The sequence below is a fragment of the Molothrus ater genome, chromosome 20 (assembly GCF_012460135.2).
Source record: "Molothrus ater isolate BHLD 08-10-18 breed brown headed cowbird chromosome 20, BPBGC_Mater_1.1, whole genome shotgun sequence".
NCBI lineage: Eukaryota > Metazoa > Chordata > Aves > Passeriformes > Icteridae > Molothrus > Molothrus ater.
In genome coordinates this window covers 1,734,866-1,792,790 of record NC_050497.2, presented here as the reverse complement: position 1 = coordinate 1,792,790, position 57,925 = coordinate 1,734,866, and the positions used below count along the sequence as shown (strand labels likewise).

Below are 57,925 nucleotides of genomic sequence, written 5' to 3'. Positions count from 1 at the left end.
TTCTAGGGAGCTCCTGTTTGACTCTCCCCCTGCTCTACCTGTGCTATAAATACTCCCTTTGAAGAGTGAAGTGCAGATGGGAGGAGCTCAGCGGCTCGGAAATCACTCTGGAATGTGTGTACCCCAGCAGCCCCTATCTGCCCAGCATCTGCCCAGGGGCACTCTGCTAACAGCACTGCAAGGGCACAGCCAAGTTTTCTCCTCCCCAGTTCTGCTCTCCTCTGTTACCACTGTCTACCACAAGGCTTTGCCTCGAGATGTTTCAGTGCTTTTGGGAGTGTGTCCTTCATTGAAATTCACATATTTGCTGTAAAGAACAGAATCTGAGGGTGGCGGTGCTGTCCCTGCCTTCCCACCCCATCCACCAGCAACCCTGGCCTTGAGCTGGAGGGATGGAGAGGGGAGACTGCAGCTTCTGTTCTGACCCTGTGCAATCTCAGCACTCTGCCCCAGAAAAATGAGCAACCTCAGCACTTGCTCTGGCAAGCTCCAGCTCAGATATGCCCAGAAAAGGAAAAAACCAGCACTCATGTTCAGATTCTTTGTGCCTTATAATGACTAAACAGAGCCTGAAAGGGCTGAGTGCCCACAAACCTGCTGGAAAGGGCAACAGATCTCTCAGGTCTTTGTCATGAGTTTGGAAGATTCAGCTGCAAAATTCCTGTGTCTTGGTCATTGTGGGCCACCTTGAGAGGAGGGAATGAAAGATTTCTGTAAAAAAACCCTGGGCAGCCATCTCTGGATGGCTACTGCAAAATCAAACAACAGAATCATAAAATCCTAGAATGGTTTGGGTTGGAAGGGGCCTTAAAGATCATCTGGTTCCAACCCCACTGCCATGGGCAGAGACACCTTCCACCAGATCAGATTAATACAACTTAATCATTCCCAAGTCTTTTTAGGCAGCCTTTAGCCACCACAAAGCAGCAAAGGGCAAAAATTCCAATTTTAAAACTAGCTTTTGACAATTTAACAACTATTCTTTGACATCTCCTCTTGCCCTTTGGGCTCCCTAACATTTCTTGCTTTCTGCTTCTGGGAAGACCAAAGTGATGCTGGCTTTGAGTCACAAAGCCCCAGTGCCCTGTGCTCCCAGCACTGTAAATCACCACTCTGTCACCTGCAGCAGAACTCTCACTCTTCAGGCTTATTCCATGGAAACTCAGGCCAAAATGAAATAACACTGTGACTGCAGTACACGGGATCCCTTTTGTAGGATTGTGCCACCCAGCACATCCAAGGTGATGGGACATTAATTCCATGTGGTAGCACTGCTGGTGGCTTTTGCCATCACCCCCAGTCCCCACTCAATCCTGGAGCTGGAGCCTGGGGCTCCCCTCAGGGCACTTGCTGCTGAAAAATCCTTCCTGAGGGCTCTCCCTGGTGCTGCCCAGGTGAGTGCTCAACCCTGAGCCAAGCCAGGGCTCACAGACAGCTCTCCAGTGGCTTTGGGTAATCTTTTACCCCCTCTCCTCGACAAAGCAAAGTCCAGAGGGCTGGGAGAAAACAACTGCTGCTTCCAAAATCCCCCAGTCATAGCAAGGCAGCTCCTAAGATGTAAAAGATTGGCCCAGGCAGCCTCAGGGGTCACAGTCTGCTTGGAGTGGGGTGCAATGGGGGTCTCCTCCCTCAACCCTGGTGACAAACCCTGCTCTCATGACCATGGCACTGCCCACCCCTGTCTGGACTGGTGAAACTTTGTCAGGCAGCACCAGGGCACACCAGGGGTTTAGAAGAAGCTCACAATGAAGGAATAACTCATGTGGATTGCTGCTGCTGTGCCTGTGGTGCCTGAGCCCTCAGACCCACCCTGGGCCCAGCACTGAGTGAGTCAGGCTGGGGATTGGTCACATCCTCCCAGACCATGGGGTTTCAGGCCAGGAGAAAGTGCCACAGGCACTGCCCCAAATGCTTACCTGGGGGCTGGGTGGATGTTAAAGACAAAACCCAAAGGTTTGGTCTTACACTCATCTCTCTTTATTTCAACCAGGATCATATCCAAGGAGGAAGAGAGATCAAATCAGCTTCTTCAGCTGTCCCATCACCTGGGCTGTGTCACCCTGGTGCTGTCACCAGGCAGCTCCTGAAGCACCCAGGGGGTGCCTCCAGCTCTGGCCTCAGTGGCATCAGCTGCTGTTCATCACGTAGAGGTTTCCAGTGAAGTTCCACCCCTCTCCCAGCATTGCCCAACTCCCAGCTGGAGGGAGGCAAGTACAGACCCAGCCTCAGAGGGAGCCCCAGGAAGAGGGGGGTGACCTGTAGGGACAAATCCTGTTCCTATTTCCACCCCCTGTTACCCACTCCTGCCATGCCAGTGTAACACAGGGATGTATTTATAACTCCCAGCTGAGCTTGTCCAAGCAGGTCACTGCATCCTCCTCAGGTGAGGAGATGAATCAGCCCTGCAAGCAGCAGATCTGCCCACCAGGAGCAAGAAGAAACAAAAACACCTGTTGAGCTGGATGCAAAGCATTGAATTTCATCCACCCTTTCTCACCCAGAGACCTCAGTGCTTTTCACTGAGCACCAAAGACAAAAACAGAGCTGTGGCTGCATTGGGAGCAGCACTCAGAGCTGGGAGTGCTGGGTGTTTGGCAGAAGGAAGCAGCAAGGAGTGCCTTTTGCAGCTGGAAGTGACAGAGGCCACGCACAGATGGAGCTGAGGACACCAGGTCACGTCAGGCCAGGGAGTTCTGCAATTCTCAGCACCGTGTTCTGACCTCCAGCCTCCCAGGAATGCAGAGCTGTTTGTGCTGTCTGTGATGCAGGATCTGCAGGGAGGGGCAGAAATGCTCATTCCATCATCCAGAGCAGCTGGAGCACACCCAAGGCACTTCTTCACTTGGACAGAGCAGCAACAACCTTGAAGCCAAGGAGCAGCTTGGCCTGGAAGGAAAAGCTCAGAGGTGACTTTCCAAGGCACCCAGGAAGGTGCAGACCCTCAGAGAAGGCAGAGCAAGGCTCAGGACCTTGATCCCACATGAAATCATCTCAGGAAGAGCTGGGCTGTTGGTTTGATGTGCGAGGAAAAGCACAAGATAAAAACACCAGGTGGTGCCAGCTGAGAGGGCACAAACTCCTGCAGCCCCAGCTTTGGAGAGCCTGGCATGGCTGGGTGGGAATGCAGCACAGGAGTCCCTGCTTTCAGCCTGGAAACCATGATTTCTGGGAATGTCTTTTTGCAGGATTTTGAATTTTTTTAAACTTTTTTTTTTTTTTTTCTCTCAGAACAGGGAAGATACCACATGGGTCTGGTTTGAGTGAGAGCATTTGGACAGTGAGGCACATTTGATAGGAGCAGGGGAGGGGCAAAGGTAAAGGTGAAAACAGAAGGTTTGGCTGCAATCAATGCTTTACATTCTTTCACATATCTCTTGCTGCCCACAAAAATGTCCACTCACCTCAGGGGAGGTTTTCCAGGTGGTCTTTTCCCAGGCCTGGCTTCCTGGACAGGCTTTTTGCAGGAGGCAGGGATGGGGAAATCCCAGGCAGACTTAGTCAGGCTTCCTCAGGTTACCAAAATTAGAGCAGCTGAATTCCAGCCTGAGGGATCAACTGATAAGACATCACAGGAAGCACCAAACTCAAATCATCATCCACGGAAGATCCTGGACTGTTTGTGTCCTGCAGGGAGCTGTGAGGGCTCTGCTGTGACCTCCAGAGCTGATGTCACACCCCAGACTGCCCAGAGAGAGACCACACCAGCCCCACATCTGCAACTGGAGAACACAAACTGTGCTGGGAGGGCTGCTCCTCCTGCAGGCACTTCCTGGGGGTGGCTCCAAGCCCCCTGAGGCAGCTCTGGATACAGACCCTAAAATAACACCTAATATACACCAATAAACTGAATTGATGAGGGGAAAGTGTCAAGGGGAAGTAAAGGACTTTCCAGATTAGTTCATGACATCATGAATCTGCACTCTCTGGTTTCAGTGCTGGCTGCTTTCCCTCTCACCCATCCCACCTGGAATCCAACCCATCTGAGCTCTGACTCGCTGATCTCACCACCCTGGCAGCTCTCAGACGCAGCTGCCCCAAACTTTGCACCCAATGCAGATGTTTTAGGAGCTGAGCACATCTCTTACAGAGGAATGATGTTAAATTGGTGCAGTCTGCTGGCTGAGCAGCTCAGGGCTGGGCAGGGCAGAGCTCCAGCTGGAGGGGTGACACAGAACAGGCAAAGTGGGAGCTCCTGAGACCCCTGAGCAGAGCCCTGTCTCTGCCCAAACCACCCTCAGTCCCAGTGTTAAAAATAGGTTAAAAGCTATTGTAAAATAGTTGATAGATCGTTAAGCATGTATGGTTAGTTTGGTTATTATATTGTAAAAGGGGTTAAAAGGGTCGTTGTAAGTGTTAGGAAAATTAATCCACAAACACCAGAGGTTTATGTCCAAAAAGGAGACAGAGGAGTCCTTTTACTTCATTCCAATAAAGGGAGAGGCCATGGGGCATTCCCCTGGGGTCTCTCCAGTTTTTGGAGGATGCCCCCTCCTTTTTATCCCAATTTCCAGCCACATTTCCCTTCTCTCTTTCCCCATTGGCTCAGGTACTTGAGAGGTTCAGACTTCCCAATACACCTGATACCAAAGATTTCCCTCTAATGTATAACCCTCCCTTTTCATTTTTAATTCTTACAGAATTTAGGGGTTTTTCTTCCCCATTGTTTCTTTTATCTTTCAATGTCTAATTTTGTTTATCAGCAAACCTAAAGTTTATTTGTAAAAGCAAATATCTTTTTCCATTCATCAATCAGTGGAATCCTTCCCAATGTTTCTTTTATCTCCCAGTGCTGGTTTTATCTACCAGCAGCCCCACAGCTTGTTTGGAAAGACAAATCTGCTATTCCTCTCATAAGAAATAGGGTACTCAAGGTACCATAACAGACCTCAGTAAACTGCACCACGAGCCAGCCTGGACAGAACTGTAATGGCCAATCAAGCACCTTAAACCTGCATGCAAATGAAGGATCCAAACAGAAACCAATCCAAAGGGACAAAAAACAGGATAAAAAGGGGCTCCTGACCCACTGAATCCGTGCAGCTCCACCTGGGACATCGGGGCCATCTCTGCTGAGAGCCCCAGCGCTGGCGCTGCTCCATCCTTGAGGGAATGCTCCTGCTCAGCCCAGGCCCCTGCTTTAGGCCTTTCTTTTATTATAATAAATACTGAAATCAGTGCAGGAGTCTGCTCTCGTTTTTATCACAGGGTCAGCAGCAGCAGCTCTGCAGCCTCTCTCTTCAACCCTCTTTGGAGTTGAGAGCAATGGTGGATTTGTCTTTCCAAACAAGCTGTGGGGCTGCTGGTAGATAAAACTAACACTGGGAGATAAAAGAAGCAATGGGAAGGATTCCACTGATTGATGAATGGAAAAAGATATTTGCTTTTACAAATAAACTTTAGGTTTGCTGATAAAGGAAATTAGACATTGAGAGATGAAACAAGCAATGGGGAAGAAAAAACCCTAAATTCTGTAAGAAGTAAAAATTCAAAGGGAGGGTTATACATTAGAGGGAAATCTTTGGTATCAGGTGTTTTGGGAAGTCTGAACCTCTCAAGTACCTGAGCCAATGGGGAAAGAGAAAAGGGAAATGTGGCTGGGAAATTGGGATAAAAAGGAGGCTGAGTCCTCCAAAAATGTGAGAGATCCCAGGGGAATGCCCCATGGCCTCTCCCTTTATTCGAATAAAGCCAGAAAGGACTCCTCTGTCTCCTTTTTGGACCTAAACCTCTGGTGTTTGTGGATTGATTTTCCTAACAGTGCTGCACTTCCAGCACTTCAACAGCTGCAGCAATTTCCCCAAAGTTTTACATAAACCTCCCTCTCCAGGGCCAGCTCCACACCCTGCCCAAGGAGGGCTGGGAGAACCAAACGCTGCTGTCTCCTTTCTGTCCGTGTTTTGCATGTTTGGAAGCTTTTACCATGCTTCACCTGTGTCCTAGGGTGATGTTCTGATGCTGTATCCCCATTCCTGTGTTCTGTTCATGCTGGATATCATCTTCTGTGCCTTCAAAAATGGCTCTGAAGAGTGAAAGTTTTGTTTTGGTTTTGCTCTCAGCCGCTCCCCCATGGCTGGTGGGACACACAGACAGGGCAGTGCATGGTGCTGCTTTTGCTTTTTGCTTTGCTTTTTGCTTGGCTTTTCGCTTTGCTCTTGCTCCTGCTTTGCTCCTGCTTTGCTCTTGCTTTTTGCTTCTTCTCGTTAGTTAGTTTAGCTAAGCAGTCCGAATTTTCCCTGGACTGTTTCTCCTTTCCCTTTTTTGGACCTACTCGAACCTGCTCCGGACGGGGACCTGGCAAACACCGAGAGTTTGCCCCTTGTGGCTGCAGCAGCTGCCCCAGCACAGGAGGGACTGAGAGCAGAGTGACCACCCCCAGGAGAGACTTTCTGAATTTGTCATCATTTCAGAGCGGTGACAGAGTGGTGTCACCTGGTATTGTTCATTTTGTGTGCTGGGGGTGCTGTGCCTGTTAAATAAACAGGTTCTTTCCACTTGTTTCCAAGGAATCCTTCCCAAACCGGTTGGGGGGAGTGGCTGTGTGGGTTTGCTTTCTGGAGGGGCCCCTTTGGAGGCTTTCTCCCAAATTTGCCTTAACCAGGACAACCTGGAACTTCTCCCCAGGCTCCATCGCCCATCCTGTGCTCCGGGTCCCTGCAGGATGCTGGGGGGGTCACAGCACCCAGCTCTCCCTCCCTCCCTCCCTCTGCCCAGGGCACAGCACCCACCTCTCCCTCCCTCTTTCCTGCCCAGGAGGTGCCCAAATATGGTGCCACACTGCTCCAGCGTGGCCCGGCATTACTTCACCCCTTGCATATGCAACACACCTATTTATCCATTTTAATGGGCTGTTTGCCGTTCTGGGCCCCGGGGTGTTATCCCTCCTGTGCAGGGTGAGTGCTGCGATGCCCCCAGGCTTGTTTTCCTTTCAGCCCTTCACCCTCCCCACCCTGGAACGTGAATTTGCTCACTCACCCTCCTCTGCAGCACCTTCTTTCAGACCTTTCCCCCAATTTATGATTTCCATCCCAGGCCTGTCTCCTGCAGTGTTTGGGTTCTCAGTTCCCCTTCCCCTCCAAATTCCATGTGCAGATAACCCATGTCTGTCTCTGTCTGACTCTGCTCTCTCACCATTTAAGGAATATTTCATTTTCCCAGCTCTGGAAAACTCTTTCCAGTTCATCCCAGTAACTATTAACAGCTACTCTCTGAATATCCTGTGAGAGGAAGAAACTAAATTCTATGGTTACATCTGGTTTTGACAAACCTTGGATGTAATTTCTCCCATCTCTCCAGGATGCTCACAGGTAATGCATTCACTCCTGCATTTGCCTGTCCCTCCTCCTCCTTCCCAGGGAGAGGGGGTGCTTGTCCTCCCTGCAGCTTTCCAGGACTCACCCCAGCCCTGCAAGGTCTCAGAAGCCCTGCAGACATTCCCTCTGCACCCTGGCAGGAACTGCAGCCTGACCTACCTGGGCTCTCCTTGCTCTTTTCTCCTCTGCTGCAGCCCTGACATCCCTGGGATCAAAATCTGCTTTCCTGGTGACACCTCACCTGTTTAGTGACAACCACAAGAGTTGGGAAAAAAGCAACAAATCCCTTCTAGGGACTGGCAGCAGCTTTTCCTTGCCCTCAGCACAGGGACAAGTCACTGCTGCACATGGAGATGGGATCCCTCTGCACTCCTCTGTCTGCCTCTCTCTGCAAACACGGTTCAGGTGCCCTGGGCCAACACCAGAGATGCTCAGGGATGGGCAGAAGCCTCAGGAGAGAGGACAAGGTCCTGCAGGGTGGGCACAGAGCACTGGCAGCAGCCCCAGTAGCACCCAGGGAGCTCAGGACAGGCAGGCCCAGCAGGGCTGGGGTGATGCTGTGCTACAGAGCTCTGCTCCTGGCCATCACACCTTCCCATGGTGAGGGAAATCCTGCAGGACTCAGCCTGGCAGCCAGGCTGGCCCCACCAGCCAGCACCCACCTCTGGAGGCAGCTTCAGACAGGCTTTGATGAAGGGAGGCTGCTGGGGATGAGGTGCTTTTTAGGAATATTTCAATCCAAAGCTCTTTTCCCTGAGGCAGCTGAAGTTATCCAGAGCTGCTGCAGAACGTGCACCCACCCACCCACCCTCCTGTGGCTGGAGCTGGGCCATGTCCATTGAGAGGCACAGGGCACATCCATTCCCAGGAGAGTCCTGGGAACCCCAGCCCCAGTTCCTGCCTGGGGAGAGCAGTCCAGAACCACTGTATGAAATAAAACAAACCCTCCCAACTCACACACCAGGGCAATTGGAGCTCCTGCCCTTAGGAGCCCCTGTCCTGAACCAGCCCTGGCTCAGCTGCAGCCCAGAGTGGCCAGTGGGTCACAGTCTGAGCTCTCAAAACATGAATTGTTTCCTATCCCCTCCTACCCTTCTCCTTCAGTGCCTGCTCTCCTGGGCAGTGCCAGCGCCCTCCTCACTACGGAGCTGCTTGGAATCACCCGGCACTTTCCCCAGGGCAAATGCAAAAAGGGAGCTTGGCCCAAACCCCAGCGTGGCTGTGGGATGCAGCTGCAGGGTGCAGAGTGCCTGCACGTGTCCCCAGGCAGCAGTGACAGCCATCCCAGGGCTGCTGAACTGGGATCAGACACAGGGAGTGCAGCAGGGAGGGAGCAGCCTGCCCCAGCCACTGCTCCAGCACCACACAGATGTGTCCTGACTCAGGAAGAGCCAGGAACCCTTTGGGGACAGCTGAGGAACCCTTTGGGGACGACCTAAAGAGCCATTTGAGCTGGGATTTGAGTCCTGCATCCTGTCCTTCTGGCAGGAAAAGTCCTCTCCACAGCCTGGGGACTCCTGTGCTGTCTGACCAGAGCCTGCAGAGCTGAGGAATGAGGTGGTGCTCAGGCAGCAGGAACCTGAGCCCCAGCTCTGTGTACTGAGAGGAATTTGTGAGACACAAAGACTCCAGCAGGTCTCCAAGGTGCACAGAGCACCCAGGAAAACTCAGGCTCAGGGAATGGCCTGGAGCCCTGATTTAGAGGGTGGAAACAAACTCTGAGATGCTCAGCTCCACTCAAAGCCACCCTCCCTTTGTGCACAGGGTGATGGTTGGGGTGGAGGCACCCAGGGACCTCTGGCACAACCAAACACCCGTGGGTGGCATTTATAAACAAAACATTGTTGAAATAATCAGAACCAACATCTGCCCCTCTCCCAGCAGGAGGAGGAGGAGAATCCTGGTCCCTGAGCTGTTTCTCATCCAGGATAAAAGCATCCCAAATGCCTTAGCAGTAAGCTCAGTTTACAGCTTAAGTTAAGCTCTCTAAGCTGTGGAACCCAGCTCCCACACATTGGTTTTTGAGGACACATGAATTTAGATGGATTGGATGGAGGAGCTGGGCAGCTCCCAGCTTTTGGCACTGCTGCACTGTGTGAGGTTGGGACTGGGTTTACCAGGGGTACATGGCTCCAGAAGGGAAATTTTGGAAGAAATCCAAATTTCAGTCAAATGAAAGAAATGTACTTTCAATTCTTTTATTCAGGATAGTTTGGGTTTATTCCTGACAATAGCTCTGGAAGCTGGAGTATGTGACAAAGTCTTTGGAGATCAACAACTACAGAGAGGGGAATCAAAACCCCAGTGCAAACATCCACGGGGTTTCTTGTCTGGGAATTCACAGCAAGCTGTAGAAATCTTGTACAAAACCACAACCTGAGAAAACAATGTCATAAATACCTGCTCAGTTTTGCTCAAAACATGGCTGTGTGCTCTTCCCAGGCCACATCTCACCTGGGGCTCAATGGCAAAGCCTCTTGGCCTCTCAGGACTGGGAACAAGCCCAGGATTCCCACTCCATCAGCCCAAACTGTCTTTTCCAGTGTGTGTTGCTTACTATCCATCAATTGCTGCTTTGGGCTTTCTAGACAATGACTGCCCACAGTGACGTGTCCCCAGAGGCAAAAAGCAGAAGAGCTCTGAGGATGAGGTGTCACCACCAGACCTGAAACAATCCAGAGTTATTTCTGCAGCATCTGGCACAGCTGAGCAGTCTTTGAGGCGAGCCCAAACACACCTGCAGGACAGAAATCTCACTGCAGGTGCCAAAGGTGAGCTCAGGGATGAGCTCAGAAGAGCAACAGCTCAGGAACAGGTCCAAAAAGTGTTCTGAGGATGTGGTCACGTAGGAGCTGGGGAAGGCAGCTGCACATCTGGGGGGCAGGAGCCACAAACTGTCCCAGGCCAGGGGCCCAGCCCTGCCCCTGCCCTGCACACACCAGGCAGGACCAAGGAAAGCAAAGAGCTGTGAGCCTGGAGAGAGTGGGACACATGAGGTGACATCATCTGCAGGGGCAGTGACCCAGGGATTGTTCCATCCTATTTATGTCCTGCAGCTTTTGATGCCACCTCAAACTCCTTGATGACAAAATCCCAAATGAGAATGAGGAACAAAGTGTCTTGCACTGATTGGGAGGTGGCTCCAGCTTCCTTGCCCTTCCTTTTCCACAGAACATCAGGAAAAAGTGAAGGCTCTGGAGGAGAACAGGGACCGGGTTGTCCAGGCTGCCACCCCTCTGCCTGGACCAGGGCAGAGCCAGTGCAGGGCTGAGAAAGGACACCTTGAGCCCAGCCTGGTGAGACACACTCCTCATGGGCACAGCACTCTGCAAACCCCGAGAGCAGGGCTTGGTCTCTGCAGTAAATCCCTACAGGAGGTTGACTTTGGCCACAACCTGCTTGCAGCCCATGCTGGAGTACTGCTTGTCCCCTGTAGTGTAATAGCTGAGCTGATTTGCCAAATTTTCAACGTGTTTCTGGTCGGGATAGAGCCCCTCCCTCCTCATCTGCTCCAGGAAGCAGTTTATGACGTGAGCCTTCTCCAGGAGGACAAAGGGGATGATGTCTGCAGCCTTCCACAGAGGGTGCACCCTGACCAGCACTGGCTGGATGATGCTCAGCAGCTCTTCAGCTCCCCTTTGCTGGTGCAGGAGCTCAGTGGATGCATTCTGGATAACAAACTTTGTGATTTCAGCACCTCCCAGGTTGGTGATTAAAATGTAGATGGCATTGAGGAACTCATTGGTTTGATTGGGTTCAAAGAATCGGCTGAGTGTGTCCAGCAGGACAGGGGACATGAGCTCAACCTCATCCAGAATAAACAGTGGGGTCTTTTCCTCTATTTCAGCTCTGGTAACCATGTCAGCAATCTTCTTGGACAGATCTATTTCACAGGTGAGGGGAGCCACCCCGCTGGGGCAGTGGTGCATCACAAAGTACTGGAGCACGAAGTCATTGTCCATGACAGAGCGAAAGTGCTTGGCCAGCACCCAGCCAACGTGGCTCTTCCCAACCCCTGTGGGGCCGTTCAGAGAGATCACCAGAGGCTTGTTGTGGACGTGGGTAGCCAGATAGTCCTTCAGTAATTCCACAATACTTTCCACAGCAGCCTTCTGCCCAAACACTTCCCGGTGCATGGTTTTCTCCAAACCATCCAGGTCGTATTTTTGGAGGTTATCATCCAGGTTCTCTATTGCATTGAGAATCTGGAAGAACATAATGGCAATGAGCAAGAGGAGGCAGCGCTTTGCCTTGCTCTTCTCTTCTGCTGGGAGGTATTTTTTTGTTTTATCTGGGTAGAGAACCATCCTGGATTTCCTCCGGCTCTTTTTCCGCCTGCACTTTTTCACAGAGTAATGTTCCACAGACGTGTCAAAGGTGAAGTACTGGGAGCTCTCAAAGCCAGACTGATTAAAGAAGGACATGGAAGGGTTGTACAGGGAAGTTCTGTTCAGGGACAGCTGCCTCTGGAGCAGCCTGGTGTGGACAAACTCTGCAGACTTTTCCCGAGGCAGCTCCAAATGCAGCCGGCTTTTCTTCAGCCCCTGGTAGCGCCGGCGCAGGCGGACGATGGCCCGCAGGGGAGAGGAAATGGAGGCGATTTTCTTGGAGGCAGCAGGGATCACAGCATCTGGTACTTCCTCTGCGTCACTCTCAGAGCAAGAGGCCTCTTCTTTTGCATCACAGGGCATTTCCCCTTCCCTGTCACTATCGCTGATGGGAATCTCCCCTTCCCCATCGCTGTCGGTGATGGCAATGATCCCTTCCCTGTCACTGCCACTGCCAGGAATGTCCCCTTCCCTGTCACTGCCACTGCCACTGCCAGGAATGTCTCCTTTCCCATCATTGCCACTGCCAGGAACGTCCCCTTCCGTGTCTCTGCCAGGAATGTCCCCTTCCCTGTCACTGCCACTGCCCTGTGTCTCTCCTTCCACGCTGCCCTCAGTGAAGACAATTCCTGGGTCAGTTGCAGCCTCTTCTTTTGTGCTGCTCTCAACACAGGGCACCTCTCCTGCATCCTCCTCTGCTCCAGACGTGTCTCCTGTGGGATTGCTCTCCATGCAGGGCATCTCCACCCCCAGATCCCTGAGGAAACTTTTTCCATCCACCTCAGAACAGGGCAGCTCTTCCTCCATCTCTTCTGGTTCTTACAGCCCAATCACATCATCTTCTTTCTAAAAAGAAAAGGAATGATGTAAAATCAACCATCCTAATACCAGGAAGTGACCAATAACAGTGGAATTAGACAGATATCCCCCTTTCTAATGGACAGAAACCTGCAGCAATCAGCAATGCCAAGGTGGCAGAGACTTTCAGACCTAAGCTGACTTTCTGGAAGATGGGTCAGATGTGCAAAACTACAGATGAAATTCATAGAATTCACAGAATCACTGAGTTGGAAGAGACCTTCAAGATCATCGAGTCCAACCCAGCCCCAACCCCTGAACTCAACCCTGGCACCCAGTGCCACATCCAGGCTTTGTTAAACACACCCAGGGATGGGGACTCCACCACCTCCCTGGGCAGCCATTTCAGAACTTTATCACTCCTTCTGTGAAAAACTTCTTCCTGATACCCAACCTGAATTTCCCTTGGCACAGCTTGAGGCTGTGTGCTCTGGTTGTGTCAGTGCTGCTGCAGAAAGAGCCCAGCCCCAGCTGAGCACAGGCACCTTTCAGGAGCCTTGCAGAGTGATGAGGGCAGCCCTGAGTCTCCTTTTCTCCAGGCTGAGCACCCCCAGCTCCCTCAGGGGTTCCTCAGTGTCAATTAATGCAAACTGATGTTAAAACACAAGCCCAACCCTGCCTCAGATGCAGAAGGGAAGGTCAGAACTGGCTGGGGCCAAAGCCAAAGGCTCTGCTGTGAAAAGGCAGGACAGCAGGACAGACTGACCCATGCTCTGAAGCACAGCTGCCCACAGCTTTCCCTACACCTGATAAATTCAAGGAAGACACAAAGCCCCAGCTCTGTGCCAGCACATGCACCCAGGCACGTACACACCCTGTGGGAGGTCACTGTCCACCCACAGACACCTCTGGGGCTGTGGGAGTGACTTGCTGTGGTTGCCATCGTGGCTGTGGTGGCACCTCCCAGGGAGGATTTTCCTGGCTGTGCTGATGGATGTGCCTGGCTGGGAGGTGAGATGAGAGCTGCCCTGCATGGGAAGGCTCAGAGGGGCTGCACAGAGCCAGTGTGGCTGTGCCTGAGCTGCCAGCAGCACCTGGCTGTGGGGAGAAGAGCAGGGCAGCCCCAGAGAACCCCAACCCTGCCACCCCCACGGTCCCTCCATGCCCTGTGTGCCCACACACACCCCTGGGCATGCAGGAGGGACCCAGGGGCTGCCACATGAGACCCTGGAGCTGCACAGGAGAGCTCAGGGCTGTGGTCACCCTGGGATAACCACCTGAATGGACAAACCTCAGCTGGCAAACAAGAAGGAGAGGCCAGAGGGATGTGACAAGAGGCACAGAGCCAGCAGGGAACCCCTGGGAGAACACAGCCCTGCAGGGTTGGATGCAGCCCCATGTGATGCCCTGGCCCTGCCTGGCACGAGGCTGGAGGTGGCAGAAGCTGTGTCATGGGGGGAGGGCACTTTTCTGGCACCCCTGGGCTGCAGCAGTGCTGACACAAGGGACACTTTGCTGCTGTGGTGTGGGAGCATCAGGAGGGGTAGGACGGTGGGGATGGATGGAGACCAAAGATCTTGGGGTTTATTGCAAAGGGCCTGGGGGCAGGGCCCTGCTGGGAGCTGCCAGGCACAGCTCAGAGCAGGACTGAGAGAAGAGAGGGGCAGAGAGGATGAGAGGGTGAGAGAGCAAAAGCATAAGAGAGTAAAAAAGGGTAAGAGCATGAGGTTTTCATTACAATACCATAAATCTTCTTCTGTGTTGAATATTCTGATTCTCACTAACCAATCTAGTACAAGATACAAATCCTACAGCATTTCCATACAGCCTATAGGAATCATTACATTGCCATCCTGTGTTACATTTTAAACCCTACAAACTCCTCTTTGGGCCCCTTCTGCCAAGCTGGCAGGGTCTGCTCTGACCCTTGGGCCTGTCTGCAAGCAGAGGGTGTTGTTCCATCAAAAGGGGATCACCTTCAGCTGGCCACACCATTGTTTTCCAGTTGTTCAGTAACTGAGGGAGCTCAAAGCTTGCTTTCATTTCCATCTCACTTATAGTTTCCATATTCTCAAAATCCTTTGCCAAACAATCACATTTATAAGGCTTTCCTGTTTCATCTTCCCCAACACTGTGGCACTGCCAGCCCCGAGCACGGAGCCAGCACAGGCAGCGTGAGGAAATGCCACTTTCATCAGCCATCCTTAAAACATCAACACCGGGACTTGCCAAAGGCACCACGACTCTGGAGGGAGCAGGGAGGTCGGGAAGTTTGTTATTAACTCCCTGCAGCTCAGCAGGAAGCACCAACCTGCACAAAGTCACGCTCTGGACCTGGTTTTACTTCCCCTGCGCAAAGCGGCTCCGTCACCCCGAGCCCGAGGGCACCCGGGGGCTGTGGGGGAGCCTGGAAATGCCCCCTCTGCCCCCTTGCTAAACCCCACGCCCGTCCTGGCTGCTCTGAAATGCAAAGCTTCACTCCCATCGCGCACAAGTTGATTTCAGGACTATGTGAGGGCAGCCAGTGAGCCCGGCCATCATCCTGGAGCTGCCAGTGCTGGCAGCAATTAACCCCGAGTGCTAATTGCTGACCTAGTTCCTGACCCTGTGCAGGGTTTGGTGTGCAAAGGCAAAACCAGCCAGACAGGATCTGGCAAGGAGGCCCTGAGGCAGCCCCAGGAAGAAGGGCTGGATGCCACCATCACTGATGGCACCCAAAGGATGGCACCGGGAGCCCTGGGCTGTCCCCACACCCCCCTGAAGTCACAGCCTTGCTCCTCTCCATCCTGCATCACCTTGCTCACACAGTGCCTGCTGTCCCCAAAGCCACTGGGGAGCAGCCCCTGCTCAGACCAGCCTGGGCTCAAGGGATCAGGGACACCACAGAGCTCAGCCAGGGATCAGAAAACCCTCCAGGCACTGACAAACATCTCCACAAGCACAGGGTGACATTTCTCAGCCCCAAGCCCTTGCAGGTGAAGAGGGGGGTGGTTAAATGCCAGGGAAGAGGCTACGGAAATTTACAGAAGTTTTAGAGAACAGAAGGATCACAGAATCATGGAATAGTTATGGCTGGACGGAACCTTCAAAGACCATCTCATTCCAAACACCTGCCACTAGCCCAGGCTGCTCCAAGCCCCATCCAACCTGGCCTGCAGTGGGGCAGCCACCCTGGGCACCCCTGCCAGGGCCTCACCACCCTCATTCTCAGAAACTTCCTTATCTCTAATCTAAACCCACTCTCTTCTAGTTTAAACCATCACCTCTTGTCCTGTCATAACAGGACCTGCTTAAAATTTTTCTCTCTCTTTCATAGGCTCCCTTCAAGGCCTCGCAGGCTGCTCCTGGCAGGGAAACACAGGACACCCCAAGCACTCCCCATGGACACTGCCAGGCCACAGCCAGGTGCTGCTGCAGCTGAGTGATGTGGCTGCTCCCAGCCCAGAGCCTGCTCTCCACTGCCATCCCATGCAGAGACCCCAAAGCCCCCACAAGCCCCGTGGGGAATGGTGAGGACTGAGTGCTCACCAGCTGGGAGATGTTCAAGATCCTCTTCCCACAAGCTCACCAGCACATCCATCCCACCAGTGTGGGATGCCCAACCCTCCAGATGAGCCGAGCAAGGCAGGGTGGAAGGACAAAACCCCATCCCAAGCAAGGAATCTGTCCAGTCATGAATATAATAACCCTGTTAATGCCATGACTCAGTCCCTAATACCTGCTGGTATTCACACAGGACTGGAAGTTTCTAAGAGCAGCCCTCGCACACTCAGTGTCGGGTCAGGGCTGGGCAGGAGGCTGTGCCAGCCAGCAAGGGTGCACTTTGACAGCTTAATTTAATATTTGGTGAAAACAACAGGAAAGAGAAGGCAGGAATTCAGTCTGCAGCATCCCAGTGCTCGTGTAAACACTGCTGATCTCTGTCCTGAGCCTGGACACCGCAGGAAAACTTGCACTTGGAAGCACTCCTGGGAAGCCTCCAGCTTTCCTGCTGTAGCTCTTGCAGTGTTTGCATTCGTGCACCCTGCTGCTCCAAAACAGCGTTTCCACAACAGAGGAGCCTGTGTGGGCAGCTGGAGGCAGCCTGGGAGAGGGGAGCAGGATCGGGACAGCCCCGGCAAAGCCCTGGGGGCACGAGAGGCCAGCGGAGAACCGCGGTCAGGGTTAAAGCACCCCCGCCTGGGGAGGCTGCACCCAAACTCAGCCTCTGTGGATGAGCAAAGGTGCTGGGGAAAGGCAACGGCCGGGAAATTCTAAAGATTGATATCCCAGCAAAGGTGCTGGGGAAAGGGGATGGCCGGGAAATTCTAAAGATTGATATCCCAGCAAATGTGCTGGGGAAAGGGAACGGCTGGGAAATTCTAAAGATTGATATCCCGCACCCCCAGCTGGAGCCAAACTCTCTATCCCAAAGGGAGCGTTTCCGTGGGGAAGGTGGCACAAGGCAGGCCCTTGCTGTGGGAGCTGCAGATAAAGGGGTCAGTGGCTGGGAGGAGAAACCCGGGATGTCGGCAGAGGCCAGCACGGCCCCGGCATCCCGAACCGCAGCTGCCCGGGGGCCCCGGCTGCGAACAAGCCGAGCAGGGCGGTTCGAGGGTTCGAGTCCCGGCCACCCTCCCCAGCACGGCACAGGGTGACAGCGGTGACAGCCAGCAGCCCCCCCCCCGACAGCCTGTTCGCCACCAAACCCACCAGCCCAGCCCCACGTATTGCCAGGCCCCGAAGCCAAGTCCGAAGGGAAGGACAGCAAGCGGAGGGGAAGAGCCTGGAGCATCCCAAACCATCGGGAGCGAGAGCATCCCTGAAAAACCGAGGCGGCTTCTGCTGGGAAGCAGCGACTGGGGACGAGCAGAAGGCGGTGGCAGGGATGGAGCTGGAAGCAGCCCTGGGGTGCCTTGGTGAGCCCTGAGGGCTGAGGGCAGGACAGGGAGCGATGGCAGCGCAGTTACCCGCGGTGTCCCCTGGCCGCCGGTCACGGACTCTCCCCTCCGGCCTCGGACGGGCCGGCAGCTCCTCTGTGGCCGCTCTCATCCGTACAGAAACCAGCCCGGAGAGGAAATGGTGAGGAGGAGTGGCCCTGGGCGGCACTTCCTTCTCGCCTGCCATGGGATGGCCGCTGCCGGCCGGTTCCGTGTCCCCCTCCCGGGCAGGCCCTCCCCGTCACGGCGGCACCGTGCGAGCGAGCACGGGCAGCGGGCTGAGCTCACCGCCCGGACAGCCCCGAGCCCGGCACAGCGTCCCCACCCCGGCACTGTCTGAGCTGAGTCACCAGCCCGGAACCCTCACCCCAAAGGTCACGGCGGTGACGCTGCCAGCGGGGGTGATTGGGGCTGACGCGGTGCTTGGGTGCTCACCCTGGCCAGCAGCAGAAACAGGGAGTCAGACTGCGGGGAAGGAGTGAGTGCATAAAAAATAACGAGTCTGGAAAAAGCAGCAAGTGCAGAGTGGCTGGCGGGACCGTGGGCAGGTCCTGGCTCTGCTGCCCCGGCCCGGCCGCAGCCCTTGGCCCCTTGGCTGCTCTGTCCAAGCAGCTCGGGGACACGGGGACAGCCATGGGACCGGGTTCTGCTGTGGGCACAAAAACTCCCCGGGGAAAACCACTTCATGCCTCCAGAGCAGGAAGCAGCGGGGTTTTCCTCACCCAGCAGTGCAGAAGTTCTTCAAGGGGCTTCTCCTCACCTGCACTCCCCTTCCTTCAGCCCTGATGAATGAATGCCCTGGCACGTCCCAGCTCTCACCTGCACTCGCACAACCTGGCCAAGGCTTTTTCCCCCAAATCAAGCCCATTTGGTAAAGCCAGAGAAGCCCTAAGTGAGCTCTTGCTGGTATTTCAAGCTCCTGCTTTTTGATGGAACCTGCACCGTGTGAGCCCAGCTGCAAAGGACCAAAAATAAGGGGGAAAACACCCAAAATCTGAGGGCTTTTTTGTGCATCACAGTGCAGATCCCACCCTGGCTGTGATGCTCCCTATTTCCCTCACTTCAGGGAAGGAGATTCTCTGAGCAAGTCTCCCCAGCCCTGTGCCAGGCAGCTGCATGTGCCTCTGCCGTGGCCAGCAGGATTTGCCTAACAAATCCTTGCAAATGTGGGGATTTCTGTGTCAGGAAGGCACAGGGGCCCAGCTGGAGCTGACACTCGGCAGCTGGGAGCTGCCCTCAGGGTCAGGAAGTCAGGCAGGGCTGACCCAAAGCAAAAATCCCATTAAGAGGAGCTTGGCAGGTGGTTTGGAAGAAGCCATGAAGGAAGATGTTCTGACTAATTCAGGTTTTTGAGAAGGAAGAGCTTCCCCCAGTCAGAGTGGTTGGTAACCATTAAAAAACCCCACAAACACAGAGCCCCCTAAAGCTCTGAAAGATTCAACATTAGAGAAGCAAGAAGCTGCCACTCCCCTCATGGGCTGCCAGTGAACATCAACAGCCCAACAAAAACTGTTCTGCTCTAATGGGGAAGGAGCTTGAGCCAGTTCAGCATTCCATGGGCTGCTGGGGGTGATGGGGGGGACAGGAACCCTTGGAACAGAGCAGGAAACCCAGGGAGGGTGGAAGATGCACAGCCTGCCCTGGAAGGGGGGGTGCTAAACCCCTCCTGAGCTGGAGACAGAGGGTGACAAGATCCTGGTGACAGTGGGGACGTGGGACCCACCTGCGTGGGACCCCGTGGTGCTGGTGGGGCTGGATGGCACACGGGAATGAGGATCTGGAGGGGCCACTGCCAACCATGGAGTGACCACACAGGTGACAAGGTGATGCAGGGCTGGGGACACTGTCCTGTGTTGCTGCCAACTCCAAAATCACAGGTTGGGTCTGGAGTGGTCGCCAAAAAATGCTGGGGAGCACCTGGGGAGGGCAGGGGCATCGATGGCACCAGGAGGTGTCTGTCCCCTGTGGGGACAGGGAGGACAGGACGATGGAAAACCTGCTTATGTTCCCAACCAAACATCCCCTTGAGCTGGCCCCTGGTGTGGGGGCTGTGTCCCCCCTCCCCACAGGCCTTTAGGAACCTCCAGCACCCCAAACTGGAGGAGACAAGCTGCTGTGTCCTGTGGGGAGGGGACACACTGCAGGGACATGCAGGCACAGAGGTAATGGGGTGTTTGGGTTTTTGTTTTTTGGGGGGGGGGTGTTTTTAATGGGGTTTTTCATGGGGGGCACTGCCATGGGGTGGGGGGTGCATGGGGCAGTGCCCTGGGGGGTCCTGCAGGTGAGGGGTGTGTGGGCTGGGTACATGGGGGAGCTGTGCCTTGGGGGGCAATGGGGGCATCAGGGCAGTGCAGTGGGGGGCACTGCATGGGGGATCATGTGGGAGCGAACTGGGGCCACCAGCCCTGTCCCCTGGGGCCACCAGCACTGTCCCCTAGGGCCTTAGGGCCACCTACCCTGTACCCTGGAGCCTTGGGGCCCCCAGCCCTGTCCCCTGGGCCCCCAGCCCTGTCCCCGGTGTCCCTGCGCTGCCGAGGCCGGGCCCCCCCGGCCGGGCCCCGCGGGGAGGAAGCGGCTGCGGGGCCAGGATGGGGCCGAGAGGTGCCGCAGCCCCTCCTGCGGCCACGGATGCAAATCCTGCACAAACACAGCCTCTCCCACACGGAGAGAGGCCAGACAATGGCTCAGGGAGAGGGGGACGTGCCCTGAGCTGAGATTTTGGTGCCAGCCTCTGACTGGTACCAGTGCTTTGGGCACCCCTGGGTTTGGTACCCACCGGGAGGCATCGCCAGAGCTCGGGTGGCACCAATTCCTGTGACAGTTTTAGGGTTTTCCTTCAAGTTTTTGCACATTGCCTGTTTCGCCAGAACATTTCTAGGGCTGAGGAGCAGCAGCTGCATCCCAAACGTGGGCAAATCCCCCCTGTGTGCCCTGGGAAACCAGAATTAGGTGAATGAAGCACCCAGGGTCCCTTTGAGGAAGCTGTGAGGGGCTCAGAGCTCAGAATGGCACCAGAGTGAGACCCAGCAGCTCCAGGATGGAGTACACCATACTTGCAGCACTGGCCTTGCCCACAGAAACTCCTCAAAAAAAGAAGAAAATTAGTAAAAAAGAAAATGGAAGCAGCTGGAAGAGGTCACAGGCTTGGAGGCAGCAGGAAAATGGGTGTAGAGATCAGAAATATGGCCCAAGGATCTAAACCCTGCAGTGGGCAGGGAGCCCTGAAATTAAAGTGAGAGGCTGCAAGTGGAGAAGGGGAAATGGGGCTGGGGTTGGGACACAGGAGGAGCCCCACGGGCCCTGACCTTGGAGCCAGCCCCTCCTGCAGCCTCAGACAGGGAAGAATAAAAGAAGATCATAAAATAATCTGCTCCATGGTGGGCAGGATCCCCACAGGGGGGTTCAGCAGCCCCTGGCAGGGGTGCAGAATCCAGCCCTGGAGGGTCATTCCCAGACCAAAAGATCTTTTTTCCAAGCATGGATTTGCTTTTACAGTGTGATCTCCCAGCCCCATCAGCTCTGCATTGGGCTGGTGGGTGGATTTTTTCCCTTTTACATCACCCACCTTGTGCTGATCTGCCCTGAATTGCTGCTGCTGATCCGTGGGCTCCCCCTGAAGCATCACCCCTCCTAAATCCTAAATCCAGTGTAAATTCCCTGCATACATTCTTGGAGCCATCAAACCAGACCCCTCACTCTTTTAAATCTCATTCTTAGCAAAACTTTCCAGCCTCTGTGAGCAGCTCTAACACGTCCTGAATAACCCAAACAGTTTATCCTGGCCTGGGGAATGTCCCCCGCAGGGACGCCGCATCCTGCCTGGGTGATCATCACCCTTCCAAACAGTTTATAAATAGACCAAGGTAAATGAGGGGAGTGCTCTGGCTCAGGATTTTTATCTCATTTCTTGTTTTCAAGCCATTCAAGGAGTGCTGGGTCAGATGATCACTCCTAAAACTCAAGTTGAATCTGCTGCTTCTTTCTCCTCCAGTTGAGCTCTATCCCTACCTCACTGAAACAGTAAAAAAGAGGTAAAAGCTAAGAAAAATGGGTTTGGCATTCCTAAGGGAAGGCCATGGCCCTGCCATGAGGCACCATCCAGGCCCAGCACCAGGCAGTGGGAGAGGGCAGGGACCAGCACGGCTGCACCTGGGAAGTTGTGGTGCACACCCCTTTGGAAAACAGAAGGGGTAGATCTGGGAAAAAAAATGGAAAATTTGGGAAATAATATGGAAAATATGGAGATCAGCGAGTCCCTGCAGCACTCCTCCTGTCACCAACAGTGCCCCACCACCAGCATCCCCCAGGGCCATCGATACCACTTCGTGTCACAAGTGGTGGCTGGAGAAATTCACTGTAACCCCTTCCCAAGGTCCCCAGCAGGGTCTGTGTCATCCACCAAGGGCTCTGTAAAACACCCCCAAAGAACTGGAGCCATTCCCAAGCATCCAAGGAGGAAAGAAGTGTCCAAGGCCAGGCTGGACAGGGCTTGGAGCAACCCTGGGCTAGTGGAAGGTGTCCCTGCCCATGGAAGGGGGTGGAATGAGATGAGCTTTAAGGTCCTTTCCAACCCAGGCTATTCTGGGAGTCTATGGTTCTGTCATTTTATGTGCATTTTTGAGCTATAAATGTGTCTTTCTCTCTTTTCTTTCTTTCTTCCTTCCTTTCTTTTTGTCTCTTTCTTTCTTCCTCATTCTTTCTTTCTTTCTTTCCTTTCTTCCCTTCCTCCCTTCCTTCCTTCCTTCCTTCCTTCCTTCCTTCCTTCCTTCCTTCCTTCCTTCCTTCCTTCCTTCCTTCCTTCCTTCCTTCCTTCCTTCCTTCCTTCCTTCCTTCCTTCCTTTCCTTCCTTTCCTTCCTTTCCTTCCTTTCCTTCCTTTCCTTTCCTTCCTTCTCTCTCTCTCTCTGTCTTTCCTTCCTTTCCTCTGGACTGGGAGGGACAGCCCTGGACAGGGACTGCCCTGGCCAGCAGACACAGCTCCAGCCTGAAGCAACAGGGCTGCACAGCAAGTGGCACAGGGAACAGCACAAAGCCCTTTCCCCCCGCCCCCAGCTTCCTCTGTTCACTCTGAAAAAAATCACATTTCCAGCTTGTTTCAATTAACTTTAAGACTTTTATATTCCATGAAGGCTGAGGCAGTCATTAAACCCGAATTTTTCCTGTTGTAACACTTTGAAACAACCTCACCACAGCTCAGCTGGTGGCTCTGGCTCTGCCAGGCCAGGACCTCCCATGGGCAGAGGTGACTCCAGGTCCCCTCAGTGGTGGCATTGCTCATCCTCTGGCTCAGCATGGACAAACTCATCACACCCCACAGGCCCAGCCCTTGGGGCAGCATGAGGGAGCTGGGAAAAGTCAGGATGGGAGTGATGCCCATCCCCTGCCCTTCCAGGGGCTTTGGGAAGGGCAGGGAGTGCCCTCATCCCACCCCAGAGTCTGGGGATGCTGCTGGGATGGGGTACAGGACACCCTCACTGCCCCACAGCCCTGGCACTGGGGGTGAGGAAGCACCACAGAGCAATAAATCCACCTGCACGACACGTAAATAAATCAATACTTTTGCATCCATGAGCAAAGCAGACGCAGCCAAAGCCCTGAGTCACCCTGGGCCATGTCCCAGCAGTGGCTCTGGGGTGAGTGGGGACAGCCCTGCTGCCAGCTCTGCTCCCAATGGCAGCTGCTTTGATCTCCCCACATCAGAAGGAGCCTTTTCCCTGCCCTGTCACAGCCACAGCACACCCAGACACTCCATGGGACGGGGCTGGCACACCCCAGACACTCTGTGGGACGGGGCTGGCACACCCTGGGCTGGCAGGCACTGACCCCACTGACCCTCCCTGCCAAGCCCTTCCATGTGCTCAGGGTTCTTTCATGAAAAAATATAAAGAAAAAAGTGGAGAGAGGTCAGAGTAGAGAGAGAGAAGGAAAGGGAAAAGCTCCTTGGGCACTCAGGCATGGATGTCCATCCTTTCCCTGCTGATGCCATCATGGATTTGCTGCCCTTTGGGGTTTTTTGGCTTTACCTGAAGTAATCACACACCTGCTTTACCTGAAGTTATCACCAGATCCTCTTCAGCACAAGGAACCGTCACAACAGGATGCACCAGGTTCCCAGTGGCACAGCCCTGGCAGCCTGGAGCACAGTGGCCCAGGGGATGAAGAAATTGTGCTTTATCCCCAGAGGAAAACACCAAAGTGCCCAAGGGGGACAGAACTGCTGCACCCTGCTGCCTGCAGCTGCAGGAGGGATGCCCCAGGGACTCATGGGCTTTAGGCACTGGAGATCAAGGGTCAGTGTTAAACAGGGGGTGATTTCTGTGTTCCACAGGTCTCTCACACACCTGCATGGAAGGCCACACTCACAGCTGCTCCTGTCTTACCTGTGGCTCTGTTAAGGCTCAGTTCCAGCTGCCACAGCACTCACAGGCTGGGACTGAAGATTCAGCAGAGGAGGAGAAAGACTCCTTGAGCGGAGGAAACTCATTGGGTGCTTCACAGGAAACATCTTTTTAGTAAAAGCCAGATTTTCCCAGCATATTCCTCCTGATAAGCAAAACCCATGTGGAAAGCAGGACTGAGAGAGCCTGAACACCCTGGAGGGGAGGATGTGATGCAATCCTGAAACTGCTCCCTGGCTGGGTGGGGGGCACAGTGTTTAACCAGGAGCTCTGGGATTATCCCATCCCATTTCCTTGTGTGCTGCCAACAACTCTGAAGCTCCCCAGGACTGACCCCAAGGGCAGCCCTGTGGTGGTGGGGCACAGACCTGTGCCAGGGCAAAGCAATCCCACCAGGGCCTGGATAACCCACTGGATCTCCTCCAGCCTGCCCTGAAGAACTGCTGCATCTCATCCCTCTCAAGCATTCTTCATCCCACAATAAAATTATTCCACACAATTTACCAGTCCCAAATAAGGGCACCCTGGAGTTGTTCCCTCCCTGTCAGAGACAGCACCAAGCCTTGGTTTTGGGCAGGATCTCACTCATCACATCCAGCAGCAAGACACTGCTTTAGCCACACACAGAGCCCCAGACAGCAGCTGGAGCCAGCAGCCCCCTCCCAAAACCTCCTGGGCTTGCACATGGAGACCCAAGGAAGGGGGGACAGTGCCTGACAGACTGGGGAGTTTCCTGCCTGCCCTTCCAGTGTGGGGAGGGGCCAAGAGGAAAGAAAAGAGTTGGCACCATTGGAAAAAGGAGCCTACTGTTATTTATTAACCAGGGAGGTGGGCCCAGGCACTCATGTAGGGGAAGAAGGAATGTGGAGAGCAGGCCCAGACGTTGTGGGGTGTCCAGGCTGCTGCTGAGCTGCCCCCATGTGGAAGCTCATGGGGGAAGGGGGCACAGCAAAGCCCCAGGGCAGGGAACCCCCAGCAGGACCCTGAGAGCTGGTGGCACTCTGGAGCAGGGCTCAGGCACAGCAGGAGTGCCCAGGGGGGCAGGGACACTGCCAGATCAGTTGCAGTTCTTGGGCAGGCGATAGACCCCCCCTGAGTAGATGAGCTGCTGGTCCCGGACCTTCTTCTGCAGGAATCCCTGCAGCTCCTGGAGATCGATCTCAGTGACCACAGGGCCGGTCATCACAAACATCTTGAGCATGCTGTGGATCCTCTCCAGGGACAGGCTCTCCAGGTTGGTCAGCATGGCCTGGATGTACGTCCAGAACAGCTGCAGAGGGACACAGGCCACAGTGAGCGACTGACACTACAGCATACAGCAACCAGCCCAGAAACAAGGCAGGGATGCAGCTGGCACTAAGCTCTGCTCTCAGCCATGGGGGTCTCTAAACAAGGCATATCCAGGAACAGCAGCAAAGAGCTGGGACACAGAGCTAGACAGAGGGATCTGGCACACATCTGTGCAGCGCACTCATGACCCTCTGTGGATGAACACCAGCATGACAACGCTGTGTTGCACAACACACAGGCACAATGTGACTCACAGGCAGGAAAGGCACTGGAAATGTCCAGGAACCACAACAGAGAGAAGGCAGAGATCCAGCTGTTAGTGCTGGGTCAGTCTTTTGGGCAGTCAGAAGTGCCAAAAAAGTGTTGCTCGGGTGCATCCAAACAAGTTATGACTATTTCCAAAAATGAAATCATGTCTCGGACTTTTTTCTTTTTTTAAACTGAAAAAAAAGCAATTTGGAGATTTCCAAAAGGTTCCCTGACTCAGCAGCTGGGCACTTGTCTGGAGGGAAGGCTGTGATCCAGCACCAAGAGATTAACCACGAGATACCCACTTCAAATCCCAAATGTTTGTGCTGGACTCAGCCACTGGCAGTGGAAAATGTGAATCCATAGTGCAAACTGAATCCATCATCTTGATCAGATTCCCCAAACCCACAACACAGGATGTTTGCATCACCACAGGGACAGGTACCTGCAGCTCCTCCTCCTTTTGGTCAGCCTGTGAGGCCATGGCAGAGTCCCCCTCCTCATCACTGTCAATCAGAACAACCTTCTCCACCTGGTCCTTCTGCTCCTCCTCGATGACAGTGAAGGTGCCCTCGGGCTCTTCCCGCAGGACTCCCTGCTGCAGCCACAGCGTCATCTTCCTCTTCAGTGAAGTCACAGGCACCTTGAGCACTTCACTCAGCTCTGTCAGCGTCCAGGTGCCTGCAGAGACCATGGAGAACAGAGAGGAGATGGAGAACAGGACACTTCCCACACCCAAGCCTGCCAGGATTTGGTGGGAAGCTGGGTAAGGCAAGGAGGCACTGCCAGGAACAAGGCTGCAGAGCTGGGGCCCTGCTGGGCGCTGGAGACCCTGTGGGAGATCCAAACCCATGCACCACACCTTGTTCCTCCTGCCAGAGCTCTCAGAGCCTCCAGCAGCCCAAGGAACGTGGCTTTCCCACCCGTGGAAGCACAGACAGGGCTTCACAGCACTCACTCTTGGTCTGGAAGTGCAGGATGATGGCAGCGTGCACAGGAGACACGGACAGGGAGAGCGTGCGATCAGCCAGCTCCACGTCCAGGCTCACCAGCCCCAGGTGGTACTTCCAGTTCAGGGTCCTCATGGCCTGGGAAAAGGAGGCAGCAGCTGCTCACAGCAGATCTCCCAGCAGGAACCACTAAGTACTGGGTTATTGCAAACCCCACTGTAACCAACCAGCAGCTGAAGGGGACTGCATAAAGCTTTCATAAGGAGGGTTAAGGTGGCCTCACCTTTAATTTCTCATACTTCTTGGAATATGCTTCCATGGCTTCCTTGACCTGCTCTGGAAGCTCCAGCTTCTCCTCTTTGAGTGGTGGCCAGAACTCACTGGACAGGATAATGGCCACGAGGCTGAAGGGAGGCCTCTCCTCCTCAGGGAGCTTCTCCTCCTCATCCCGAATGTTGGCGTTAATGCGCCGCGAGTCGGCCATGTCCTGCAACGGGCACAGAGCTGAGCTGGCTCCTTCCCTCCAGAGCCAGGGCCAACCATCGGTGAAGGGGAGGCTGAAACAAGGTGAACAGCTTTCTCTCTAAATGATGATGGGGACACTGGAAAGGACACGATTGTCACCCTGATTTTTTAAGATTTTCTAAGCCTTCTGATGTTTACATTCTTGTAGCAAACGTTCTCACACGCTTTCTGTAAATAACTTATTGTTTTGCATTCTTTTATGGAAGAAGAGAAATTTGATAGACTGTTGGTTTGTCCAGTGTCATTGGAGAGGTGGCACTGTCACCCTCCAATCCACTGTCACTTTTGGAAATCTATAAATGTTAGAGTCAGAAATACACTTTCCCTTTTCTTCACCTTAAGAGCAGCGATGTGTGTGCTGCGTTGTTTCCTGTCCTATAGTGACACAGGACCGTGTGTCTACTTGGAAGTCTGCTACACACCCAGAAAGATTTGTGGGAGGTTAGAGGAAGGAGTTACAACTCAACACTGCCTTCACTGGGGGCTCTCCACACCTGTGTTCTCCTAAAGAATCAAACTCCAGAGTCCCAAGCCCAGCTCCTCAGTGTCAGGATACTGCAGGAAGGACAGTACAGACAGCAGCACCAGAGCAACCATTCCCCAGAGCTGATAATCCAACCCACAGGCCTTAAAAACAGACATGATTTGAATGCACTTCTGCCTGTCACAAATCAGCCCCTCACTGGCATTCTGGAACCCCCACTTTCCTAAAAGACCCTTTTGGGGTCACTCCTCAAGTTCTTCCCCTTCCCCAATGGGCTCAAAAACCCAGCACTTAAATTATAAAAATAAAAGGAGTTACTTTTAACATGACTTCACAGTAGTGCATCTGAGCTTCACCAAACCTCAGCTTCAGCAGCTCCACGTTACGGATTTCCCTGGAAAGAGACACAGCAGGTCAGGGACAGGGCCCTTGCTTGGACAAACCTGGCTTGGCCTCCACCCCTCACCACACAGCCAAAGAAACAAGGTCCCTGGCACAAGGTGCTCTTCCTTGCAAGGCACAGTATCTGCCCAGGATGGCTCCTGGTACCCAAGGGAGGAACAGCCGTCTCCTCTAGGCCAGCAGCTTTTTGAAGACAGAATGGTTCAGGCTGGAAGGGACCACTGGAGCTCATCCAGTCCCACCTCCCTGCTCAAGCAGGGTCCCCTGGAGCAGTCATTCAGGGTTGTGTCCAGATGGGTTTGGAATATCTCCAGGGAAGGAGACCCCACAGCCTCTCTGGGTTCCTGTTCCACTACTCAGTCACCTCACAGCAAAGAGGTTCTTCCTCATGTTCAGGTGGAACTTTCTGTGTTTCAGAAACACACATCTTCCATCCCTCCTATCTGGGGGGCCAACACAACATGTGGGATGGTGTCAGTGCTCCAAATTCCTACAAGCTGCTCTACAGCACAAACCAAGGGCAGGACTGAGCATGGAATTCTAGAGGCAAACTCAAAGCTGCAAAGGAAATAGCCAAAGGCACTCCTGACTCCACAAACAGCCATTGACAGGACTGAGCGTCTGAAGGCTCTACCCTTCAGACAGCAGGTAAAAGGAAACTCAGGTGATTTGGCCATGGAAGGCCTGGCTCTGGGCCCGGGGGCCTCACCTCTCAGCACTGTAGTTGAACTGGTGCAGCAGGCGGTCAGCCAGCAGCGTGCGGTACTCGTTGATGAACAGGTCCTTGCTGCCGTAGATGCTCACCAGGAGGCTGATGATGTCTGAGGAGCGACGCTTGGAGCTCGATTTCCCTGGTGGAATCCAGCAGAAGACAGTGTGAGATTAACAGGGACCTGCTCCAGCCCAGCTCCAGAGGACAGCAAATGAGCTGCTCAAGGCTACAGCCCAGAGGGAAAGCAGCCGGCTGCCAGGACTGCTGGGCTGGGCATCTCACCTGGATCTGCATCCACTGGGTCAGGAACCCAGTCCCCTGGCTCTGAGATGTCATCATCACTCTCCTGGCCGTTCTCCAGGGTCACTGGGTCAGCTTTGGAGAGCTCATTTGCCAGGTCCCCCGAGCCCTCAGCATCCCCGGTGAGACCGGCCACGATCTGCCGCACCGTGTCCTCCCGAGTCCTGGAGCCAGGGGGAAGGGGAACAGTGAGTGAGGGAAGGGGAGGGGAAGGGGATGTGAGAGACTGCCCCACACGCCTCCTACCTCAGATACTTCCTGATGGGCTCACAGGCAACCTCCAGGATCACCATGGAAGGGTCCAGCTCCCGCAGGGCCTTGATGGCTGAGATATACAGAGTGATGATGTCGGAGGTGTTGACTCCTGCAGGAGAGGAGCAGAGGGAGTCAGAGCCCTGCAGCACAGAATAATGGCGTGGATAGAAGGGGTTTGGATGGTCCAAGCTCTCTGTTCTAGCTGTGGTGTGGCAGGAGGAGGGCTTGCTGCCCTGCTGCCCAAGGCAATGGGACAGATCAGATCCATGTGCCTCAGTTTTGAGCATGAATGGAGGCTCAGAGCTGAGCCCTAACAGTGCAAAGAAGCCTTTGCCTACCTGGACCAAAGATAAACTTTGTGCTCCTGACCACAGTGTAAAAATGAGGCCAAAGGGGGCTGGGATGCCATTAGCTGCTGCTGCCCTGCCCACTTGAAAACAAATAATGTGTGATGGGCATGGTGACTGCCCCTCACTCCTCAAAGAGGAAACCAAACCAGCTCCAAGTAGATCCCCACTCGTGCCCAGGTTCCTTACAGTGTCAGGACACAGACAAGGATGTAAAACCCACCAGGGTGCAGAAGTCTCATTTCCAGAGCACTTTTCAGGGAGCTGAGCAGCTGCTGCCTCTGGTTAGTCCTTTCCAGGCAGAACTTGAGGTCCTCCACAGCAGGCTTTGACTCTGGGAAATCTGCAAACCAAGCAGTGATCAGGAGCAGTGCCAGGCTCTGAGGGGAGGCAGGGGGAGGCAGTGTGGCACACCAGAGAGCTCTGTCACCCCCCCAGTCCCAGCCCAAGGGTGAAGCACCTCGGATGATGCTGAAGAGCTCCTCGATGCGCATGCTGGCGTAGATGCGGTAGAAGAACCTCTGGACGTGGCAGCGCCAGCGTTTCAGGGTGCTGCTGGCTTCTGGGGAGGACTGTGCCAAGGGGCCATCCTGCAGGAACACCCTGCTCAGCCACCCAATCACCTTCTCTATCCACTGCACAAGAAGGAGAAACAGAGGTGAACACAGAGATAGATGCACAGCCACATCCCAACCCAGCCCTGGCAGCCACCACAGCCGCAGAAAGGGCAGCTGGACCAGGAGAGATCACCCCCAGCTGCTCCTCAAATGTGTCCCAGCCTGGGCTATAGCTGGGGAAAGCCCAGCTGAAAGAACTGGAACTTTAACTAAAGATACAGGATATGGACTGTGCAGCTGGGTGTGAGAAGATAAGGGGTGACCACAGACTGTGTGCAGGCACTGGGCTCCAAAAAGGACAGAGTTTGCTCCAAAACCTGCAGCCTATTTCATTCTTGCAGAGTTTCATCCCATTCTATACCTGCAAAACTGTCCCATTCATAAGAAAATGAGCAAGTTGCCCATTACACCATCCTTGGCCCAAAATTTCTATGGTTCCTGAAATCAGTGAAAAGCAAACAAGATATCCCAAGAAGTCACAGACACCCAACACAACTCAGGCATTTGAAATCCAAACACCAACCTCATCACTTAATAATAAAATAAAAACCTGAACAGAGAGCATAAAAAGGTTATTATTTTAATTATTTGAGCTTTAGTGAGAATTATGTAATTGCCAAATTTCAAATGTACCCAATTACAATATCCAGATGTTTAAAATAACTGCCTTTCCCCCCTCATCAATTAGCAAATACATGCTGCTTCCTGGGATAGTATTTGAGTACCAATATGCTACAAGATATTCTACTACTAGATATTAGTAATTTTTTTTAATACATTCTGACAGCCTGAAACAAGAATGCTAGGTCAAGGTTTGGTTTGCTGATGTTTATTTTTAATTACTCGACTGAGAAAACATTGAGGAAATGCACAAGTTTTGCCAGGACAAACCTGAGTACTCCAAACACCTGGGAAAAACTGTGCAGAAGCTGATAAAGAATTCCCCTAAAGGACCAGAAGACAGGACTATAACTGATGCAAAGCAACATGATTTTAAGGAATTATTATCAAACCAACCCATTCTTCCCCCAAGTTTATCTTCCCTGAGTGCTCCTGTTACAGCCTGATTGTGACCTGACACTCCAGGCAGCTGCTGCTGTGCTGGCAAAGAGGCTTTGCCTTCAGCACCTGTAATTTTCAGTGAGCTCTTTCTCAGGCTTCTCTATTTAACCTTTAGATTTCCAGGCCTGTGGGTTTGGGTTTTTTTCCTTAAAATTATCTCTTCCTAATCCTGATACCCTCCAATATTCTATGGCCAAACAAGAGGTAGAAGCAAGGGCAGCATCTGAGGAGCAGAATGCAGTTGTGTTTTCTGTGGTGTGCCCTGAAAATATCCTTAAACAATCTCCAGGTCATCCAAAAGCATTTCACACGAGGTGCAGTGAAGAAAGTGTTGCACAACAACCAAAAGGAAGTAAACACAAAAAGATTCCTGATGTTTGCAGCAACAAAAACGGTTGGCATGGCAAAGAGTGAGGGATCCAGGGTGTCTGGATTGCATGGGAACCTGGCTGTGGGCCTGGTTCTCCAGCACAGGCAAATGCAAGGTCATGGGCAAGGAGCACTGAGCTCAGGATTGTGCCCTGGAGGAGCCATAACCTGGAGAAGAATTTTATTTTAAAGTCATGGTGGGTAAACAGCTCAACACAAACTTAGTTGAAACAGCAGCAAAGCAACTGGACAGCTGCAAAGAAATATTGTAATTTTGTGTGGCCAGTGGTGAGATCAATCCCAGAATATCCTCTCTCATCCTTGCTTCCAGTTTTAGAGAGAATTGGAAAGAGGACTGAAAACAGCCATAGAAATTCTAATTATGGGCTCACCTACACAGAGGGAGGACCCTCTGCAGGCCAGGTGGCACTTGTTGATCTTGTGGTTTGTAAACTGGAACCACAGAAATTCCCTCATTACTACAGACATCATGAGGTGAAATGTGACAGTGCTTCACACACAGGTCAGAGCAAACCTTCCCCTCCAGCATCAGCCAAAATGGGGAGTTTCAGCCACCTCTCCTGCCAGACGTGGTGGAATTCATAGCCCTGGACCAGGTGTTTTAAGTTGGAATCTGCTTTTAGCCTGAGCTGCTAAAAACCAACAACAGCTGCACACCTTTATCACTCCCTACAACTCCCTGAAAGGTGCCTGTGCTCAGCTGGGGCTGGGCTCTTTCTCCAGCAGCACTGACACAACCAGAGCACACAGCCTCGAGCTGCACCAAGGGAAATTCAGGTTGGATATTAGGGAGAAGTCTTTTACAGAAAGAGTGATAAAGTTCTGGAATGGCTGCCCAGGGAGGTGGTGGAGTCACCATCCCTGGATGTGTTTAAAACAAGCCTGGATGTGGCACTGGGTGCCAGGGTTGAGTTCAGGGGTTGGGGCTGGGTTGGACTCAATGATCGTTAAGGTTGTCACTGTCATATTTTCTGAAAAATCCCTTTGCCAGGATTTCTTCTCCTGGGAAACTGAGAAGCCTCAGAGAAAAATGAAAATAATCATTATCTGATTGCTTCTCCTGTGTTTTCTGCTTTGGAATGTGGTCTGGAGATTGTTTACCAACTGGTCATTGTTTGATTGGTTTCATGTGAATTGTTTTGACTTAATGACCAATCATGATCCAGCTGTGCTGGGACTCTGGAAGCAGTCACAAGTTTTCATTAGCATTCTTGTTAAACCTTCTGTCTGTATCCTTTCTCTATTCTTTAGTATAGTTTTAGTATAGTGTTCTTTAATATAATGTAAGTACAATACAAAAGTATTGTAAGTAAGTACAAAAATAATAAATTAACCTTCTAAGAACATGGAGTCAGATTCTCAATTCCTCCTTCATCCTGGGGACCCCAAAAATACCACAAATGGTGACCTCAGACATTGGCTGTAGCCCGAGCTGAAGAACAGACCCACATAATAAAGTCTCTTCCAAGCCAGTGAATCTGTGAATTCTGTGATGTCCCAAGGAGGAGCCTCACAGCCCCCACACCAGCCTCACCTCCTGGAACTCGTTGAGGAAGGAGTGCTCGTACTCCCCGCGGCAGCGCTGCTCCATCCTCTCCTCGATCATCCTGTGCAGGATGGTGGTGACAGCCTCAGCACTCACCCTCTCCAGCAAGTTCAGCCGGCGGCTGCGGGCACAGGGACACGGCAGGAGCGTGGGGGAGCAAAGGCACCAGCAAATCAAGAAAATCTTATACCTGAAGGCACCACCCTCCCTGTACGTTCCACAGAGGCAGACCCAGCTCGGGCCACACGCTCTGACAGCACACACAGATGCACTACACAGGTAACACATGGCACTGCTGCTATCCCATCTTCCTTACAGACATTTAAAGCCATCAAAAGCTCTTTTTCATTTAGAAGAGTTTCATAGAGTCAGAGACTGGTTTGGGTTGGAAGAGACCTTAAAGATCATCTAGTCCAAACCCCTGACATGGGCAGGGACACCTTGCACTGGTTTGCTTCTTTGTGGTCAGAGGCCTCAGAGCAAGAGGAGTATGTTCTCATATCCAGGGAGAGGAACTTTCTGTCTAAAGATCTGCTCTTCTTCAACCACTAGTTGAAAGCAGAAAGTCCATGTTGGGTTCTCTACCCACCACCATGACACAGCCTGACCTCACGCAGCTCCTCCTGTTCTCAGAGATCAATGAAACCTGCTGCTGCTCCCATCCACATCCCCCATTGCTCCAAGTGACAGCCACCACCCCGTGAGATACCTACAGAATGTCATTGAGCTGCTGGAACTGCTCCATGGCTTCAGGGCACCAGCACTGCTCCTTCTTGCTGCTGCAGCCTGCACAGAGCTGGCCCTCGCCTCCACCCTCCTCTGGGTCACTCTCCTGCTCGGTCTCACTCATGCTGCACTCACACTCGTTCGTTCCATCCTCTCCTTTCTTCCACTGCCGCATGTATATCCTGAAGGTGCGGCTGTAGAACTGCTGGATCATCTCCTGGAAGGATTTGGTCGTGGAGAAGAAGAGGATAGCTTTGAACATGGTGTAGACCTTCTCCTGCAGCGTCTGAGCGCCTGTGCCCAGGAGCAGGCCTGCCTTGGTCCACTGCTCCAGGAGCTCCAGGCTGTTCAGGTAGGGCTCCAGGCGACACTTGAGCAGACTGAAGGCCTCCAGGAGCAGTGCAGCACACTGGGGCTCCTCGGCCGTGTTCTCATACTGGCCAATGCAGTTCCAGAACTCGGGGGCGATATTCGCCTGCAGGTCAGTCTGCAGCACCTCGATGAACCACTCCTCCACGATGGAGTGCAAGTCGTAGCACTGCAGCACGTCCAGGGCTGCCCGGAGCTCGGCATCCTGCAGCGGCCCGGCAGCTTCGGGCCTCGGGGCTGCCTGGAAAGCAGGGGGGACATGAGTTAAGCATTTGATGGAGCACACAGGGACTCTGCTGTCAAACTGCCCTGGGGGGATGCTGCTCCTCCATGGCGATCTGCCGGGGTCTGAGCCCACCGCTGGATGCCCAGCGCTCCCTCCCAGGGCTCACACCCGCACACATCGCTGCCATTCCTGCAGGTGGCTGCTGCAGGACACAGGTGCTGTGGAAATGCTGCGAGTCCCCCGTGGCTGCTCAGCTCCCTCAGACGGAGCGGGAGCAAAGCCACAGCACGGCCGGGCAAGCTGCGGCCCTTTGGTCCCGCTCCCGGTTGGGGTGACAGAGACAGGGCGGCTGGGCCCGCGGCCCTTCCTGACAGCCCCCAGCAGACACCGTCCCCGCACACCCAGGAGCCCTTCCCGTCCTCCCCGCCCCGGCCGTTCCTCCCCAGCCCCCACCTATCCTCCCTCAGCCCCGGCCGTTTTCCCCCGGCAGCCCCGGCCGTTCCTCCCTCAGCTCCGGCCATTTCCCCCCGGCCCCGGCAGCTCCCACCCCGCCCCGCGGACCCAGAGCCGGAGAGGCCCGGCCGGGGAGGAGCCGAGGCCGGAGCATCCCGGGGGCGACAGGGTCGGGCCTGCCCCGGGCTCGGTGGAGCGCAGCGGTCCCCTGCTCACCAGCCCCAGCGCGGCGGGCGGCACCAGCGCGGTGCTGAGCGTGTGCCAGGCGGCCGAGAGCTCCATTCGGGCCGCAGGAAGGGGCGGAGCGGCGCCGGCCGCAGCGATGAGCGGCACCGGAGCCGCGCTGCGGGGGCACCACGCGGCGCTGCAGGAGGGTGAGCGGGGCTGGGGGCCGAGCGGGGCCGGGCAGGGGCAGGGGCCAGGGCCGGGCCCGTCTGACGGTGCCGCCCCTCAGGGCTGTCGGAGCTCCGCGCCCGGCGGGAAGAACTGAACGGGCGGATCCAGGCCGAGGAGGCGGAGCGGGGCCGGCTGCAGGCGCGGATCGCGACGCTCTCCCGGCGCTTGTCCGACACCAGCGAGAGCCTGGCAGGGCTCCGCTCCACCCGAGCCCACATCGACCGCACCATCGCCGAGATGGACCTGGCCTCCGGGGAGGTACTGCCAGCGAGAGACATCGCCTTGAGCAGCTTCCCCGTGAGGGGAGGAGGAAGGACGGCATTGATCTCTGACCAGGGACTGGGCCCGAGGGAATCACTGAATCAGAATAACCTGAGGTGGACAAGGATCCCCCAGCCCAGCCCCTGTCCCTGCCCAGCAGCCCCAGCCTGGGCATCCCTGGCAGCGCTGCCCAAAGGCTCCTGGAGCTCTGGCAGCCTCGGGGCCGTGCCCATTCCCTGGGGAGCCTGGGCAGTGCCAGCACCCTCTGGGGGAAGAGCCTTGCCCTGAGCTCAGCCTGACGGTGTGTCAGGGGAGGTTTGGGATATATATGTGTGTGTATGTGTGAACTCGGTCTGTATTTACCTGAAGGTCTGTTGGGAGCACCTCGATGAATCACCAATCCTCCCTGCAGCCAAAACAACTTCCCAGGCCCGGGATGCAGCTCTGGCACACAGACCCATCATGAGAGGGCTGGGTTGGGGGTCGATTTGGTGCTGCTTGGGCTTGGGCAAAGTTTATTGTCCAAATACATTAAAAATGGCTTTTGGAACAGACCCCTAAAAATTACCATCTCATACCCGTGGTTTGGGGGAAAGGAGGAAACCAGAGACATGACACTGACCCACAATCCCTCTAATTCAGGCAGAGGACAGTGGTGCTGATGGAGTTGTTGGCCTGCCATTCTTCCAGCGCAATATTTAGTGTATTTCTTTCATCTTTAATGGAACAATGTCATGAAAAGAGTCCAGTTGTTGGGGCAGTAAAGGGTGGGAAGGACGCAAACAACACGAGGGCTGGCACTGTCATTTTGGTTCTTGAGACAGCTCTGCCCATTCCCCTGTGTGTGTTACTGCCAGGCAGGCACTGCTTGATCCCCACAGACAGGGCCTCAGCTGAAGTCACTTCTGTATTACACACCAACAGCTTTTATTTCTTTAAAAAAGGATCTTCCCAGCCTCTTTTCAGATAAGTGACAATCTTCCTTCTCATGGTGACCAGGCAGAGTTTGTGTCAGAAATACCTTTCCCCTATTAGCTGCAGCCTAAATTCTCCTCCCATTTGCATTTTGAATGTGACTAACTACTGTGTCAGCTCCTCTTCCTCTCCCAAAGTCAGTGCTTTCCCCTGGCAATCACTTTTCAGATGAAGCTGGAGATGTTTTCTCGGCCTCCTTCAAGACCTGATGGTTTGAAGTGAAAGGGGAAACTCACATAAAAATTTAAAAGCTTAAAAACTATGTTGTAAAGTACACAAACAGCCCCTTTAAAAAGAAAGCTTACCTGAGATCCAAGTCACACCCCCAGCCTACAGATGAATTCCTGTTTATTGAAATGAACTGACACCCACAGGAGGTAGAAAGAGGTGGTGAGGAGGAGATGCTGGTGTCCTACAGACAGAAAGTAACAGAGTTCCTTTCCTGTTTGTCACTCCTTGCCTTCTGCCAGCACCCACAGGATTTCACCTTCCTCCAGCACCTCATCCCGTGGGGCACTCCCTCAGCTCCTCTCTGATCACTTGGTGATTTCCACAAATTCACAGGAACATAAATTATTTTTGGGACTAGAACCATCACATTTGGTTACAACTGTCCACTGTGTTAAAGTTTTTAACTGGTGAGGTGGACAGGCAGCAAGGGCTCCTAAACATGTTGTAGCTTAGAGCACAGGAAGGAGGGATGTTGGATTATGTACACAGTGAGCTAAAAATAGGAGAAAATTAATAACAGATCTAGTCTGACATAAGGTCATTATAGATTTGAGTTAGTCTTGAAGCCAGAAACCCAAAATGTGCAGTTTTAATAGTGGAAAAGAGTTGAAACTGACCTAAATTTAATTTCATTTAATACTGACCTAAAATTTAATACTGACCCAATTTAATACTGACCTAAAAAGCTCAGGTACCAAATCTCTCTTTAAAAAAACCCAACCAACCAACCAAAACCCCCAGTCTGCTTCAGGAAGTTCTCTGCCTCGTGCTCCAAGGCAGATAAATTGCTTAAGGTCTTTATATTCAGAATATGAACACAAACCAGAGAAATTTGCCCACAGATATTCCCACACAGACAGGATGATAAATCACCAGGAATTAGAGGCTGAAGGGCTCATAGCCCCTCTTGCTGCAAGGCAGATCACTGAATTGGAAGGGAATTCATAAGAGAAACAGTTTATGTAAAAATAAGCTATTTTTATTTCTTTCCCAGATACTGGACAATTCTCAGACATTGCTAGATGTCCTGAAGAAGGAAATGAGGGATCTTGGTAAAATCATTGATCCACAAAACACTTCATTAGGACAACGAATACATCGACAAAAGCGTTCCTAAACTTCTTCAGCCTGGAATGTCCTGTTGGCCAGAGAGAGCTGCTTTGTGGTCCAAGGATGCCACACTTAATAAAAGCCTTTGTCTTGCAGAAGTGAATTTACCTTCCAGATGTGCTTTGGTATTAGTTAGAGACCCACTAAAGCAGGTCCTCCAACGCTACAGAGCAGGGTAGGCATTTACACAAAAACACCCTTCATTTTGAGCCCAGCCATGCTGGGGCACATCCCAGGAGGTGACCCAGCAGCTGATGCTCCTGCCCTCAGGACTGCCTGGAGGCAGCTGCAGTAGCTGGGCAGGGATTAGAGAGGAAGCTGGGAAGTGCAGAGGAGTGCAGAATCACAGCTCCAAGGTGGAGCAGGATCACCAGGAGAAGGAGCAGAGTCAGCAGCACCCCCACAGCCCCAGGCTGCTGCCCCCAGGGTTAACTCACACACAACCAGAGCAGTGTTTGAGCTGCAGGACAGTGTTGGCTTTTGCATGCTTTAGCATTCCTCATGGATCCATAGGAGATCCAAGCCTGGGCTAGTTCAGACCCCTCGTCCCTCCTAACTTGAGTTGAAAGCAGCTTTGCTTTACCTGCTGCAGTTTTGCAAGACACAGAGCTGCCTTAAACTCACCTGGGCTTTTCCACAGGGGGAGATGCTCATTGGGACCTTTTTTGCTAGAAAAGCTGTGCTGAAAACTCACCCCTTAAATCTGGCAGTCACCAGCAGTCTCACATCTTCCCTCATTCTACACCAGTCTCAGCACCTTATCCTGAATAATTTTATTAATGGGAGAAGCCTCAACTCATGGAACTCCATGGTCCTTGTGTCGTGTCCCAGGCACTGCACACACATCCTGCTCCTGGCAAGTCACACAGGCTGCAGATCTCAAATTAGCTTGGAACAGACAAGGAGGTGCAAAATGTTTCTTTGTGGCCCCCCAGCCAACATCTAAAACTACTGAGTAGCTCTTTTTTTTTTTTCTTCATTATCTTCCAAAAGTATTTAGGCACCCAGGGCAGAAGGGAACAGCTACAAGTAGGGATGTACTAACATTTAATCCTGTGTTTTCCAGAAGAACAACCTTCCCTTGCTGCTCCAACAGACACCAAACCAAGTGCAAGGTATGCAGAGCATTTTCAGTTCACAGAGCAGTGTCACTTGAGCAAACATTCACAATCTATAACAGACAAACCAGTAACCATCAAATTTAATCAAAGATAGCAGCCTGTTCCTTTGGATCACACCCCACTCATTCCATGAAGCCCAAAGAGGCCGGATCTGTTTTCACCACATCTCTTTTAATCCCAAAGTACAAATCACATTAGCAGCACTGCTCCATCTGTTCCAGAGTGCAATTTTGACCCTGAGTTTACAGTAGTAGAAAACTTGAATGGAAGATTCTAGCAGATTCCTTTGCATATTGGCTGCATTAAACAATTATAATAGAACTATAAAAATCCTAGAAAAAAAAACAAAAAATAACCCACATTCCTTGTTCAAGTTCTGCAGAAGAATGGAGTGAAACTTCCCTCCTGTGCTTTGACTAGAAGAGCAGAGCAAGTGTGGCTTGAAGGAAGCAACCAAGAGAGATCAATCAGATTTGGAACAAAGCAACAAGAGGAGCTGGCAAACTGGAGCACAACCAGCAACTCCCAGAGACTGAATGCCAGAGTTGGGAAGGACAGACCAAAGCTATGGCCAATGTTTGGGAATCTTCAAGAGGCTGGAGGCAGTCTGGACATTTCACTACTAATTGGTGCAAAAATAACATCTAAAGCTAAAGGCATTCATTGCTCTTCCCATCCCTCCCTCAGGGTGTTCAGTGAATTCCACAAGCTTGTAACTGGCACATGAATTCCATGATGTTTCAGTGAAACCAGAGCTGGAAACATGCCAAGGACAAACCATGAACCTTCAATGGTTTTCCAAACTGACACCCAATGTGTCAAATCACAGCCACTCTGTGAACCCACCTAACTGCCCAGTGCTCCACTCCAGAGCCATCCTCCACTGGGGAGAAGGGTTGCAAAAGCTGTCCAGACCCTGCACAGTGCCTGGACTCAGACAAGCGCTGAGAAAAATCCACATCCATCCCGGGATTACAGATGCCCTTCCCACACTTGCCTAACCGGCAGCTGATCTTGAACAAGGAACATGCAAGGCCACAGGCAGAATAAATCATACGCCTTGAAAGCAGTAATTCGGTCCCAAAATCCAGTGCAAATATTCTCCGGAGATGCCCGAGAGCACGTGGTCCATCCACCCTTGGCAGCAGGGTCCGCGAGAGCCGCGGTGGCCGTGCGGGCTGCGCTGCCCCTCCTGCCCGGCAGCGCTGCTGCAGCACCGCGGAGCAGCCTCAGAAATAGAGCGCGGGCTCGCTGCTGAAATCCGAGAGTCCGCCCTTCTCCGCCGGGGTGAGCTGGGGACAGAGCACAGCACAGCGGCTCAGACCGGGCCAGAGGAGCCCCCTCAGCCCTGCACGGTGCCTTGGCACCCTGCCCGGGCTAACTGGGTGTGTGTGGTCAGTGCCCCCCTCCAAACGTGCCCTGGACTGTCAGAATTCCTGCAATGGTTTGGGTTGGAAGGGGTCTTAAAACCCACCTTGTTCCAACCTCCTGCAGGCAGGGACACCTTCGACTATCCCAGGTCACTCCAAGCCCCGTTCAACCTGGCCCTAGGCACTTCCAGGGATCCAGGGACAGCCACTCTGAGCCAAGGCTTAACCATCATCACAGGGAACGACTTCTTCCCAATATCGAATCTAAATCTCTTTTGGTTTAAAACCGTTCCCCCTCATCCCATCACCTGCCCATGTAATAAAAAAAAATTAAAAAAAGAAAGAAAAAAAAATCTCTGTTTTTTATAAGCCCCCTTTAGGCAATGGAAGGGGCTCTGAGCTCTCCCTGGAACCTCCTCTTCTCCAGGTGAGCACCCCCAGCTCTCCCAGCCTGGCTGCAGAGCAGAGAGGCTCCAGCCCTTGGAGCATCTCCATGGTCTCCTCTGGATTAGTTCCAACAGATCCATGTCTGTCCTGTGCTGAGCAGAGTGTGCCAGCTGCCTCGAGTCTCCTTCACACGGCCACGGAGGGGCAGTGGGACAGTGTGATGGTCCCTTTGGGAGCAGTGACACAGCTCCCCGGGCAGGAACACAAACACAGGTGTGCAGGGAAAGGCACATCCTGTCCCATCCACTGCCTGGAACAACCCCCACCCCACAGGGGAGAACAAGAATTGGTTATTTATAGCCTCACCATGACTTGGTTCCCCTGGGAATCAGCATCCTTTGGGAGGGATCCCTCTGCAGCAGGACCCTCATACTTCTGCTCCTGCCACTCGCTGAACTTCACGGAGTGCTTTGGGGTGTAGCTGGATAAATCTGCTGCAAGGACAAAGATGAGGTAAATATTCCTCACCACCCCAAAAAGAAGTGGGACAAGATCCCAGCAGGGACAGCCTGGAAGCTGCCCATCTGCCCTGTTCACCTCCACTAGCATTTCCACTATGTGGAGCCCCTTAAGGGGCTGTGGGAAACGTGGGCAGTGTCAGACACCACAGAAACCCCACGGTGCCCACCCACACAGTGCCTCACTCACCTGAGTTAGGTGTACTGGGATGCAAAGTGCTGTTTGGGCGTGGAATATAAAAGGTACGAGATTTTTCCTCCGTTTCAGAAGCGTGTCCTTCCTCCTCCTCATCCTCTTCTGCCAGGGAGCTCTCTGAGGGGTACTCAAACATCGTCTGCAAACTCGTCTCGTTGAAAGAGATCTTCATCTGACAACAGCAAAGGAGAATTATCAGGGAGAAGCACAAGAACTGACTGATCCCCGCGCTGGCTCTGGCACAGGCCAGGGCTGCCCCTGGTTTAAAGCAGCCACTGCAGACCCCCCCAGTCCCTCCCCAAGTGCCTGGGTGGATCTCTTGCCATGCTGAGGGAAACCCCAGAGGCAGAGCCAAGGGGTCTGGAGCAGCTCTTTGTTCCCCCTGCCAGCACCTCACACTGGCACCCAGCAGGAGCTGCCATCATGTCTCTCACACGAGAGACAAGCAGAAAAGCACCCACATGTTGGAAAGGTGACATTGCTAATTCCTGGCAACTCCTTTGTGTATCCAAGCTCCAGGAAACAGGAATATCCATGAGCAGGACTCCAGTCTTAGGAGAACATTTTGGCAAAGAGCTATTTAAGCTACATTAAACAGGGCTTAAAACCAGAAGTGAGAAGAAGGAAGCAGCTAAAGAAGAGATGGTAACAGGTGGCAGCAGACAGGGAAAGTACTGGGCAAGGGGGAGGCCTTAGAGGTTCTGGTTTGAAACCAGTTTTATCCAGTATTGTCACTAATGACCTTTCCACCGTAACTGGGAGACTGAGAAATGAAAGTGACGCAAACACACGAGTTCATCAAGGGCTAACTGGAATTTTATGGCCATGAAGAAAACTGGAGAGCAAAAACACTAAAAATGGAATCAAGAGCAACCTTTGCCCTAAGAGAAGTTCAGCACCCGTGAATAACTGAGGAAGAAACTTTGGGATTGGCTACAGGACTGTAATCATCATTAGGATGCTGCTTTAATAAACCAGGAATGAAGGAAGGCATTTCTGCTGGAAATAGGGACTGCCTGGCTCCCTCCTCCCTGTGCAAATGTGCTCGTCCAAGCTGAAAAGGAAAGCTGAGGGAGGGGTTTGTTCCCTGCAGCCCTGCCTGTCCCAGTCATTACCTACCCCTGTGCTCCGGGGATCTGCTGACAGGTCACCTCAACAGCTGCACAGGAGATTCACTGGCAAAACCTTCACACCAGCAAAAGTGAAGGTGGAGAAAAAGCATAGCAGCTCTTTGTAAGTACTCCAGAAAATAGCCACCAAGGAGCACAGAACTGCTGATGCCAGCACACATCAGACAAATAAGGAGGCTAAGCCTGCCAGGAATAAGTTCATGCCAAAAGTGGGGAAGTATTTAGCCAACACAGATCAAGGTTCAGGAGCAGCTGTCTAAAAGGGTGTTGTGATCCCTTTACTTCTAAATACAATTAAAATTCAGCTAATAGGGTTATGAACAGAATGGAAAGGACGTGGCAACTTGTGACAGGAGCCCAATGGTTCTGATCTCCCCGGATGCTGTGTAATGACAGGCCAGGGGTGAGTGCAGCACATTTACCCCATGGTTCTCTCATACAGAAAATCCCCAAGGCTGGGAAGTGGCACCTGGCCCCAAGCACCAATAGTGCCCTGGTGCAGCCATTCCCTGTCACAGCAGTGGTAGGAGCACTGGAGTGGCATTTTCAGGGGCTGCCAAAGTCACACCTGGATGTCCCCAAGGGCCAGAGCTGCCAGCAGGTCACAGTGCCACCTGTGCTGCCCGTGCACGGGGTCCCTGGAGCTCTGGAGGGATCAGAGCAGGACAGGGAGCATTTCACTGCTGCTTTTCAGCAAAGCAACAAGGGCAGCTTTGCTTGAATCTGGGTACCAGAGGGAGCAGCTGCAGCCCCTCCACACTGCAAAGCACAGCTGGAGCTACCCTGCCCCAGGGCAGGATGGACCTGGGACACAGGCTGGCCCCTTCCCCTGCTCCCAGGAGAAGGCAGCATGGAAACTGCATGGAGGGAACCAGCTGCCTTTCCTCATTCCCTGCACAGAGGAGAAGAGTGATTCTATTTCAGAGAAAAGGACTGGAATGAAATGGTGCTGAAGCTGAGAGCATCCCAGTTGCTGCTCCCTGAATTTCCCATCCCTGCTGCTGACCTAGATGCTCCCTGATCCGAGCCAGGCTGCTCACACTGCTCACAATGTGGTGTCTGTCCTGTGGGGATGAGCCATGCTGCCAGGGACAAAGGCCACCAGGGTGGAGGTGCCCAGGGCTCCTGGAAGCCCAGGAGCTACCCCAGAAACTGCACAGAGGCCACTTATTCACTGCTGCCAATGGCACTGAGGGGCAAGAAGTACTTGGCTAAACACGGAAAACAAAGCAGACAGGAGAGAGATGCCCTGGGGTTTAGAATTTAAGCTTGGGAGATGGAACTAAATGTTCCTGGGTTTCTGCTATCAGGAGGAAATCTCTAAGAAAAATGACTTTGAGTCCAGTTTGGACCAAAGGTGCATGCAGTGCTGGAGGAGAAAACAGCCTCAGCAGGGAGCAAAACCAGAGAGCAGAAGGGAGCAGAAACTGCCTGGAGACACCCACATCCCACACAGAGCCCAGGCACAACACCAACACCCCACACCCAAGAGCTCCCACTCTCCACAGCCAGTTCAAGCAGGAGGCAGTGCTGGAGCCCCTGACACAACAAGAGCAACCAGCCAGCCCCAGGGCACAGCTGGGGCCAAGATCACCTGCAAGGCTCATACAGGGAGGTGTGTGTGGCACAAGTTCCCCCAGAGCACGCTGAGCTGCCCTGTGGCAGATGCCAGCCCCTGCTCCCAGGGCCTGCACCAGGCAGAGCCCCAGGGTGCTGCAATGACGCCCTGGGCACACCCAGGCAGAGCAAACACGAGGCACAGCCTGGCACTGGCACTGATGGAGCCTGGGGCACTCAGCCCTGCCCATGGGGAGAGAGCCCAAACCCCAAACCCTGCTGTGGCAGCACCTGGGCTCCCCTCTCTAAGCACAAAAGGCTTTCAGGAAGCACAAAGCAGCTCTGCTTGACCCAACAGAACAGGGAGAGTGAAGCATTCAGGCAAAACCAGGGGACACAGGGGCAGAGAAATGCTCTGAGTGGCTACAGAGCACAGCTGAGTGTTGTGTGCAAGGAACACAGGCAGCTCCAGCCCCAGGAACCAGCCTGAAAGGAAAACCAAAAGCCCAGTCATGGCACAGACAACAGGTTTGCACAGCCAGCAGTGCCTTGCCAGACCACAGGGACTTTTATGGGAACACAAAAGGCAACAGGGGACGTTTCTTTAGAAGAAAAGCGTGTCCCAGCAGAGCCAAGCTCACTGGAGCCCAGCCAGAGGCCTCTGCTCAGCCTGTCTCAGCACTGCTTCCCCTGCTTCTGCCCCAGCAGCAGCTGCCAGTTGTGGCAAGCAAGAATTTTGCACCCTTCAGCTGTGGATGTTTGCAGGGATTTGTCACTTTTTGCTCAGCTGGAGGCTTCACCCACAGCTGTGTCACAAACTCAGGGTCCAACCCAAACCCATATATATATATATAAATATATATATAAATACTCTGCTCAGCAATCAGACACACTGGAAAGAGTAAATCAGGCTTTTCAGGAAATATTGTGCTGTTCAATCAATAGTATCTTGTTGCCATAGCAAAAATCATTTATTTATTTGCTAGGATTTGAACTAGTAATGAGTAATATCCAGGAAAGAGAAGCCGGGCAAACACTGCCCAACAAAGCATAAATCTGAGTAGTCATGCAGATCTCATTTAGAAAAGGGAAGTCAACCCTGTGTCAGGCTGTCAGGACTCAGGCTGCACCCAGACCAGCCACCAAAGAGCCCCCAAATACAGAGGTTTATTAAAAACAAAAAGAACCAATTTATAGAACCCAACCTACAACATGAGCAATGACAGTCAGCAGCCACCTCACCTCCAAAAGGGAGAGGAGAAAGTCTGCAAGGCAGTGTTAATGACAGAGCCAAGACCCAATGGCTTCTCACACACCAGGGACCTCTCAGGAAGTCTCCAGGGCTTAATCTGCATCCTCAGCTCCAGAAGGAATCTCCTTACTGTGGCTTTTCCCTTCACCACCCATTATTACATTTGCTGCTTGGCTGATGAGCCAAAGTAAGGTGTTTACACTTTTTAAACTGAAAACTCTTTGACAATCCAAATCCTTGCCTTGTAACAGTCAGGAAAAAGTAATTGTTCTAGACATTAAATGAATAAAATCATCCTATAATTCTATTCCAGCAGGGAGAGTCTGAGTCAGCATTTGCTCCCCTTCACACCAGCCCAGAACAGGGGGGCTGAGAAGGACTGAGCCCCTCTCCCCTCCATGTGAGTGGTTCCCATCTCCCAAAGCTGGGGCTCCTGCTGGAGTTGCCATCCCTGCTCTGTCCTTGAGGAGCAGGATGGGATGGTGAGTGGTGAAGGACAAGCTGGGCTCCACCCCTGCCCTGTGCCATCCCACAGCACCTCCAGCACATCCCAACCCAGCAAGAGCCTCACCAGACCCAAAGAGCAGCACCAGGGATCAAGAGCTGCTCTCTTCACTACTGATTCTCTTCTAATCATCCTCTGGCCTCAATAATTCCCAGGTGACAAATCCAGGGACTGCACTGACTCCCCAGGACATGCAGGGGCTGCCGGGTGGTGCTGGTGTGATTTAAGGCAGCTTTTCACACCTGGTCTACAACAGGATCACAGAATATCCTGAGCTGGAGGGACCCCAAGGATCCCCCAGCCCAGCCCCTGTCCCTGCCCAGCCCCCCCAGCAGCCCCAGCCTGGGCATCCCTGGCAGCGCTGCCCAAAGGCTCCTGGAGCTCTGGCAGCCTCGGGGCCGTGCCCATTCCCTGGGCAGCCTGGGCAGTGCCAGCACCCTCTGGGGGAAGAACCTTGCCCTGAGCTCCAGCCTGAGCTGCCCTGGCCCAGCCCCAGCCGTGCCCTGGCTCCTGTCCCTCGTCACCACAGACAAGAGATGTCTGTGTCTCTGTGTCACAAGATCAGTGTCTGTCCCTCCTCTTGCCCCACAAGGAAGTTGCCTCCTCTCAGCAGCACAGGAGGGTTTGCCTGGGATCTGCAGGACAGGTGGATGATCCAGCATGAACACAAAGCAGGGATTGACATCTCTGAGAGATCAAGCACAGACAAAACGACTGTTCTGAAGAACCTTGTGCTCCTGTGCCACCTCACATCGAGGAACATTTGCTGCTGCACTGGTTGGTTAAAGATTGGGTCAAGGAGGCACAAGACATCACCTGATACCTGAAACTGCATCCAGCTGGGAGTGTCAGCAAGGCTGTGCACACAGAGCATCCCAGGGAGGGCTGCAGAGAGCTCCTGAGCAGGGCAGGAAAGCTGCTCCAGCCCCAAACCCATGGGGTTGGTGGGTGCAGGCTCAGGACCTGTACAAAGAGGAGGTTCTGACACAGAACAACCTCCCAGCTGCCAGACTGAGAGGGAAGGTCTCTGCACAGACAAATAACTGCTTGTGAGACTGGAAACAGGGTAGAAGCACAGATTTTATAGTGGACAAAGGTCCCCAAAGGGTTTAACCTGCTCTTCCCATCTCACCAGTCCCACAGAGCAGCAGAGTCAGTAAAAGGAGACAGAAAAGCAGCTCATAAACTCTAAACCTCTGCAGAGACCTTCAGTTTTTTCACAGCAGCCTGCAGTCAATGATCTAGACATCTCCCATGAAAAGAAACTTTTAGATAAAAGCTTTTGGGGAAAATGAGCCAATTTTTTGGAGTTAGCAATGAGCTTGTCTGTGTGTCTGTGCTTGTCCTGAAAACACAGTCATGTGTCAGCCCAAATTGTTGAATAACTCCAGGCACAGACTATGTGGGCAGCCTGAAACAGTACCCTGGGGACTGCAGCATCACCAGCACATCACCAAGGCATTTGCTATCATTCAGAAGATAAGGAGCTTTTGTGCCTCTAAAGCCTTTCCCTGACACAGAAAGAAAGGGTTTTCCCCTGACAAGTATCCCTAGAAAAGAGGGGGCTCAAGGCTTGGCTCCTATATCGGATTAACCCTGTACTGCTATGGCTGAAGCACTCTAAGTGTGCCCAGAAAACTGCAGATGGCAGTTCAGAAATGTACTTTTCTGTACAAGAAGAAGAGTTTTGGGGAACTGGAACTATGACACCACAGAATCACTTGATCCTGTTTTTCCAAGAAGTGTTTCCTGAGAGTAACACTGACTTTTGCCCAGCCATTAACTGCACCTCAGTGAGTTACTGAGTAGAGCTAACAGCACTAAAGATTTACAGCAGGAGCACGTCAGGGAAGCCCTGTGTGGCTGGCAAAGGAGACATTTCCTTCAGGATCACATCCCAGCTCCCAAGCCACAAGGCAAAACAAGAAAGTCTCCATTTACAAGGCAACCCACAAAGCCAGCTCTGTGTAATCAATATGCTGAAGCACATGGCAGACAGGAGCAATGCATGGAGATTCGAAATATTAAACTCCTTGTGCAAGACACGGGCAAGTTTCAAATTCCTGATGAGAGGTGACAGGGTAGGGACAGCCCCCAGAGCATGTGGGGCAGGTGGCTTGGTTAACTCTTCCCTTCACTGTGCAGGACAAGGGGAGATTGCAGTGCCCACACAAGCACAGCTGGAGCCCCAGTGTGCCAGGGCACAGAGCAGCCATTCACCCTGGGAGCCCTTTATTCCTCCTCACATCTGCAGGCAGAAGAGCCAGAGCCTTCCCCAGCTTAACAGGCAATTCAGAAATTACTTACTTGGCCCCTAAGAACCAGACAAATCTCCCTGCTTGTACAAAACAAATCTCATCTGAATGCACAAAGGGAGCAGGATAATCAAGGTACAATTAGTGTCAAGACTTGGTGTCCTTATAAAAGCCACACAGAGCTCCCCAACAGCACAGGATTTCACAGGAGCTCTGAGCAGCCCATTTGTAGCTACAACGAGGTGCAGTGATGAAGCTGCCACCCACAAACATTTCTGTGCGACCCAGACTGCCCAGAGCAGCTCAGAAAAATACCTGGGTTTGGTGCTGGAATGGGACCCATGGAGCATCAGTCCATGGGAAACAGAGAGAGGCTGGGAGCAGAATTACTTCCCACCCTGTCAAGGAGCTCATTCAGGACCAAAGGCACCCGTGATGTGAACAGTACCACCTGCACAACAGAGTTCATGTCTCTCTTGCCCTTGCTCTTTCTTTTAACATGCAAAAGGAACTTCCTTGATGAGAAGCAAGTGCAGCAGGTTCACCAGGAGCCTCAGGGATGTGCCCTCAGAGCTGCATTTTCAGCAGCTGCAAGCGAGACAATTTCCCTACACACACACACACACACACACACACACACAAGTGTTTTGTCTGAGATATTTCCTACATTCTAATGCCCACAAAGCTGCAGCTCCATCCTGCCAGGTTCCCAAGATCATCCGAAGGGCATTTCTCAGAAAACATCAGCCCCGAGTTCCTCCAGCCCAGATTTTCCCAGGATGTTTGTGAAGTCACTCTGTGTGACACAGACACTCCATGTGACTCTTCCTACACAAACTGGCAAACAGGGATATCCTCCCAGCCCCACGGACTGCTGCAGTCACTGGAACAGCCTGTAAATAGGTATAAAGAGAGGTTGTAAATAGGTTTTCAATTCGGGTTTCACTTGGAGGGGTGTGAGCACAGCCCCTGAGGTGAAGGAAATGCTGCTGCAGCAGCTCTTACCCAGATTTCCTTTCCTGCCACTGCACCCAAAACCGAAATATTTTAATTTTCCTTACTGTTCCCCACACATAACACAGACCTGGGGCAGGACTCCTGCCCCAGCCACCCCAGTGTCCTTCCTCTGCTCTTCTCAGAACACCATGACCACATACTGGAAAAACCAGAGTGGAAAGGAAAACCCAAACCCGGAACAAACTGAAACCTTGAGATGGAGGGAATTTATAAACCATCTCCAATCTGGTCCACAGATTAAACAAACTGATTAAGAAAACGTTAACTGTAATCCTTGTGATTAGAGTTCAGAGCACAAAGTACTTCAAATCTCCTCCTGAGCTTTGGGGCACGCTGAGCCCTGGGCATGTCCTAACCAGCTTCAAAGCCAGACTTGGCTCTGATTTGCGTCAGAGTTTCTATTTTAGCCCTTCTGTCCATTCCTGCAGTGCTGACAGCAGCAGGCAGGACATGGGGGCAAGAGAACCAGGGGAATTCGGACTCAGATTGTCACTGCAGCATGAGAAGAAGCATGGGAGTGGTGAGGCCATGCAGAGCCTAAGTCACAGAAAGTTTCCCACTACAGAGATGAGATGAGATAAATCTGACTCAGACTGCCAGGGTTTCATACAACAAAGTCTCAGCACTTCAAGGTGCTGGCACATACTGGGAAACAAAAAACCACCCACTGCCCCACAGACAGCCTCGGGGGCAGCTTGTGAAGTGGTTTAAAAGCTGTAACTGCAGCAAATTCTGATTTCCAGGCTTCAGCCATCAACATCACAGAAAAAATAATCAGTGGAATTAGCAAAGGGCAGGAAAATGGCTTTTTCTGTCTGGGTGAAAGAGGCTGCTGCCATCTGACAGCTAATGGAGATCATCTCCACCGGGGAGGGGCCGCACTTCATCAAGACACTTATTTCCTGAGCATGACTTATCACTGCTGACCTCATCTCCTAAAAATGCAATACATCCATGTCAGATACTGCCATGGCCCCTCCTTAAAGGTGGCAGATGAATCTGCCCCAGCAGAGCACAGCCTGAGACAGAAAATAGAACAGGAACACGCAGTTCTCCAAGAGCTAAAGAACACAAATCTCTGCCCTGACCCCTCCAAAACACAGGGATGACATCATCAAAGGAGGTCTTGCAGAGAGATTTCTTCTTCTACTACTAAATTAATTTACTTGTGTTATGGTTAATTTACTTGTGTTATACATTGCAAAAAAAAAAACAACTTCAGGCAGCCACCAGCATTTAGACTCCACTCTGTGCAAACTTGCTCCAAACAGGTCTGGGCAGCAGCTGGAAATGTTGATCCCTGCCAACATCCCAAACCTACACCTGGCTCTCACAGGAGACCATCTCCAGCAGAACTGAACAGATGGAAAACTACAGAGCAGGAAGTTCAGCAGGTTAGACCAACAAAGCTGCTGCCCATCATCAAAACTGAGGGGTATTTAAAGTAATCTTTTAACAGACTTTTAAGTGGGAATTTGGAAGCCACATTCAGGCTTTACGCAGCTCAAAAGATTAGGACATGGACCATACTAAAGTTTGTGTAAGATGGAACTTTTTGAAGTTCAGCTGAACATCTCTGAAGACAATTTAGCTTTAGACTCCAACTGTTTGGATCCCAGCAGCCTTGTTCCCGTAATCCCTGCTCACACTGGGCTGCGACTCGCCTGCCAGCACACGGCAAACTGCCAGCTGTGACAAGCACTAAACATTAAATCCATCAACAACCTGATGTCTGCTGGCTCTCAGGTCCTGTTATTCACAGGACTTTGGCTGGCCTGGCCAGAATTCATTCACCTTCCCTGCAGGATCTGCAGGAGGTACCGGATCCTGGAGAGGAAAACACTCAGGATGCACTGCAGGAGTGACACAGCGAAGGAGCAGGGCCAGGGCAGAGTCCAGCCTCCAGCCAGAGGAGAGCCTGAATCCCAAAGCCAGTGACTGCTTGTGGAAGCCCAGCTGGCCCTGCAGTGCTCTGTCCTTGCCCAGCTCTCACCCCACACACCAACCACATGTACTGCAAAAACCCAGATTTCTATCTCATCAACAACTGTATTGGACGTTATTCTGGCAGGTAACCAAACCACCACTGACTCTTGTCAGCCCAGATGAGCAAGATTTTATCCTCTGAGATCCCAAAGATCCACATCCTGCAGCAAAGCCTTCCCTTCCTCCTGGCACTGCTGACATGCCTTTACTTCTCTGCAATAACAGAGTACAAAGAGAAGCCCTGAGCAGAGGTCACCAACACTGTGCTGCATCCTCTGCCCCACTCTCAGTTTAGAATAAAGGTCAGTAGGTCTCCTTCCACCCCTGCACATGCATCCTGTCCTCTCTGAGAGCTCAGCCAGCTCCTCCAGCAGCTGCCCAGCAGCTTCTGGCACATCCCTTTGGAGCTGCAAACACACTTCTCAGACTGAGTCCCACACACAGTGCTTTATCTGAACTGCTGGTGGTACTGCCTGAGAAATCTCAAAACAGCCCCAGAGCAGATGAACAGCCCTGAAGGGCACCTGAAGCCCTGCAGGAGCACAGCAGCTCCAGCTCATCCATCCCCCAGGGTGAGCAGGGCCGAGGCTCTGCCCTCCACCTGCAGACCCTGATGTGTCCCATCCCACACAGCCCCACACTGACCTTCACAGTCCCTGTCCCCCCACAGCAGCCCCACAACAGAGCTGGGAACAGATTGCTTATTTCCAATACATCATCTTCCTCTCCCTCAGCAAGCTCCAGCTCCAACCCCCAAAGTAACAGCTGCTTCACATATCTGAAGGTCTGCAAGGAGCAATCGAGTTGTTTATCCTGAAAGGCCTTGAAGCAGCAGCATCCCCCAGGCCACAGCAAAGTCACAAGTGCCACAGCCACTGCCAGCAGCCAGGAGCAGGGGCTGGAGCTCCCTCTGTGCAGGACAGTGCTGGAAGCCAGCCTGTCCCAGCCACACTCCCAAAAAGCCACGGAGGATGTGGATCAGGGGACTCAGACCACAGCAGCTCCACTTGGCTGCCACTGCTACCACAGTCAGGCAATCAGAGGCCACACATGGGGATGGAAAAGGGAGGCTGAATTTCTACATTTGAAGAAAAACACCATTTGCATCTGAGAGAACTGTGGGGTGCAACTGGCAGGGGCTGACACCCTCCTTCCTAATAAATCATTACCCCTGACTGCACAGCCAGCCATTGATCCAGAGCATTTCCAGACTCTGCTGACCTGCTGTTTATCTCCCAGATTTCTGCTGGGCATCAGCAAACAGCTAAACTTTTCCAAGTTCTTGAAGTTTCACTAAGGACTGCTTGCTTGAGTATGGAGCATAATTAAAGATCTTTTCAAAGCAAGGTTTGGAAACGAAGATGCTTGGCACAAGAAGGGCTTGTTCACCCCAAAAGACACAGGAGCTGCTCACTAAAACCAGCCTCAGGTTTTGACACCCCAAAAAAGAAAGGGGATTGGTTTTAACAAACAACTGCAGCTCCCTGCTCACAAGAACAGTCTGTTTCTGCCCAATTCAGGCCAAAATCGAGTTTCTGAAAACCCCGACACAGCTACAAAACAGAACTCTTGTTTTTGGCTGGTTGCCTTGGAGACACAGAGTGATCTCTTGGGAAGAAACCAAGGAATGCATCTTAATACGAGCTCCTTCCTTTTCAGGCATCAACACTCAGCCTTATTACCCAGAGTACAGCCACAAACATCCTCTAGGTCAAGAGTAAACAGAAATCTTTCCATTTGTCCCCCATCAGCATCTTCTAGACCCTGGCTCCAAAGTCATACTCTGTGCTTGACTGAGCAGGAAGGAGCTGAAAGAAAAATGGGTGTTTCTCCCATACCACATTTAACTTCACCCAGAAACTTGTGTCTTGACTACTTTCCTTCAGCTCCATCTTATTTTTCAAAGGATCCGTATTGGCTGCAGCTTCCTGAGTTCTGCAAATATAACAGGCAGTTTCTCCTTTGCCTTTTAATCTCTCTCCTCTCAGAAACCAAATGTTTACACAAGTTCTCCTGCAGGATGCCCCACACACAGTTCTTAGAGCACAGCTCTGTGTGCACCTTGCAGTATTTGGCACCTCAGCAGCACAGCAGGGCAGCTAATGCTGTTAAGCTGATAAGAACAGGGGCAGAGAAGCTCCATGACCTGCCCAATGTCACACAAATCCACCACTGACACACAGAACAGTAGTTAACCAATATCACATGATATTTTAGGCTGGGAAAGGTCCTCTGGAGGTCTCTAGCCCAAACTCCTGCCTTAAGCAAGACTGACTTGCCAGTTGTTTAAAGCTTTTCCCTAGCAAGTTTCAGACAGCTCCAAGGCTGGACATGCCACAACTTCTCTGGGTTTGACCAACCAAAAAACAATTCAGTCACTGCACTGGACCTGTGCTCATCTCCCTCCCTCCTTTTTGTTAAGGATACCTTCCACTGGGCACCATTTAACTGTTTTTACTTGAGGCTTTGTTCCTTGTGCCCCAACAGCATACCCTGCTCAGAAAAATCAGCTCCTCAGCTCCATCAGAAGTAGGGCTTACTCAAGTATGACCCTCCCACAAGATTCTCTCTGTGTCCTCTGCTCTATCCTAAGAGCACTCTGAACTGTAACATGCTGCATTAATATTTTCACCCTTTAGACCACAAACCTGATTTGGTGTAAATCAAATTAGCACCCCAAACTGAACCTGAACAGAGCCCAAACAGCTGCAATGAGTGCAAGCCAGCAGGTGTTTAGGCAGTAGAACAACTCCAGTCTGACCAAGCACTTCCCTGTAGGAAAACAAGGAAAAACTTCAGGAGCAATGAGCAAGAATCAACACCCCTGCTCATTTGCTTGTTCTGTCTCTCAAGGTGCTCCAGACCTGCTCCCTGTATTAGTCACCATCAAATTACCACAGGCTGCATGTGCTTAGGGAGGAATTCCACAGCGTTAAGCCAGGGAAGCAGCACTCCCCGAGTCCCTTCAAATGAGATGCATCCTGCTCAAAGGATTGCCTCAAATTATCATGCTCAGTGCCTCAGGCACCCATGTGCATCCAGTCCCTCAGTTATCTATTTGGATTTGGGTAACGGAAACGTCCAACAACAATTCCTACTATGGAAAAACATGTCACATCACAGCCCTAAGTCGGGATGTGCCACCTCAGTGTGCTGCTTTCAGAGCCCAACAACTCTCCCCGCTCCTCTTGTCACATCCAGATGCATTTCAGCAAGCCCTACAAAAATTAATTTTCAATTTAGGGCTAGGAAGGATCTATGTTACTCCCCAAGCCGTGAGAAAATCTGGCATTCGCTCCCTCCAAAGGCATTTGGAGCAATCAGCATCTCCTGGATCTTCAGAGCTGTAGCTGCACATTCAGAAGGAGCAGGTGGTATAATCCTATCAATGGGAGTTAAGTTCTTGCTGATCTCTTTCTGCCTAATCGAGACCTAATTCTTGAGCCTCTATCAATAGATCACTAATTCGGGGAAGACACCAATGCCACACTGCCTGGGGGACCACGGGCAGCTCAACATGTCCAACCCCTCAGACACAGCGAGCACAGTGGGAGGGCAAGCCCACAGCTGCTCCAACCATGCAGCTCCCCCTGATTTCCTAAATTCCTGAAATACTTTACTTTCCATTATCGTATCTCCAAGAAGGGCTGGGGTGGGAGAGGCCCTGCAGCTGTCACAGGGCATATCCCACCCTCAGCTGCTTTGTGGGACAGTCCCCAGTGCCCCCTCCCTGAGGGCAAATTCTGTTTAATACACCAAGTCCCGTCTCCCAGCTCGGGTCCTCAGGCTCCCTTTTAAGTTCCAGGAGACAGTAAAAGCAAACAAGAAACTGGACTTGCAGAGTTGCAAACTCTCCTAATATTGGATACCATAAGCAATATTAATCTCTGGTTCCTTCCTCACCATTCTGAAACATCCTTCGCATCAGTGTGGTGGAGTTCCACCTTCCCTCTCCTGTTTTCCAGTCCATTTTACCCCCTGCTTCAGGGAGCTCTGCAGGCAGCCTCTGGCTCCCACAAGGGGCAAACACACTGCCCTGTTCCCAGCAGTGCCTCATGAGCAGCCAAACCCAAAGCAGCCCCAGCACTCGCAGCCTGGCTGCTGAGCACAGAGGTGCCCGGTTACCTTCTTGCGGCGTGAGCCCGTCTTGCTCATGCAGGACCTCTCCAGGGACAGGTACCCCCCGATCACTTCAATCTCGTTCACCGTGGGGTAGCGCTTTTTATGGGATATCCCCACTTGAGGCCCATCAGCGTTCTCCACGGCTTTGCCTCTTCCTTTACTCTCCTCCTCCTCCTCCTCTTCCTCCCGCTGCGGCCTTCCGCTGGCATCGGGGACAGCCTGCAGCCCCGGGGCCACGGGCTTCCTTTTGGGCACGACAGTGAAGGTGCTGCCTCCCCTCTGCTGGGGGGCAGAGTGCGGTCTGTAGAGGGGCACAGAGGAAAACTCCATCTCCAGGTCGGGGCCAGCTCCTCCGGGCTGATCCACCAAGTTCCCCGTCCTCGCAGCCGGGCCAGCCCCGCTGTCCGTCTCCACAATGTCATCGATGTAAGTCACAGGTACCAGAGGATCCAGAGGCGCCGCTGGGGAAGTGATGGGCTCTTCCTGCTCGGGGGCGGGAGCCCTCGGGGGCTCCGGGGGTGCCTTCTCCTCCGAGGGCGGTGGCCCTGGCCTGGCAATCTGCGCCGGCGGCCGAGCCGGGCTGCCCTCCCGGCGGGGCACGAAGACGAAGGAATTGCGCGAATTCAGGCGCAGCTTGGCCAGAGCCTGTGCTTGCAGGTCGTGGGCTGGGATGGCCGCCAGGTCAGGTTTGGGGGCCGGGAGGATTTCGAAGGAGCCCCCGGCCCGGGGGGCTGAGGCGGAGAGCGGCCGAACGGCGCCGGTGGCACTGGGGGCCGGACTGGCACTGGGCAGGGGCGACACGGCCACCTCGGCCTCCTCCGGCTTTGGCCTCCTGGCGTTGGCTCTGGCATGGGAAGGGCTGGTGGATGGCACTGGTGGCCCCTTGGGCGTTGCGGGGCGGCCGGCGGGGACAGCGCCGGGCTCGGGGACGCGGACGCTGGGGGGCTGCCCCCGGGGTGTGACCGTGAAGGAGTTGGAGCTGATCTTGTGGAGGAAGCAGTTGGCCTGAGGGGCCGCAGCCTTGGGGGTACCTGGGACCGCCTGAGGGGCTGCAGCCCGGGGGGCAGCCGGGGCGGGCTGGGGGGCTGCGGGCTCGGGGGTGAAAGCCCGGGGGGGAGCCGGGGTGGGCTGGGGGGACAGGGGCTGTGGGGTGACAACCCGGGGCGGTGGTGCGGGCTGGGGGGTGACAGCCCGCGGGGGTGCCGTGGGTTGGGGGGTGACAGCCCGCGGGGGTGTCGTGGGCTGGGGGGTGACAGCCCGCGGGGAAACCGTGGGCGGAGGAGTGACAACCCGTGGAGGGGCCGTGGGCGGGGGGGGTGACAGCCCGGGGGGAAGCCGGCGGCAGGACTGTGGGTTGGGGGGCCGCCGGGACCGCTGGAGGGGTGGCAGCGCGGGGGGGAGCCGGGAGCGGCGGAGGGGTGGCCGGGACCGCGGGCGGAGATGCCGGTCCCGCCTTTGGCGCCGGAGCCCGGGGGAAGCCGGGCCCCTTCTGGAGGGGCGCGGGGGCGCGGGGGGAGCCGGGTCCCGCGGGCGGAGCGGACGGCGCGGCCCGGGCAGCGCCCGGTCCCACCTGCGGAGGAGCCGCGGCCCCGCCGGTCCCGGACAGCGCGTCCCCAACGCGGCGACGGCGGCCCCGCGGCCGCTGCCCGAACTTCTCCAGGAGGCGGCTGACGGTGCCCGGCTCGGCCGCCTCGGGCGGCTCCGGCGGCTCGGCCGTCTCGTAGATGACGACCTGGTCGGCGCGGATCTCGGCGAGCGCGGCGCCGCGCCGGGCCAGCAGCTCCCGCAGCGGGTCGGCGCCGGCCGGGTCCCGGCGGCGGGCGGGCGGCGCATCCCCCGCGGCGAAGCAGGCGGCGGGGTCGGCGCGGGACTCGATGATGAGGATGTTGTCGGCGCGGATGGTGCGGATGCCGGGCACGGCGCTGTACAGCTCCAGCAGCTGCTGCAGCGGCCGCGCCGCGCCGCCGGGCCCGGGCCGCCCCTGCCGCAGCCGGCGCCGCTCGCTCTCCAGCCGCATGAAGGGGTTCTCGCGGAGCGGGCCCAGGCTCTCCGCCACCACCAGCCGCTCCCCGGCCGGGGGCTCGGGCTCGCCGCCCGCCCCGGCCAGCTTGGCCCGCTTGCGCTCCAGGATCTCCCGCTGCCAGGCGGGCGCTGCCCGCGGCCCGGCGCCGAGCGGCGGCTCCGCGCTGCTCATGGCGGCGGCGCTGGGGCTCTGCGGGCCGGGCCCCGCCGCACCGGGGCGGCCTCGCGGCACCGCCCCCGGGCCGGGCAGGGCCGGCCCCGCGGGGCCGAGGCGGGGCCGGAGGTGCGCCGGGGCCGCCCCGCTCCGGACCGGGGTCAGCGCTCCGCCCCCGCTGCCCGGGACAAGGGCTCCGGGGCCGCCGGACAGCGGCGCGGTCCGGGCATGGCGATGTGACCTGAGGTGGTGCCGCATCCCCCGGCTGGGAACCGGCCGGGCCCCGCCGCCCCATCGCCGTCCCCTCACAGAGGAGACCCCCGGCCCGGGACACGAGCCATAGTGACGGACACAGAATCCCAAAACACACAAAACACCCATATGTGCCCATTCCCCCATCCCGCACTGGTTCGTCTGCTGCCAGCCGAAGGCAGGGTCGATAAACGCCTTTCGGGGTCACCCTTGGGATGTCGGCCGCCGTCGCAGGCGGAGCAGGTGCCTGTGCAGGAACAGGGAACCAGCCCCTGACTCTGGAGCAGTGTCTGTGATACCCGGACCGTCAGAGTGTTTTAGGGAGAGCTCTGATGGACACAAGTGGAGTTTTCCATGGCACATGGCAGCAGAGCGGGAGAGCAATTTTCCCATTTTGCTCTTTGCTGCTCAGGGAGGTCGTGGAGTCTTCCCTCTCTGGAGACATCCCAAAGCC

The 57,925-nt window shown here is 53.6% G+C and overlaps 4 protein-coding genes across 4 annotated transcripts; 1 reads left to right on the top strand and 3 right to left on the bottom strand.

Annotated features, from left to right (window-relative positions):
• Positions 1-9,494: 9,494 nt before the first annotated feature.
• Positions 9,495-17,490, bottom strand: TOR4A (torsin family 4 member A). The gene is made up of 2 exons (XM_036394292.2): positions 17,386-17,490; positions 9,495-12,484 (listed from the first exon to the last, which is right to left on the bottom strand). Exon 2 carries the CDS (start codon positions 12,443-12,445, stop codon positions 10,679-10,681), a length of 1,767 nt encoding a protein of 588 aa, XP_036250185.1. The 5' UTR covers positions 12,446-12,484; positions 17,386-17,490; the 3' UTR covers positions 9,495-10,678.
• Positions 17,491-24,540: 7,050 nt separating this feature from the next.
• Positions 24,541-35,119, bottom strand: ANAPC2 (anaphase promoting complex subunit 2). The gene is made up of 13 exons (XM_036393826.2): positions 34,871-35,119; positions 33,594-34,216; positions 32,869-33,001; positions 29,726-29,900; positions 29,489-29,608; positions 28,910-29,027; positions 28,646-28,827; positions 28,361-28,502; positions 27,568-27,643; positions 26,524-26,727; positions 26,249-26,378; positions 25,736-25,971; positions 24,541-25,021 (listed from the first exon to the last, which is right to left on the bottom strand). The coding sequence occupies exons 1-13, from the start codon at positions 34,934-34,936 to the stop codon at positions 24,809-24,811; spliced, it is 2,418 nt and encodes an 805-aa protein (XP_036249719.1). The 5' UTR covers positions 34,937-35,119; the 3' UTR covers positions 24,541-24,808.
• On the top strand, positions 34,755-37,725 carry LOC118693556 (uncharacterized). Its single transcript, XM_036394221.2, has 3 exons — positions 34,755-35,028; positions 35,109-35,308; positions 37,512-37,725. Exons 1-3 carry the CDS (start codon positions 34,977-34,979, stop codon positions 37,632-37,634), a joined length of 375 nt encoding a protein of 124 aa, XP_036250114.2. The 5' UTR covers positions 34,755-34,976; the 3' UTR covers positions 37,635-37,725.
• A 1,175-nt stretch (positions 37,726-38,900) lies between these two features.
• On the bottom strand, positions 38,901-57,237 carry TPRN (taperin). Its single transcript, XM_054516932.1, is given in 5 exon segments — positions 38,901-40,040; positions 40,872-40,999; positions 41,214-41,391; positions 55,047-56,348; positions 56,350-57,237. Coding segments are annotated over 5 exon segments (2,559 nt in total). The 3' UTR covers positions 38,901-39,977.
• Positions 57,238-57,925: the final 688 nt, after the last annotated feature.

What these genes read in the sequence shown, in the direction of transcription:
- TOR4A (XM_036394292.2), bottom strand. Translation starts at nt 12,445, where the DNA reads ATGGAGGAAGAGCTGCCCTGTTCTGAGGTGGATGGAAAAAGTTTCCTC.
- LOC118693556 (XM_036394221.2), top strand. Translation starts at nt 34,977, where the DNA reads ATGAGCGGCACCGGAGCCGCGCTGCGGGGGCACCACGCGGCGCTGCAG. An exon ending in CCACGCGGCGCTGCAGGAGG is followed by an intron (nt 35,029 to 35,108) that starts GTGAGCGGGGCT and finishes GCCGCCCCTCAG; the next exon opens with GGCTGTCGGAGCTCCGCGCC. An exon ending in TGGACCTGGCCTCCGGGGAG is followed by an intron (nt 35,309 to 37,511) that starts GTACTGCCAGCG and finishes TTTCTTTCCCAG; the next exon opens with ATACTGGACAATTCTCAGAC.
- ANAPC2 (XM_036393826.2), bottom strand. Translation starts at nt 34,936, where the DNA reads ATGGAGCTCTCGGCCGCCTGGCACACGCTCAGCACCGCGCTGGTGCCG. An exon ending in AATGAGACTTCTGCACCCTG is followed by an intron (nt 29,028 to 29,488) that starts GTGGGTTTTACA and finishes CCTCTCCTGCAG; the next exon opens with GAGTCAACACCTCCGACATC. An exon ending in AAAAGGAGGAGGAGCTGCAG is followed by an intron (nt 25,022 to 25,735) that starts GTACCTGTCCCT and finishes GTCCCTCTGCAG; the next exon opens with CTGTTCTGGACGTACATCCA.